General features: G+C 40.6%; 2 protein-coding genes across 3 annotated transcripts in view; both read left to right on the top strand.

Moving 5' to 3' along the window:
• The window catches only part of gorab (golgin, rab6-interacting), a 30,954-nt gene extending 10,076 nt beyond the window's left edge, over positions 1–20,878 (top strand). Inside the window, exons 2-5 of the mRNA XM_067990446.1 lie at positions 9,518–9,884; positions 12,995–13,096; positions 13,845–13,985; positions 16,242–20,878. Of these exons, the coding sequence (XP_067846547.1) occupies positions 9,518–9,884; positions 12,995–13,096; positions 13,845–13,985; positions 16,242–16,704 (1,073 nt within the window). The 3' untranslated portion in view covers positions 16,705–20,878. The remainder of the gene's footprint in view (positions 1–9,517; positions 9,885–12,994; positions 13,097–13,844; positions 13,986–16,241) is intronic.
• A 14,166-nt stretch (positions 20,879–35,044) lies between these two features.
• Positions 35,045–59,352, top strand: prrx1b (paired related homeobox 1b). 2 transcript variants are annotated; one of them, XM_067989722.1, is made up of 5 exons: positions 35,045–35,268; positions 35,531–36,521; positions 40,777–40,952; positions 45,382–45,557; positions 58,574–59,352. In XM_067989722.1, the coding sequence occupies exons 2-5, from the start codon at positions 36,272–36,274 to the stop codon at positions 58,710–58,712; spliced, it is 741 nt and encodes a 246-aa protein (XP_067845823.1). In that variant the 5' UTR covers positions 35,045–35,268; positions 35,531–36,271; the 3' UTR covers positions 58,713–59,352. The 2 variants fall into 2 exon arrangements, with proteins under 2 accessions (XP_067845823.1, XP_067845825.1); XM_067989724.1 differs by having other exon boundaries at positions 45,382–45,571; positions 58,574–58,657.
• The last annotated feature ends 12,737 nt before the right edge of the window (positions 59,353–72,089 follow it).

The following is a 72,089-nucleotide window of genomic DNA, read 5'->3' as shown; positions in this document are numbered from 1 at the left end:
TGCCAATGTGCGTACCATCCCATTATCCGTACTCTCTGTCGCCTTTCGCTCAGCCAATTTCCAACCAAGTCCGTACTTTTCCCTCGATTCCATGGGCTTCTATCTTAGCTAACAGTCTCTTATGTGGGACCTTATCAAATGCCTTCTGGAAGTCCATATAAATAACATCCATTGACATTCCCCTGTCCACTACTTTAGTCACCTCTTCAAAAAATTCAATCAGGTTGGTCAGGCATGACCTACCTTTCACAAATTCATGCTGGCTCTCTGATTAGCTGAAAATTTCGAGGTGTTCAGTCACCCTATCCTTAATTATAGACTCCAGCATTTTCCCCACAACAGATGTTAGGCTAACTGGTCTATAATTCCCTGTTTTCCCTCTCTCTCCTTTCTTAAAAAGCGGAGTGACGTGCAATTTTCCAATCTAGAGGGACAGTTCCTGAATCTAGAGAACTTTGCAGATACCCTAACTATAATCTTTCAATGTGCTCACCTACTTCCTTTAAACCCTGGGATGGAAACCATCTGGTCCTGGGGATTTGTCACACTTTAGTGCTATTATTTTCTTCATTACTGTTGCTTTACTTATGTTAATTTTATCCAGTCCCTGTCCCCGATTCAATATTAGTTTTCTTGGGATTTCCGGCATGCTATCCTCTTTTTCTGCTGTAAATACTGACGCAAAGTAATTGTTCAACATGTCCGCCATTTCTCCATTGTCAATGACAATATCCCCACTTTCAGTTTTTAAGGGGCCAACACTGCTCCTGACCACACTTTTTTTCCTAATATAACTATAAAAGTTCTTCGTATTGGTTTTGATATCCCTTGCAAGTTTCTTTTCATACTCTCTTTTTGTAGCTCTTACTATCTGTTTTGTGACCCTTTGTTGATCTTTGTATCTTTCCCATTCGCCGGGATCTGTGCCATTTTTTGCCTTTTTGTATGTCCTTTCCTTATGTCTTATACTGTCCCTTACCTCTTCAGTTGTCCATGGCTGTTTTTTTTGACAAGTAGAGTTCTTGCCCCTCAGGGGTATAAAACGGTTCTGTATCACGTTAAATGTTTCTTTAAACATTTCCCACTGATCATCAGTCGTTTTACCCATTAACAGATTTGCCCAGTTTACTGTGGACAGTCTCTGTCTCATCCCATTGAAGTCGGCCTTACCCAAGTCTAGAATCTTAGCAGCTGATTCACTTTTTTCCCTTTCAAACACTACCTTGAACGTGATCATGTTATGATCGCTATTGGATAGATGTTCACGCACAGTTAAGCTGTTAACTAAATCTGGTTCATTACTCATTACGAAATCTAATATGGCTTGCCCCCTTGTTGCCTCTAGGACATACTGCTGTAGAAAACTATCCCGGACACACTCAAGAAATTCACTACCTTTCTGACAGTTGCTAGTCTGCTTTTCCCAATCTATGTGAAGGTTAAAGTCCCCCATTAAGACCACTATGCCTTTCTTACATGCTTGTCTAATCTCTGCATTTATACAATCTAGCACATCAGAGCTGCTGCCAGGGCTCCTGTATACAACTCCCACTATAGTCTTCGATCCTTTCCTATTTCTCAATTCAACCCATAAGGTCTCTTTTGGCTGCTTACCTCTCGTTATATCCTCCTTTATCATTGAAGTGATTTCATCTCTAATCACTAAGGCTACTCCTCCCCCTCTTCCATTTTCCCTATCTCTCCTATTGACCTTATAACCTGGTATATTTAGTTCCCAATCCTGACCATCCTGCAGCCATGTCCCAGTATGACCAATCTAGAGGTAACAAAGGTGTGGGTGAAGGTTTCAGCAGCAAATGAGCTGAGGCAGGGGCGGAGACGGGTGATGTTACAACAGTGGAAGGAGGTGGTCTTAATAATGGAGTGGATATGTGGTCAGAAGCTCATCTCGGGATCAAACAGGATGGCAAGGTTGCAAACGATCTGGTTCAGCCTCAGACAGTGGCCAGGGAGAGGGATGGAGTCGATGGCTAGGGAACAGAGTTTGTGGCGGGGATCGAAGATAATGGCTTCAGTCTTCCCTTTACTTTGATGGAGGAAATTTTTGCTCATCCAGTACTGGATGTCAGGCAAGCAGTGTGATAAATCAGAGACAGTGGAGGGGTTGAGGGAGGTGGTGGTGAGGTAGAGCTGGGTGTCGTTAGCGAACATGTGGAACATTACGTGTTTTCGGATGATGTCGCTGAGGGGCAGCATGTAGATGAGAAATAGGAGGGGGCCAAGGATAGATCCTTCGGGGACTCCAGAGGTAACGGTGCGGGAAGAGAAGCCATTGCAGGTGATTCTCTGGCTATGACTGATAGATAAGAATGGAACCAGGCGGGCGCAGTCCCATCCAGTTGGACGAGAGAGGAGAGGCGTTGGAGGAGGATGGTGTGGTCAACCTTGTCAAAGGCTGCAGACAGGTCGAGAAGGATGGTTCACCATGGTCACAGTTACATAGGATGACATTTGTGACTTTGATAAGGGCCGTTTTAGTACTGTGGCGGGGCGGAAACCTGAATGGAGGGATTCAAACATGGAGTTGCGAGAAAGTTGGGCACAAATTTGGGAGTCGACATCCCATTCAAGGACTTTGGAGAGGAAAGGGGAGATGGAGTGGTAGTTTACAAGGAAAAAGGAGCCAAGGATGGGCTTTTTGAAGAGGGGATGATGGCAGATTTGAAGGGGAGGGGGACAATGCCTGAGGAGAGGGAACCATTAACAATATCAGCGAACATGGGGGCCAGGAAGGGAAGTTGTATGGTCAGCAGTTTGGTGGGAATAGGTTCGAGGAGCAGGACATGGGTCTCATGGTCAAGATGAGCTCGGAGAGGACATATAGAATCATAGAAGTTTACAACATGGAAACAGGCCCTTCCGCCCAACATGTCCATGTCGCCCAGTTTATACCACTAAGCTAGTCCCAATTGCCTGCACTTATAGAGTATGGATAGATAAGAGAGAAACTAGAGAAAGGTGCAAGTTCAGGACTGGGGCGGGGGGCACTGTAGAACAATAAAAGCAGAAAATGCTGGAAAAATTCAGCGGAGAAAGAAACAGAGTTAATGTTTCAGGTCGAAGACCTTTCATCAGAACTGGAAGATGTTAAAGAGTTAACAGTTTTTAAGCAAGTACAGAGCCAGTGTGGGGCGGGAGAGGAGAGGAGAGGAGAGGAGAGGAGAGGAGGCCTGTGATAGGGAGAGGGCAAGAGTGATTAAATTACAAAAAGGATGATGGTGCAAGGCAGGAAGGGTGGTAATGGGACAAGTTAAGAAACAAAAGATGGGTCTAGAGAAGCTGTAAATGACAACAGAACCATTAACAGCAGCAGCAATCCCACAAAAAAAAATGGAAAATGGGAGCAGTGGTTATGATCTGAAGTTATTAAAATCAGTGTTAAGTCCGGAAGGTTGTAAAGTGTCTAAACGAAAGATGAGGTGCTGTTCCTTGATCTTCCGTTGAGCTTCATTGAAATAGTGTAAGAGGCCACGGTCAGAGTGGGATGGGGAATTAAAATGGCAAGTGACCGGCAGGTCAGGGTCACGCTTGCGGACTGAGCAGAGGTGTTCAGGAAAGCAATCAACCAATCTGCATTTGGTCTCCCCAATATAGAGGAGACCGCATCGTGAGATCTCTTCTTCCCCCGCCCCCACCCCCCCACAGCTCCAACACCATAGACCCCCAACCCCGCACAGTCCACTCTTGCCTCCTTCCCAAGATCCACAAACAGGACTGCCCCTGGAGACCCATTGTTTCAGCCTGTTCTTGCCCCACGGAACTTATTTCCTCCTATCTCGACTTTTTTTTCTCCCCTTGTCCAGTCTCTTCTGACCTACATCTGCAACCCTTCCGATGCCCTCTGCCGCTTTAACTGGCCCTTACTGTCTCCTTTTCACCATGGATGTCCTGTCCCTCTTCACCTCAATTCCCCACCAGGACGGCCTGCGGGCCCTCAGCTTCTTCCTTGAACGGAGGCCCAACCAGTCCCCATCCTCCTCCACCCTCCTCTGCCTGGCTGAACTTGCTCTTACGTTGAAAACTTCTCCTTTGACTCCACTCACTTCCTTCAAATAAAAGGAGTCGCTATGGGAACCCGTATGGATCCCAGCTATGCCTGCCTTTTTGTGAGATAGGTGGAACATTCCTTGTTCCAGTCCTACTCCGGTCCCCTCCCTCACCTTTTATTCCGGTATATTGATGACTGTATCGGTGCTGCTTCCTGCTCTTGCTCCGAATTGGAAAATTTCATCAACTTTGCTTCCAGTTTCCACTCTTCCCATGCCTTCACATGGTCCATCTCCGACTCTTCCCTTCCTCGACGACTCTATCTCCATTTCTAGGGATAGGCTGTCAACCAATATCTATTATAAGCCCACCGACACCCACAGCTACCTTGATGACACTTCCTCTCATCCGCTTCCTGTAAGTACTCTATTCCCTTCTCTGTTTCTCCATCTCCGTTGCATCTGTTCTGACGATGCCACCTTCCACACCAGTGCTTCCGATATGACTTTTTCCTCAATTGAGGATTCCCCTCCACTGTAGTTGATGGGCCCCTTGACCGTGTCTGTCCTATTTCCCGCACTTCTTCCCTCACCCCTTCCCCTCCCACCCATAACAATGATAGGGTCCCCCTTGTCCTCACCTTCCACCCCACCGTCCTCCACATTCAACGTATCATTTTCCGCCACCTCCAGCGTGATCCCACCACCAAACATATCTTCCCTTCCCCTTTCAGCATTCTGAAGGGACCACTCCCTCTGCGACCCCCTGGTCCACTCTTCCAACACCCACACTCCTCCCCACGACAACTTCCCGTGCGAGCGCAGGAGAAGCAACACCTACTCTTTCACCACCTCCCCATCGTCCAGGGCCCCAAACACACCTTCCAGGTGAAACAACAACGGTTAACTCTAACATCCAGTTCTGACTAAAGGTCTTCAACCTGAAATGTTAACTCTGTTTCTTTCCCCACTGAGACTGCCTGACTTGCTCAACTTTTCCAGCATTTTCTGTTTTTATTTCAGATTTCCAGCATCCGCAGTATTTTGCTTTTGAACCGTAGGGGAAGTTTGGCTTGGTGGACTAGGGGAAGGGAGGGATGTGGCAGAGGCAGCTGAACGGATGTTCTCAATCTTTGTGACAAAGTAGTCCATGAGCTCCTTGCACTTGTTGGAGGTGAGGGTGAAGGAGGCAGGGAAAGGGGGTTTAAGACAACAGTTTATAGTGGAGAAGAAAAGCCGGGCGTTATCTTTGCCTTCCAGGATGATCCTGGAATAGTGAGCAGTTTTGGTAGAGGAGAGGAGGACCCGAAAGTTCTTATGTGGTCCAGCCAGATCTGGCGATGAATGGCTAAACCAGTTGTCTGCTATAAACATTCAAGTCTGCATCCCTTGAACCTAAGGGAGCAGAGATGAAGGGGGAACGACCAGGGTGAAAGAGTAATGGGGACAAGGGCATCAAAGGTGGAGGTGAGGGTGTGATTGAGCAGATTGGTAGCTGCAGAAATGTCGTCGTGAATGGAGGGGCAAAGGCTAGACAGTTGGGAATTTTAAAATGCCGTTGTAAGTGACTTGGGAAAGAGTTTTTCCAGGGGTGAATGTAGACGGAATGGAGTTGAGAGGGGAAGGAGGATGTGGGTGGAGAGGGATACAAGGAAGTGATCAAATATGGCCTTATCCATGATTGACTCGATGGGAGTAGAGAGGCCACGTGAGATGGCAAGGTTGAGGGGGTGACCTTAGCCAGAGCTACAATGTTGTTTAAATAACTGTTAAATTGAAACGGCTGGCAATTAGGTACACATCTAAGCAAATGACATACATGCTTGTACTTTAATTGAGTGCTTGATTCCTCCCTCAAACAAACTTCCAGGAGACTGAACTATCTAGTCAAAAGATTGTGTCAAGTTGAGCTGGGATGTGACTTCTGTAAGTGAGGCTGGTTTTTAATTCATTAAGTACCGTGACAGAATTAAAGGAGCTAATACCAAGTTAAACCTTAGATTTTTTTTTAAGAGCTTCATTTATGTCACAGAAATCGAGCTCCTTTGCTTTGGGCCAGATTTGTGCATAAACTACGAGAAGGTAGAGAGAGAATATTGAAAAGTGTCAAACTTTATCCTCAAGTATCTTTCTACTGAGGCCCTCTCTTGGGGAAAAAACAGGCAAGTTTGGTTGTGATTGGGGAAAAAACAATCGTAAACTGGAAAGCTCAAATTTCCTTAGACGCTGAAGGCTGGAGTAAAGAAATAATCTTACTATTACGTGTGAGTTGCAACTTTAATGCAAAGGCTAATGTCTCAATACCATTTAGGGACTAATTTGGTTTTTTTTTTGTCATGCAAATAAGAATCCCCTGGCAAGGGATCTGGTATATTCTCTGATCAGCTATGATTGGTAACCTGTCCCAACTAAAGGAAATCTTCACTTAAGGAAATTGTCATTCTGCTTTGATTTATAGTTCTTTTGAAAACTGGTATAGCGTGGGCTGACCATGGTTGTCTTGATTGCCAGGACAACCTCCAGTGATTTTAATTGACATATTTATCTGATGTAGGTAAGTTGTAAAACTGAATTTGGGAGACTTCTGTGAAGTATTCTGTTGGAATGATTTGTACAAGAATGTTACACCAGTAGCACATTCACTTTTATTTTGCAGTGTTTCAAATAAAGCATTGAATACTTATCCAACGAGAACTTGACTAGTTCTCTCCACTTTTGCCCCTGCTAAGAAGTAACCTACCAGTCTGATGGAGATCTACTTGGATTTTTTTAATAGCCTTATTCCCTTTATGTAATGCTATAGTTGAGTTTTTTTTATTTTAACTAGATTTTTATTGATGTTTTGGACTTGGATAAGTTTTCATGAACAGTAGCAATAGACTAACCGCTTTTTTAAAGTCTCTGACATGGTCCTTATTGAATAATTGCAGTCTTGTACCTATACAGCCTACCTAATCAAATTGATAGAATTACTCTGATTCAAATTAAATATAAATGGCGCATAAAACATCCTATGAATGTTTATCCCAGTCTTAACTCCTTGAGTGGAGTATTTTTGCTCTTTCCCAGATTCTAGTTATGTAGTTCTGTAAGCTACATAAGTTATTGTTCATGTGCCATGATATCTTAGATCTACTAAATAAGAATAATTTTTTCAGCCACCAGATGTCACCAGTTTGATCATACTATATAATGGATTTTCTGAAGTCTGCTGAAGACCTCCAGCTGCACCTTTAGTATTCTATCAATTTTTGTGAAGAGTGATAGCTTAGAATAAAGTTATTACCATATCTACATCCTGATGGTCCATAAAACAATGAGTATTGGTTTTGTTCTATAGATAACAGGTAGTCTTCAGTCTTGGACGCTGCAATTAAAAGGCACGAAATTTCAAACTACCCTAGTCCACCTGCTCGTTTTACTATAAGTGGACCAGATATTAATCACTTTATTTAGGCTTTGATGGGTTGCACCATGACTTAGTGTGTCTTGTGGGCTATCAACATAACCTCATTATTTGGTAAAAGTTGTTACAGAAGTAACTTTTTTAAAAAAAACTGTCCATTCAAGATTTTCAACACCCATACTATTATCTCAGCCTTCAGTCGAAGCAAAACTGTTTAACCAGCACCTACAATGGCATTAAGATGCATTAAGTTTTATACTGTTTCAGATGTGATGACTGCTACAAGAATTAATTTTTTCATGTGGAAACAGTGTTTATTTTAAACGTACATACTACATATTGTAGCAACAGTGCAGTATTGCAGAGGTATTGTACATGCGGTGTACCAGCTGCATATCTGACACCACCTTCTCGTAGGGAAAGATGCTTCCACTAGAAGACAAGTCTGCATGAAGGTGTGACATGCAACAGATACTACACCAAATTGGTCTTTTCCCTCCCCCACACACACTTGACTGTCTTGTATCAATAAATTTCAGTGATCACTGTTAGTTTTTAGCTATCAATTAGTGCCAACCCCAATTATTCCTAGTGGAATTATTGATCTGCAAATTAAATACAGGTGGACATAGGTGGTAACTTAAATGATAACCTAAGATTCCGTTTGTAAATGTTGAGGCAGTGACAGATGTGAAGTTATCTAATCTACTGTATGATTAAGACATTTGATCATTAGGATTTTTAAGCCGAAATGGATTTTTGATGCCATTTTTAAAATATTATGATGATCATAACCACTGAAGAACCACAATGACACATACTGGTGCAAAAAAATTAAATGCAATACGTACAAGAAATAGATTTACACCACAATATTTTTCCTACTTCATAAAGATGGTATCATCCTGGAACTAATTTTCTTTTTTATAATCTGTGCAAAGAACACAAATATTTCCAAACCCGGACTGATTCATACTCATCAATTCCAGCTGCAGTGTAATCAACTCAGAAAGGAATAGTCAACATTAAACGATTTTTTAGAAACCTAGACACCTGATATTAGCATATGGTGCAAACAGAATACTTCATAACTATCTTTTCTGTGAATTAAGTGGTCAACCCACATACGCAATGTAAATTTTGTCTTGTGGGTCCTCAGAGTATCTGTTGGTGCGGTGATACAACTTGGAGCTGCTACTAGAAGCAGAAAAAAACATGGAAACGGTTGATCAGCCATATATGAAACCCATTAAACTCATGGGCATAAGGCCCATGATGTTTGGGCTATGGAAAGGGTCCTCGAGACAGATAACCTCTGCTGTGTCCCTGTTTACTGCATCTGTGTGCTCCAGCCCCCCTTGCAGGGCAAATAAAAAGCAACGCTTGTTTTTAGAACTTCTGACCTCCATTCTGGGGACCCGTGGGAAGTTGGGTCCAAGGCACCTGAGAACATGGAATGTTCTTCATTTCAATTAGCGTACAGTCATCAGTTGTTGCTGCTGACGGCACACTGTGCAAAATAGATTAGGTTTGATAAAGGATTAAGAAATATGGGGTTCTTTGTTGATTTTAGTCTTTAATTGTATATGCTGCATTCTCATACAAGTACACTGCACATTTTTAAAGCAAGTGTTAAGGGTTTGGCTTTTTACAAGCTTCTTTTCATGATGTGGGGTGAGAGGGGAGACAGCTTGATTTTAGGTTGCAGCTCATATATAGAGGGGCATTAATATGGTCCAACATGGGACCAAGACTGTGTCTAGCTCATCTTTAATCTGGGACCTGATGCAGTAGGTGCATATATCCTCCACAATCTGTTCCAATGTTTCTAGATACTGTGACCATTTTTTTTAGGAAGGAAGATGACTTTCTGTTTTTTTTCTGTACTTAACAGTACATGTTGGAGCCATTAATTTATGACAGTATTGAGAGATTAAACGTCGTGTATAGAGTGGAAGAATTGTCCTTGGACTGCTATTCACATGTCTTTGTGGTTGGTCAGATGGCATCAACATAGGCCTGTGAGTAGATCGGCCACTTTTGGCCACAGTGTCAGGTGGAATAAAAATACCTTTTTTAAAAAATGTTATTTAATTATTTGCAGATCCGTTGATCTCTGAAAAGCCAGAAAGATTTAGACGAGCACCATCAACAAACAAAAGTCGTCAGCAGCTCCAGAGGGAAAGGGCGTTGCAGCAGCATAGTCGCAGAACAATTGAGAACGATCGAGTTGCTTTTACGCTTCCAGAACAGCAACTGTCCAAACTGAAGATGAGACCTCCACAAGCCACTGAGCCTCCATCACCCCAGCTTGGGCCAAAGCAGGCCTTGCAAGTGGCTGAAAAACAACCAACTGAAACTGGAGTAAGCCACCAGAAAGAAACAGACAAACCTGGAGCCAAAGCGTCATTTACATTGCAGGATTCCTCAATTAAGGAGTTATCGACAGAACAGGTCAAAGGGGTGGAATTGTTAGTAAGTCTAGAAATAATTCAAAAGAACCCTTGGAAACAGTTGTTACACATGTTTTCACTGGTCAGTTATTCAATCTGCCATCTTAGTAATGGAGAGATTTTATTCTGCATAGCCCTTTGAAGAGTAATCAACGGCATCAGAGTGAGACCGGATGCAAGCTTAATTTTCCAACATAGGAACAGGAGTAGGCCATTCAGCCTGTTCGCCATTCAATTAGATCGTGGCTGATCTGTATCTTGACTCCATATCCCATAATACCCTTGCCAAACAAAAATCTATCCGTTTCAGTTTTGACATTTTCAATTGACCTAGCCTCAACAACTTTTTGGGGAAGAGAGTTCCAGACTTTTACTACCCTTTACATGAGGAAGTGCTTCCTGAATTCACCCCTGAATGGCTTAGCTCTAATTTTAAGGTTATGTCCCTTTGTTCTGGACTCCACCACCAGAGGAAATAGTTTCTCTCTATCTACCTTATCAAATCCTTTAATCATCTTAAATACCTCATTTAGATCACCCCTTAATCTTCTATACTCAAGGGAATAAAAGCCTAGTCAATGTAACCTGCTCTCATAATTTAACCCATTTAATGGTGAATCTGCACTGCATCCCCTCCAAAGCCAATGGCCCAGAATTTGCTGGAGCAGGGCATCTCATGGCGTGCCTGGTTAGACTTGTTCCTGCACCCTTCAGTTTGAATTTTTTGTCCACAAACTTGCTGGAAGTGCGAGCTGATAATGAGGGCAGTGATGCATCTGGGACCTTGGTGAACAACGGGACAAGCAGTCTATCTCCTTAACCAATGAGAAATAAACGAAGGAGGGTGAATTCAATGTCAAATCAGGGACAGGAAGAGAGGGAAGGAAAGATTAAATTGAGAGAAAAAAAGAGACAGAAAGGAAAAGTAAGAATTTCTTTTTTTAATTTTAAAATTTGACATTTTTAGAATCTCCAACAACAATTCACTACCTGAAGGAATGAGACTCCAGACTTTTAATTGTTCACTTTCTGAGCAAGAGGTTGTTTAGCAGTTATTAACAATTATCATGTTGTTAAAAGGGTACTTGCGCTATTAATTACTAGACTTAACTTTCTATGGCGAGTTTAATGGGCAATTAATGTGCAAATACAGCAACTTCATGAAAATTGCGAGGAGGTTAAGTGAATGATGCTGTTTTCACAAAACTAATGGCGGAGCGGCATAAATTGGCTAGCAACTTTTGGCGATTCACAATTCGTGGGACATCCCTTCCTTGCCAAAAAGTTGCTGGTGAATTTGCGCATTAATGGCGTGCATCATTCACACGCTGTTTCTTTTCAGCAAATTCTGGGCCACTATATCCTTCCTTAGGTGCGGTGTCCCATGCTGATGTGGGAAGAGAAAATTGGGGAGGGGGGTGTTGGTTTCCATGCCGCTCTGGTGTACCCCTTAGCTCAGCCACGTTGGTGGAGACCGAGGAGTAGGCCACTGCCATAGCAGGTGCACAGTCAAGGGAGGAAATGGAGGAATTTCAAAGTGAGAGTTTTCTGCTAATGGAATTGCCTGTACACTTAGTTGTAGCAAAGTAATTTTGTCCGCATACCATTAAGAATTGTTTTCTAAGATAAATGAAGAAAAGTACAATAGGATACTGATCTGAACCAGTCAGGATCAAACACAGTTTGGACTAGCGGTTTGTTAAGTCCATCCTTTTACTGTGCAGTAAATTTGTTCCATGTATAAAATATAATTGTAGAGTATTTTCTCTTGGGCCAATGCAATTTACTTACAGTAATGTACAATTTGTTTATACAGTACTCTGCAGTATATTGCTCTTCTCATCTATTTTGAGTATAGTACAAGTGCGCTCTTTCTCCCCCTTCCCCCACCCCCCCCCCCCCCCCCACACACACAAATTCAAATGACAAATCTGTGGGGGCTAACAGTGTTCTACTGCAGCTATTTGTAGATGCATTTGAGTTTTTTTTGTATGGCTTATTTCTTCCTTTTAAACATTGGTGCATGTTCCTGAGCAAGCAGATGCTTGCATATTTTTGTGTAGCTGTAAGAAAGTTCCAAAATTGGTAGAAAACAACCATTGCTTAATTGGAGCACTGTCCTTTCTCAGACTTTTTGGCATTCTTGCTCTGAGAGGCCATAAGAAATGCTAGTATAACAAAGAAAACTAACATTGATACAGTAGGGAATGCTTTTCAGATTCTAGGGTTAAGGCACATTCTTTGGGGCAGAAGCTTTGTTCTGTACTGTACTATGCTGGACCACAGCTGCCCAAAGTGGGAAAGCATTTGTTTCATTCTCCAACATATTGACCACTCCATTCAGTCAACAAAAATTCACAAAAAAAGCTTTGACCAGTGACGCTCTTAACTCCCTGCCCCTCTTGAACTCTGCGATGCTTCATACTTCTCCAGATTAGCAAATTCTTGGTCTCAGCAGCTCTGTGATGAATAATAGGCACATATGTCTACTTAATTCAAAATTGCTTTAATTCATATTACCTGAATAATTTGGTTTTTAGCACTAATTACCCATTTTCTTCTGCTTACTTTGCTTAATTCAAATTATTGGATAATTCAGTCTCAAGTGCAAAAAATGACATTGAATTATTAGGAGTAGACTATTTGCATTATGGCACTCCAGCGTAACAATGGTGCACCAGGGTACTAATCTGTTAGCACCATGACTTCCAATAAATCAATCAAGACTCTTCAAAACAGGATAAATGACGATATTAAACTTGTTTAAGTAGCATCTTAAAGCTGTTAGCAGTCTCAGTTATTTAGATATTTTAATAGAGTGGAAGATGGCACAAATTTGTGTGTAAGGCAATAGCTGACTAGTTTGCAGTAATAACAAAAACTACTGGAAATACACAACAGGTTAGTCAACATCTGTACAGAAGAAACAACGCGTATCTGAATCTTCCCCTGAACTTAATACTGAGTCACATTTGCAATTTTTTTACTTTTCCATTTGACCAGTGCGCAATCTGTTCGAATAAGTAACATTATCAGTGAGCTGCTGACTAAGTCAGCTCATAGAAACTAAAGGAAAAAACTATGGAATTGACTTTAAAATGTTTCTTTAATGTGATTGTTTCTCCCAGGCGCGAGAGATCACGCCTGGAACAGCTGCAGCTGGAACAGCGATTAATGGAAGAGAAGAATAAACGCAAGAAAGCACTTCTTTCAAAGGCCATTGCAGAAAGGTAGGGAATATCATTAACAGGAGGTAAATTGACCCACGCTGAATCAGCCCTCACTGGTTTTTGGATTCTGTACACCTTCAGAGCTAATATCTGAAAAAGTTATTTCACACCAAACTTTGTGGGGAATTAGGTTAGATTTTCACAAGTTGTCACGTTGGTCCCACTAATTTGCAAAAACAAATTTATATGTTTGTAATATATATGTAATATGTCATTTAGGACAAAGTTAAATTTATTAAAATGACATGCCATGATTTCAACTGGCTGGCAGTGGAGCACTGCAATTTGCTGGAGACCCCAGGTTAGGGAAAGAAAAAAAATTTAGTCACTATCCAGTGACCCCCGGGGTGTGCAAGATTGAGCTCAGCTGCAATTTTGTCCAGTCAGGTAGCCTGCCAATTCTCGCAGTTAAGACTCTCATGAATAATAGCCACTTAGGTGAGGTATGGAAGGGAGACCAACAACTGTGCACATATCTCAGTGATGGAGTCATTGCCTTCTGAAGAGGAGGGGGAAATTGAAAAGAATGCATAACCAAGTTTATTTTAATTTGATTTAAATTGATAAGTGTATATTATACGTTAACAAATTTAAGGATTTATGTATGCATCGGTCATTAAATTTTCCTCAGCTTCTACATCTAAAGTTTCTTAGTTGTAAATTTAAATGGGTTCTTTTTTAAAGTTTATTGTGGTAAGTTATCAGTGGTCATGTCTTGTGCCGTTCTGATCAGTTATAATCATTTTAGGTCTAAACGAACCATGGCAGAAACTGTGAAACTAAAGCAGATCCAAAAGGAGCTTCAGGCCTTGGATGACTTGTTATCGAGCGATGTTAACATCCTGCGGAATCGGATTGAACAGTCCAGCTGGGAATACTATCAGGCTAAGTAAGAAAATATATGTACTTTAAGACACGAGCTACTGCTTCTGTTCTAACCATCCATATCCAACTAGTAGAAGAGGAGTTACAACCATTCTAATTAGGGGTATTCATTCAATTCACTCCCATTGAATTAGTATAAAGTTTCATATGTGAACTAAATGGGCTATTTAACTGATCACATTTGATGCTGATCACTGTCCAGGTACTTGTAGCAAGTGTCACTGGATAGTGATCAAGAGTTTGAATTCTGCCCAAATGTACCCACCCCTCTAGCTCAGAGATCATGAACCCAATTCTGTCTTTGGCTGAAATCAGCTAACTGCATAGACCACATTATGCATTTACCCACTGATTACCCATCAGTGATCTGTTTTTTTTTGCAATATATTTTTTTTAAAGTGGAGGTAGCTTTCAACTGCTGTTGAATCCTGATTAATATGTGATTTGCCAAGAAATAAACTATGTCCAAATTTTCATACTGTAACTAATTGTATCCGTCAATAATTCAACCTAAACACAACCAACAAAAAAAGGTTAAACATTTTATCCTATGATTATAGGCCATTAAAATGGTCCACTGTATCAAGTTGATATTTGTCTGTGGAGTGCTACACCTTTTTTTAAATACAACATAATTGGGAAGTATTTTATGCTTAGATCAGAAGTTCTATACAGATGGAAAGTTCTATATTGGAATTTTATGCTTGGATCAGGTATGAATTTATTATGAGGGTGACTTTATTGGTCCTGGAGCAAAAAAAGTGTCTTTGTAAACTGTCATTTGAGCTTGTGCCATGTATAATTTCCCAAAATAAGAAATACTGTCTGTTCTGTGTGTGGGATTGAGAAATGGGCTTGGACAAGACCTGAATGATGATGTTAGCTTTAGCAACCAAGATGATCACTGGTTCTGTAACAAATGAGGCTTAGATTTAAGCATGTCACCACCAACCATATTTAAAAAGATTTTGAAGTTAAGAAAAATTGTGCATTAGTTCAGGTGGAGGGAATATTTGCCATGAACCAATTTACAGGCTTCACTAGATCAAAAGCAAAATACTGCAGATGCTGGAAATCTGAAATAAAAACAGAAAATACTGGAAAAGCTCAGCAAGTGAGGCAGCATCTGTGGAGAAAGAAACAGTGTTAACGGGCTTCACTGACTATTGAGACCAAAAGAAAACCTTGCAAAGAATGGCAAATTGTTGTGAATCTCATTGAAAGAAAGAAATTGCAAATTAATTGGTGCAGAGTGTACCCTTTGCCCCTCACTGCTTATATTTACATCAAATTCTTATAAGCAGCAACAATGTGCATAAGTCTTTCTTGTTTCCCCCAACCAGAGATTTTGAATTTCTTGAATAAGTCTGTCCAATAGCCAGTTATTTACAGTACTTTGAAGTGAAAGATCCCTGCTCCTGTTTATCCTTATTGAAATGATTGCATTGTTTGTGCTGCTCTATGCAGTTAAATTTAATGCATGCTCCAAATATGAAGGGATTTTACAGTACCGTCAGCCAGAGCACTGGTGCAACCTTGTGACCTAATGGAAGCTTTAGATTGTTCAAAAATCAAATTGGGATCTTTAGAGCATCATAAAATAACTTTATAGTGGCACTGAGTGCTGGGGCTATAATGCTTAGTTGAGTGAAAAAATGTTGGTTTATTACTGTTCTTGTTCCCGATCCACATCTCACCAAATAGGGAGATGTGGTTCTATTATTTTTTTAAAAAGCACTCTGCCTGGGTGATACCTCGCCTCCAAAGCAGGTGGTCAAAGGGGTTACTGGCAGAGGTTTGAGAGCAAGCTTGTTACCTGGGACTTTGGCGGCAGAGACATCAGTTCAGTTCTACTGAATTTATATTGACAATGTTTCAATTTTAAGAAATTTACAAGATTCATGCCATAAATTTATTTCAGAACTTTTTATTTTTGTTTGGAGGGGAGGGAGCAGAAAGATAGTTTGGCCTTATTGCAATCAGAGAAATTAGCAGCCCACTATCGTGCATCTCCTAGAGGCTGATAGTGGCACTACTGGTGTGCTGCAAGCTAGTTCCCTACCACTTAGTTGCATTTTGGTATGACTTGGAAGAAGAGAAAGGGTTCCTCGCAAAAAAAAAAAGTTGTTCAGAACTATGTATATTGCATGCTATATTACTTTGCAACTATTTTAATGAATTGAAGTGATATTTGCACTGTAAAGCCTGAACAGTGAACAAAAATCATCTTGCTCATTGTCTATCCTTCCTTGGCCCTCAGGAAGCGGTATGATAAGGCAGAAGTGGAATACGTTGCAGCAAAGCTGGATTTGTACAAGAAGACTGAATTGAAGGAACAGCTGACTGAGCATCTGTGCACCATAATCCAGCAGAATGAATTACGTAAAGCTAATAAGCTGGAGGAGCTGATGCAGCAGTTGGAAATGGAGACAGATGAGGAGAGGCTGGAACTAGAGATTGAAGTGGACAATATGTTGCAGCAGCAAGAACCGGCCAAGGGCACCACTAAGACCAATGCAGGTGATGAAGGATCAGCAGAGCAAGCTATTCAAGAGGGGGACAGCCAGAGTTGCACAGTTAAACCAGTTGAAAAGGAAGCAAAGAGCCCTGCTGCTAATGACACAAGCAAGAAAGATTCAAAGAACCCAGTTAAAACTCAAGAACCAGAGAACTTGAACCTCAAAGTGCCAGAGGAGAGTCCAGCACTTATTGCCACAGCTTGAGAGAGAGAGATAGTCAGATTGTTTGTGTTTCAGAAATAGGTTTAGGTGAAATTGATATTGATTTCCACAATGTGATCATGCATCTGTTAGCAAACTTAATCCATATCAATTATTTTTAAAAAGTGACCAAATATTGTAGATAATTTTTGTATCCTATATTTTAAAATGGAATATTTCACTAATGAAGAGTTCAGTCCTTGAAAAGATCTTAGCTTTTGGGTGAAAGATAAATCGCAAAATCAGAGAGATATTTTGGGCCTGAAGAGTGGCTTGTGACTTGAGGCACTTTACAAGTGTTCTTGCACTTGGTAGATTCTTCCATCACTAGCTTTCTGTAAATTACAATAAGATGTGCAATATAGTCTGTTTCCCCATGACTTCTTCTAAAATGTAACCAGACAAAAAGTTGAGGCTAGCTGCAGTTGCCTTGAACCTCCTAAAGCTGATTTATTTAATGCCAGCTCTTTTTTTAAATGTTTGTATAAACCAATATCATTGACATTTATCTCTGATGTTTAAATTTACTGTCATCTGTGACTAGTTTATCAGATCACATGATTTTTTTTTAAGTGTTAACTATTCCCAGGGAGCCTTAGTAGGAAATAGTTTGAAGATCAAATGATCAGGGTCACCTTTTGTGTAATTCTGAATTAATTGGTTTATTTTTCATCTTGTCAATATCATACATTTTCCCTAAAATTGAAATGATCATGTTTGTTAATATTTAAATACTTTGTCAGCAGTAGTTACATTAATATACCAAGACCGTACTTCGTCTTGGCTTTGTACTGTAGATGCCTTATTATAAGGTTCAAAGAGTTGGGCATTATACAACCCATGTACCATAACTAACTCAGAAGTGAGCTACAATGCGATAAGTATTTGAAAATTAAACTATTACACAGAAATTAAATAAATGCAAATTCCATAAATTAGATTCCACCAAAGTGAAGAAAAATCTTGTCCTTTAACTGAAGCTTATTTAAAAACATTTTGATTTTGATAATTAGACTGTTAACTTTGAATTTTATATGTTTAAGCCCACTCCTATAACCCTCCTGGTAATACATCACAGCCAAGCCTGATCCTGGTTTTGTCAGATGTCCATACACAAACATGCCTTTCTATAAGGGTGATTGGATATGATCAGAGCAGTAACCCTAGCTGATTTTCCTGTTCCCCCTCCCACCCCACCCTCAAAGACCAATTGCCTCGCCTAGAGAAGCTAAAGTCAATTTTAGCATCCCCATGAGACCTGCTAATCATCAGAGGAAGTATTCTGTAGGGTGCAGCTATAAATGGTCTGCATCAGAAGCCCTGTTGAAATGTAAATGCTCCAAGCAATGACAATAGCATATTGATAAAACATTTTTGAAGAAAATGGATTATGCTGTCTGTAAATTTTAAATTGGTATTGTTTAAGAGGCCAGTGCTATGAAATTTAAATAACCCAAATGATATAATATGTTTGCAACAAACACCCTTCAAATTTGAACTTGGAGTCAAGTGCTCAACCATTGCAATTAGTGGGCCACTAACCATTTAAAAGATATTCTTCTTCCTCTCCTTTCTCTACCACATAACAAAAAGCTTTGTGAAAGCAGAGTTCTATGCAACCTTCTCTAGTTAAAAGGCCAAGCTACAGGTTGATGGCCATTGCCCCCTCTACCCAACAGAACAAGCTTGCTTCTGTCAGCTGCCTCAACCTGTCCGCCCCCCCACCATGGATCCTCCTACTGTGAGGCGACACAAGCAGATACAAAACTAAATCGGTTCGTTTAAGTGACGGGAGGGTTTTAGACTCAAATCTGGCAGAAGCCAGAACTGCAGATAAATGGAGAACTTTAGTATTTTAGAACTTTAGTATGGCTGATCTGAACAATTGAGTACAGACCAGGACTGAACAGAAGTCTACATTTGTACCATATACTGTTCAATATTTTTTCTAAAAAAAACATTTGTGGCATGAATAATGAACTGAAGTAACATTTAATTGTTTTCTTAAAAAAAAAACGGCCTAAGTATACTTTAGTTATTGGATAAAGCTGCTTCTGAAGGCAGGCCTAGAATGGGTTTAAAAAGTGCATAAGGATTGTTTGGGGATTTCAGTTCCTCAGGATTTGTGTGCATTGTTGAAGAAACCAACACATATTTGTGTGGGTGCCAGTTGCAAACTTCATTTTATTATATTCCAGAAATGAATTCACTATCATTTTATTTTCCATTGTCATTCCATGCCAAGAATTACTTTGCTCTCCTGATACTGCCCCCTTCTGGGGTCTGAGAATTTCACTCACTACTTTTTCAAAAAGCCGCCGCAGATCTTTGTTTTGTAAGCTTTACTATTTTACAATTCTCTAGAATAATTGATTTTACATGTTGATCTTGGATCTGTTGACTCCATTAAAGAGGTGTGAAAAGTGGATGACATTTTCTTGGAACAGCTAAACAGACTGCATTTGAGCCAAAGAGCATAAGTAAAAGGAATGGGGAGAAAAGCAATCCATACTAAGGTATAGCAGATCTTTTTTCAACAATTGACCACGATGGGTCTGCCATCGATTGGTTCTCCTCTTACCCACCTAATTGTAGCCAGAGCATTCTCTATCCATGCATCCCTCCTATTCCTCACCTACATGCTGCTCTTTGGCAACATCAGCTGTTGCTTGTCTGACATCCAGTCTTGGATAAGCCACAGTTTCCTGAAGCTAAACAATGGGAAGACTGAAGCCATCATCATTACCTCTGTACCCTTGCTACTGACTCCGTCCCCATCCCTGGCCTCAGGCTGAACCAGACTGTTTGCACTTCAGGAAAGATGTGAAGACCTTAGGGAGCAGAAGAGATTTACTAGAATTATTCCAGGGCTGAGGGACTTTAGTTACGTGGATAGACTGGTGAAGCTGGGGTTGTTCTCCTTGGAACAAAGATGGTTGCGAGGAGATTTGATAGAGGTATTCAAAATCTTGAAGGGTCTAGACAGAGTAGAAAGAGAGAAACTGTTCCCATTGGCGGAAGGGTCAAGGACCAGAGGACATAGATTTAAGGTGATTGGCAAAAGAACCAAAGGTGACATGAGGAAAAACTTTTTTACACAGCGAGTGGTTAGGATCTGGAATGCACTGCCCGAGGGGGTGGTGGAGGCAGATTCAATCGTGGCTTTCAAAAGGGAACTGAATAAGTACTTGAAAGGAAAAAAAATTGCAAGGGTACGGGGATAGGGCGGGAGATTGGGACTAGCTGGATTGCTCTTGCATAGAGCCAGCGTGGACTCGATGGGCCGGTTGGGCTCCTTCTGTGCTCTAACCTTTCTATGATTCTATAACCTGGGCATGGAACAATAATACACCCCTGTGACCTGAACTGAATATTTATGTCTTTCACATGTTTAGTCCTTCAACTCCAAAGGTGGATCAAGCAAACACTTGAGATGTGGCTGGATACAAAGCATTAAGCTGCTTTATTTCACAGTAAGGTGAATGTACAGAATAACGATTATAATTGAACTCCTTAATTCAATCCAATCAACTTATCTTTACATAAATACAAAATAAAGATGCTACACTAGCCCACATCAGTTGGTCATCTTGCCTCACTTAAACAAGATAGCCTTTAACTGTCCTCTAGCATTTCTAACCTCTTGGCCCCAGTGAAGCCCTTCACGTCTTTCTCTTTAATAAACCTTCCTGCTTTTTAAACCTTCCTGTTTCACAATGCTTGTCTTCCCCCTTGTTCCAGTTTCTGTCCTTTTATCTCTTTCTGTTCACAGACACACAGTTTTCAAAGGACTTCCTAAAACAACTGGGTTTGTTTTCCAATTACCTAGATGAGCCATTAAATTGCTTATCATTTAGTCACTGGGGAAAACAACTATTGAGCATATTAACCATCTTTCATTTCAGTGCCTTTTTTAAAAAGAAAGAACTTTTGTGAACACAATTTGCTTAAAAAAACATTAAAGGTAACTTTTTCCAATCTTTTCTGTGGAAAATTGTCACAAAATCTTGAAATCTGATGAGTACCAATATTGCATCCTTTGTTCACTCTTTCTCTTCCCCCACCTGCCCCCAACTTGATATTTCTGTTAGGGGCTTAAATGTCATATTTTGTAATTGACTTGCCTGGAGATCACAGTGAATTCAATGCAGAAATAAAAATGTGGAACTGTCTTATAGTGGCCTGTTTGCCTCTCCAACACTGTCTCAAAGTTAGTGGTGCTATTCACAAATCTGGAACATTGTCTTCTTGGCTTGATTAGCTCATCAAGCCAGTCTGAATGTCAAAAACAAAGAGCTGCAGAAACATTGCAGACAACCTGACACTTGTGAGCTATCTTCTGGTTACTTGTCAAGGACAACACCTGCCTTAGCTTTTAATTCATGCTGAGTAAATAAAGATATGTACAAGGCTAGACTTTTTCACTAAATTTAAACAGTGATATGCCCACTGACCTTGTCACTCTTGATAACAGCCCAATTAGGATTGTAAAATCAGAGTTCTTTGCTGTCTTGATTCTAGGTGTTACTGTGATACAATGAATTTTCATTTGCAGAGCTCTTGCTAAACCATCATGTAACTCCCATTGTGCTAAGTTGATTGAGGTGTGTGACCTGATATTCATAGCTCTGACTAGTTTAGATCACAAGAATTTTCAAAGAACTGCAAAAAGCCATTAGACCCAATGAGCCTGGCCTTTTGATAGATCATTGCCACCTAACTGTGTTCCCATCATATCCCTCAATTCTTTGTTTTTCAAAATGTGTCTAATTACCTCATGAATCAATTTATACTGCTTCAATGGCCATCGCTGGTATATTCCATAAATCTTTTACCATTTGTGTAAACCACTTCAGTCTGCCTGCTCTCCTTACTTTCATTTTATTTTAATGTATGTCCCCTGATGTTTGAACCCCTCACCACAATTTTGAGTCTGGCTCTGGTTCTGGTTCTGATACTTTTACAAAGTGCTGTAAATACAAGCGCTCAGCTGCATTTTAACATTGAAGCACAGAGATGAGTGAGCAAAGTGATATAAGGTTGGCTGATTCACCTAAACATTGGACCCTGCTACAGAAACAACAATGGTTGGTGTGACACCAATTTCACTTTAACTGACTATTTTCTACCAGCACAGTTCTTAATAAAAGGGGTGAGTATTCATAACTTCCCTCCAAAACAGTAGGGTGTCTGCAGAAAATCTTATACAAGGACAATCCATTGTATAAGTAGAGCAGTTCAACAATCGTAAAGTTTTGTCTATGAATAAATATAGAGTTCCAGCTGGCTTGTACTGTACTAAAAGCACTATATTAACCCTTCTTATTATCCATCAGAAGCTTAGCAGGGTCCAATTGGATCCCAGAATCATGAGACATGGATTTTGGAAATATCCCTCACTATCAAGCTGTGATACAGGAGATCCAGCAGTCTGTGTAAAGCAGATTAAATATAAGTAAAGTTCTGCTTTAAGTGGTAAATTATAATCTGTGTCAAATATGTAAATGTTAATGAGCAAAACCTTCCCCAGGGAAACTATCTTTTGGAAAGGAACTAAGACCATGGTGTAATAACTAAATACTGCCCCACTAAAGAGGGAGCTTTTAACTCCAAAGTAATTGTTTTTGAATTGTATACGTAATATGACTGTCTCTTTTAAATGGACTGCTGCTCCAACTCATCCATGCCATTGATGCACATTTGGATGGAAGGGCATGCCACTGATTTTCTGCACAGCAAATTCATGGTCCCAGCCATGCTATTTGGAAGAGGTGGCCAGAGGGCAATTAACAACACTTCATGTTAGCAGTAGCAGAGGTCCATTAGTCACACACCCACCTGCTCACTCAGTTAGGGAATAGCATATAGCATTTTATAGGAATGAGAGGTAGTCATTTTAAAAGTGTCCAAAAAAATCCAAATGCTTGTCTCTGGTGGTATAACTAAGGATATAAAAAAAATTAAGAGTTTTTTTTAATTCATTCTCTGGACATGGGCATCACTGGCAAGTCCCGAGCTGCCTTCTTGAACCACTGGTAGCAGTTTGATACAACTGAGTAGCTTCCTAGGCTATTTCGAAGGGCAGTTAAAGAGTCAACCATGTTTGTGTGAGACTGGAATTACACCAGGTAAGCATAGCAGGCTTCCTTCCCTAAAGGACATTAGTGAAGCAGTTGGGTTTTTATGACAATCCAACTGCTTCATGATCACTTTTACTGATACCATATTTTTATTGCCAGATTTTTTTTTAAAACTGAATTCAAATTCTGCTATGGTAGGATTTGAGCTTACATTCTCTGGGTTATCAGTCAAGGCCTCTGAATTACTAGTCCAGTAACATAACCACTACACTATATCAAATCATTGGAACAGGAGTAGGCCATTCAGCCTGTTTCCCCATTCTATTAGATCATGGTTGATCTGTGCCTCAACTCCATTTACCTGCCATTGCTCCATATTCCTTGAAACCTCTGCCTAACAAAACTCTATCTCAGTCTTGAAAATTTCAGTTAAACCACCCTTCACAGCCTTTTGGGGGAGTGAGTTCCAGATTTCCACTACCCTCTACGAAAAAGTGCCACCTAATTTCATTCCTAAATGGCCCAGCTCTCACGTAAAAATTATTGGCTGGGTTGCTTCAGGATTTTGTATTCATTAAAAAAGCGAGTGTACAGAATTAACATACATATTTTCTTTCGTTTTGTGCTTTGGAAGCCTAGGAATGAATGCTGGGGAATTACGTTTTTTAAAATTTTTGTAACCAGCAATTATATCAAGCACAACTAGGACACTATAGATTTTTCTGGACTTTTTCAGCAGCATTCTTTAACCAACAGACTCAAAAGAGCACCTCCTACTGTATTTCCATTTCCCACCCCATCTATCCGCTTGGCCTCTCCACATGAGGTCGCCCAATTATGCCAATTAGTCGAGAATTATGGGAGGTTTTTTTGCAATGGGCTCAACTCCACTCAGACCTGTGTGGAGTCCTTTAATGTTCATCAGAGAGGAGACTTCTACCCAGCTGTCCAGGCAGCATTTAAACTCAAGTACTCAGGGCCTTCAAAAAAACTTGTGAGCTGAGCTGAGACTGTCAATATTTGCAATGTTGAAATAAAACCACCTTCTGGGAAATAATGTTAAATGAAATTACTTGAGGGTGGAGAGAAGTGAGAGAGAGACAAAGAAAGAAACACAACATAGAAGTCATACTCCGCACCCCTATTGAATAAGAGGCAAATTCAGTGTGCACCATCTTGCCTTATATCCCCGACAGGTCAAAAGTCAGTAAGTGGAACTATTCACTCGGCTGGCAGTCTTCCGTTAGCTGCACGGGGAAAATAACTTTTATTCGTACAACCCAAAATAATGATTTTCAATAATTTATATTTCAAAAAGAGCTAACAAGGGTCCCTGCTACATTTTGTAACCTGTTCACCTCGAGTTAATGGGGATACAACATCTGATACAAATCCTGAATCACGTAAATGGAGAATTTTCTTGATTTCAAGGGTCGTGGTTCAGCTAGTTTCCGGGGCTTTATGCTCTGATTTTTTTCTGAATTAAAGCAAATTTGCATTGAGATATATTTTAGGTTAATCAAACAACAGATGCAAGATTTTGAATACAAAACTTGAAATCAAGCAGATGTCGTCACGGGTTATAAGGTAATGATGGGTTTTAACGGGTTTTAGCGAAGCAGCAATAGTACGAGTGGGACACCGAGTGGGAGCTGCCAGTGTATGTAGAGCAGGTTAACGTGAACTGGTGCAAGGGAGCAGCTCCGCATTGCGCTTATTATTCGGATTTGACAGTACTTATTCTGCAGTAGTCTGCTGTGATTGGGAGAGGTGCTTTTCCAGATTACCTTTAATTTTGAAATGCTCTATGCTAAAAGCATCACATGGCTAAGATAATTTATTTAAAATCTAGTTTCAATGTATTGCGGGAGTGGGAAAACATATCTGCTGAATACATTTTGTTCAAACCCGCCCATTTAAGGACTAATACTGATCAACTTCCACTTAACCGGTTTTTAGAGGAACTTTTGTAACTGTCTAATTCCACATCCAAGTTAAAATAGGCGAGCATTTTAACCGAAATAGTTAATTGCATGTGACTTTAAAAATGCCCTGATAAAATTATTCAGCAGTCCAGAAGGAAATGGTGTTTAATACTTGGTTGCTTTTCAGTGGATTCGAGGTAAAACATTAATTTCGAGGTGGGGAGAAGGTGACAGTCGTGTGATTCCTTCGATTTGGGCCGTACTATTTATTGCAGTATCTAAATAAGCCAATGTGGATTAACATTATTCGGATTGCTTTTTGTTTTAAAAAATGCAATACTGGCGAACGCGGTAACCCACGATTCGATGCAAATACTGGGGTTTGGCGTTTAATTCATTCGCGACTCAGGAATAATGCTTACAGACTGACAGGAGCTGGAGATGATCAGGCTATTCTAATCAGTATAAGGATCGGCAGCCGTCCAAATATATAGTGGCGTATAATATCAATAAAAGATAATATGAGTACAGCTTTTAAAATATATATTAAAACGCTGCTACAGAATACAAAGTTATACCATCAGGATCTCTGTTCCAAAGATGACAGGATAACGCCGGAATGGGGATAAGTAAGCAGTGTGGGATTGAGTAAAACTTCAGAGCGGTCTCAAACTGGGTTTTAAAGTATTCGGGGGTCCTTTGGACCTTCTGGACACTTCAGAGACTTACCCAGAGTTACTGTGAATGTTTTGAACGCCCACTTTGGCGCTCTCAAAACATGTAAAATGTAATCGCAGAGAGGGGAGATGTGTGCATGGATGTAAGTGTACAGCCCAACGCTCTCTCCATGATTCTGAAAACTGGATTGGCAGCAGGGCAATAAAATCAGATTGTGCCAGCTCAGAATCAGTTCTGCAATTAGGGTCTCAGATTATTAGGTACCGTATAAGCACAGCCATGGAATGGTGAGGGGGGGCGAATAAACCCCCGTATCTAGGGGCAGCATCTTTAAATGAATAATTCCCAGCTCGCTGCTGCTCCGAGGGCCCCATTTTAACAATCTGCGCAATGCCATTGGGTTACCATGGTTAAATAAATCAAGTTCATACACTCTTCCAGTAAAGAGCTCTTAAAGGGTCAAACAATCACACTTAATCTAAACTGGTTGTTTTAAACACGTGGGAGAGACAATGAACATAAGCAATGCGGGTCTTAAATTTCTATCTATAGACAGTAATTACCCGCACGCCCTTTTCCCTAACGAACAACACACAGTGATGCAATGCACGGCGTAGCTAGAGTAAATTAGTTAGTTAGAGTTTTTTTCAACAAAAAACAACATTTTGTTGGTACAGCAGGCGATCTCCCTTTAAAAGTCCTTCTGATTTTGTGGAGCCAGTCTTTCCAGACAAGTTGGAACGGATTATGTAATCTGAGAAGTGGCTGGACAGTGAGTTCAACCTTTCTTCTGGAAACGTTGCCTCTGGCATTACATTGGTATTTTAGGTTTTAACTATTGTATATATCAACTTAATATTAAACAGCATTAAGTCCCGTGGTTATTTTAGGAAGAGTTGTGCATTGCAAAAAAGCATAGCATCAAACTCACATAAAGCGGTATTAATTCCTTACATTTGGCATTAATTGCCATCAGTGTTTCCCTTATACAGTCTAGTAGTAAATTACATTATTACCCTTTTAAACTTTGTGTAGATGGAGATGGATATTTTTTGACGGTTTTTGATCTGGGCGGAGCACTGAGGGCCACAAACTCCTCTCTATAAACCCGATTCCTAAGAATCCTGGTTCTGATCAGGATCCAGTCTGATAAATGTAAAAAAATACATTTCTAGCTTGCTTTGAGCTGTAAGAAAATGATATGAAGGACACACTATAATTGGAAACACTTTGTTTCCTGCCAGTGCCTTAAGGTTTGTCGGTTAGAAAAAAATCTTGTGCCTTTAAAGCATAAATAATTTTAAATAAATCACATTATCAGGGTGAAATAATTACGAGAATTTTAAGAATGACAATACTGGCAAACTGTAGGAAAGTAAGAACAACCCCCCATACACACACACATGGATAGACACACACACGCACACACACAAAACCATCAAAGAGTAACATTTGGAAAGTGAATTTATTTTCACTTGGTCCTAACTCAGCAGTTTGGGGTTGAAATTTTAACATTTTCAGGTTAAACAAACTGTGACTTGTGTTCCTCTCTAGATTATTAATCGGGAGAAGCAACATTACAAAGTATTGTAATACAGGAAAACGGTAATAACTGGAAACAATGACAGCTTTTGTTTTTGTTTTCCTGTTCTGACAACACTTGAGAAGCATGTCTTCACTCTATACTCAAGTTTATAAATGTGTTTATTTGTTTTACCTGATTTGCTTTTCAAACTATATAGATCTATAATTGATATTGCACAAGATCTTTCAAATGGGGAGGCGTGAACATCTGATCTCATGTCAAATTGAGCTGAGCTGAACAGACATACTCTGTTCCGTATGGCATCTTTAAACAGAGGATTGATTAATTGCTTATCTATTAACATACTTTAACCTATGTTATGGTGCATGATACCACCCAAAAGTGACTGGCAAAGAAACGCGACCTGGCTTTAGAAGTCAGCGAAGTTTCACCTTTGTTGGTTCCAAATACCAATAAGAGGATTTTAAAACAATTAGAATGCATACGTAAGAAGGTAAAACGATCTAACGATTCAAGTAATTCCAGTTCAGATGTGTTTGTTAATACACAATTCTGGAATATTTGGCAGTCTCAACATGCACGACGATAATTAAAATTGAATTGATTAATAGCGTACCAGTGAAATAAACTTTGACAAATAATTTATGTACAAGATGACAGCAATGGATTTTGAACTACATATCTACGCTCACATCAAATTAATATATGTAGGCAATCTGAAAATCTTTATTATTATCATCCCTTTGTATTATACAAGTTTCATGTACGTACTGCGATTTCTATGTTTCTGTGAATGGCTATCTGTTTGTATACACTGTCGATACATTCTAACAAGCCGTTTGAAACTATAAGTATCTCCACAAGTGAGACTGACCCAATAATTCACCAGTGATGCGGTCAGTAGTCGCATTATATTCGCTTCGGTATGGAGATACTGATCAGATTGCAAGGTTGGTTACGTGATTGGTCTGTTGATAACACCTGTACAACGTTTCAGCTGGAAAATTAACTTTAATGAGTTATTTATAGTTAAAAACAGAATAATTTGAAACTACTTTGTCATATCCTGGCGGTTGAAAGGTTTATTTTATTTTCGTTGGTTAGAATGCGTGCGTAGGTATTTACAATATTTACATATATGTACACATAAGCATATGAGAACGCATAGCTATTGCCTATGTACGCGCCAGTTAATGGATTTACAAGTTATCTGCCTATTTAACTATTACATATATACACAATTTGCATGTATGCAATGTGCTGTGCACTAATCCATTCGCCCACCTGTGTCCTGATTACATTATCACTGTTTTTGTAATACTTTATGTAATACCAGGACTACGAAGTCAAATTGTACAAAAAATATCACCCCAAAACTTTATTGCAAATAAATAAATCAATGAGTCTAGGCCTAAGAATGTGCAATACTTTAGTCTCTATATCCCATTTTAAGGTGGTGAGGATAATGGGACCTGCGGACCCCGCTGCAAGTGTGAGCGTTGGATGCATTCGGGTGCTGAACAGCCATCTTCCGCTTTATCTGGAGATCAAAAATGGACCGTGTGGGCAGGGACACGATGTACAAATCTCTGGAAAAAGGGGGGAAAGGTGTGCCCAACGTGGCCCTCATCCTGATGGCCACTTTTGTGTGCGGCTGCATCAAGCTTCGCAAGGACAGGGATTGACAAATTTCCCTGAAATATAGGCAGACGACTACCCAATATACTCTTCTACGAGAGCATAATATGAGATGTCGACGGAAGTGAAATAGAAGGCTGTTTTTTAGCATGACTGGATATAGCCCAGTCATCAAAGGAGGATAATCCAGAAAAATGTACACTTCTGGAATTAATCTTAGAACCAGTTTTCTCAAGGGGTAAAAATCGAATAGGATTCATTGAGGATTGTTTACATCCCAATCTATCTGTAAATTACCCCCTCGTGCATGCCACCAAATATATATTTAGATCTCAAACTGATAATTGAGTTCAGCCGCTCTCGATGAGCAGTGTTAAAGTATTCAAACGAAGAAGTGAATTTTAAAAGACACCAGTACATTCAACATGATCCAACAAGATTTCAGGTTTAGTAAATCCCAATCCACTCACACGGCAGATGCCTCGTGTTGAGGAGATGTCATTGTCACTTTTCTATTTATTATTGGTTAACTGTGGCACCAAGCCCGTTATAATACCTATTGCTTGGATGACAACAGATGGAGATATTTATAATCGTGTGCAGATTGTAAACGGGAAATACGCCGCGCTGACACTTGTTCATGGTAGACACGCGTCAAGGTAGCTGTTTGATATTCCGGGCATCTTGAATACTAAATCTTTACTTAAATTAACCTTCCCTTTGCTGGACGAAGCAAAACACTCAAAACTATTAGCACACAGTTTGGGGCTGGCTAAGAGTCTTTTAAAAAAAAATACAAGCTCATTCACAGTTCGCAACTTCTCTTGCTTAAGTTTTGTACTGATCGCAGCTTTTGTAAATGTAAATGATTACATTGTGTTATTTCACTTTTTTTAATTGAATTGAAATACTTCACTATAATGATACTTCATTCAAAATTACAAAATATCACGACAAAGGGAACATGGGTTACAAAGCAATCCTGTCTTGATGCTAACATTGTTTCTAACAAAGACTTGTGCAGAACGGGAATAACTGGATTTAACCATCAGAAAATGTAAACTCCGATTAGCCGTTTACCCAAATGTTGTATTTTACCTAATATATAGTGCACTGTCAAAACGTGACTGATTTTATTTAAATTTCTACAATAACCATTTATGTTTCCGTTTCACACTGGAAATCAAAACAAAACATTCTTATCGATATCACCCCCTTAGTTGATCTGCGTTGTTAATTGCAGAAGTCACATGGAATAAAAGCCTTTTAATTACTGTCACTCGGTTGATTTAAAGAGACTATTTCAAGTATCATTTGGAACCCAAGCTGTCCAATCTGTCAATTCCATTGCTACTTTCCTTTGCACCTTTCACAAGAATATATGAACAGTTAAGGTCGGAAAATCAAAGTCAGGATGCAATTGTAGCTCATGGTACATTTTATTAGATGTTCGCAGATTAAACTGAGAGGAAAATATGATTTTTACATGCTATCAAATATTTACTCAATACAGTGAACCGTAAGAAACACGTACACACTGAAAGAATCGATCTTCTTTCAAAAGGCGAATGGTCTTTCTTTGGAACACAAACAGCACTATTTATTTTTAAAGAGTAATCTCTAGTTTTACTCTGTCAGATTAAATATTCACTCCATTTATTGGCATGGAGTTGTTTCTCAAATCGGCTTGTTGAGAAGTTTAAACTTCTGAAACAAACCAATATTTTGCAGATGTGAAATTGTGCTGACCATAATTTCATTTCAGAATCAGTGGTGCCAATCCGTCTGCTGCTAGCCTGACGTTTTGACAAAGGGTTTTGGGGAGAGCCAATTCGTGGGAATTTTTCCCCTCCGGGGGAAAAAGCTATCCGATATCTACCCAGAGACGAGAATGGGACCCAGCCTTAAACTTTTGTGAATAAAATTCTTGGCTGCATTTCCAGTAGATTTTTGCGGTTTTGCGTTGGTGAAATGATAGCATTTTAAGAACCAAAAATGAATAACTGGACCAGTTTGTTTTTTGCAATAAACCGGATTGTACCAACAGTTGAGCTGAAATCCAAGCGGGGTTTCATTTTGGAGGGGCTGACACGCACACTTTGAGCAACGTTTCTGTTGGAGTGCTGGGCTATGACCTCTTGTGATTATTAAAGAGCCGCCTGACCGCCACTCTGTTCCGTTGCCCTCATTTATAATAAAATATGGTTTTAGTGGCACTCTGCTATTACCACTTATCTTAATTAGAGTTTGGTCTGCAGGGCACTTTACTGGGGGACGGTGGGTGGGGGAGATTATATTGTAAATGTGTGTGAGGGAACGAGAGTGAAGGAATGTGTGAGAGTTAAAGATATGAGAGAGTGGCTTTGTATGGGATAGAATGCCACAAAGTGAGTGCAAAAAAAACCGTGATTGCACGTGTGCAGGTGATAATCAGACAAATTAACATATTGTAATTAGCTTTCAATCGAATAAAATGTAATCTATTCCGGATGGTTTAATATCAAAAGTGAAACCTAGACTCCTGGGATGGTCGCGATGCGCAGTCTTTTGAGAGTTTTTGTCTCTTTTTAGTCATTTGAAAGGACATTGAGCACACATTTCAGGGACAAGGAATGGCATTGGAGTTATACAGTACGGAGCTTGTAAAAGGTTCTGATGAAGGCGATACACCCGAAACGTTGATTTCTCATTTCTCTTTGCAGAAGCTGACAGATCTGCTATATATTTCTTGCATTTTTTTTCATTTCGGTTTCCAACTTTTGCATTTTTAAAAAATTGCTAAAGTATGACGCACTCATTGTGTGTAAAATGTTTCTGTTAACTTTTCACACATTTAGCAAGGCAGCCTCTAGATAATAGGAATCTAGGAACGGGGAGCGCTCATATATACATAGTTAACTATACTGTTATATAACATATTATCACAATGTTGCCTTGCGTTCTTATATCAACGTAACAAGAGAAACGTCAACCGGACCAATGGTAATTACCAGCATGAAAAATTCCGTATTCCTCGTGGTTCTGTGAATATAGTATATGGAATTTTGCTAAGCTATAATATATTTGTGCTTTATTGATTTAGCAGCTTCAGCTAATCTTTCTGTTTCTATGAAAAATGCAGATGAAATAATTTTATTTATCAGTCAACTGTTTGGTGAGATGCCATTTATATCTGGAAGAAAACGGGTACTGCGAGATGGACAGTGACACAGTGCCTGATTTCTAGCGAGATAAATGTAGGCAATACATGCACGTTGTAACATTAAGACATGTACTTCAACTTGTTTCACGGATTAGAGCCACGAAGTGACATTTCGACTTGTGATGATTACATGATGCAATCCGGCTACATACACAATAGATTCTTGACAGAAAGAAATCTATTTGTATATGCGTATCACTGATCTAAATCAAGAACCTGGGAATACAATGTTCTGGTATTGGACATACACGCATGAATTCGCCAGTATTTGCTGGCCATTTGTACTCCTTTCAAGTTCTGGATTTGACACTGGAAGAGCTTTGTAACAAATGCCAATGAATCTGCCCATTTCCATTAGGCAATGTGTTAAATTGTAAATTATAGAGGCTGGAGGGTTCGAGCAAACGACACTAGTATCAACTGGATTAAAACCATACCAGCACACACCGTACAAATCATAAACTTGCGCGACAACATCGATTATTGTTTTTTTTATTTGGACAGTTTATTATAAACACACATACTCTTTGTGTTTGTACTGCTTAGGGGCCATCTGCAGTCTCAACAAAAAAATACTATTGTTCCTTTCCCCTTCCCAGAGGCGTGCTGTAAAATACAAAAACTAGAGGGAAGGAGTTTGACTATACTAATGTACATAAAGCTTTAACCCTTTGCCCTAACGCATTCTCTGCACTCTGGCAATGCAAATGATATTAAGCATCGCCTTTAAAAGCTGAAACTATCAGATCAGTTTCATGGCCAAACCACTGTATCTCTGTTAATGTTAAAATGATTTCGTTTTTTTGTTTATAACTTGCCTAACAACACTTCGAAGTAATTCATTGTATGTGAAGTTCTTTGAGATGTGTCTGAGATATGAAGTCGATAATTAAATTCAAGTCTTTCCGTTTATTATAGTATCGTTTTGCTGGGTATATCCAGCCAAATTGATCATTTAACCATTCCCGGTTGATAGCGCTCTCGATATCAATCCACATATATTATAATTCTTGCTCTCTGCACAATTTGGCTTATGGTACTGACGTATTATTATTTTCATATTTTGATAATGGTGACAGGTCAAGTAAGATACTGGGGGACGCATTATTTTTATTTTGATGAACACAAGATGTGAGCGTGTCAGGTGCACAAAACAGATAAGATATTTGCTATTTTTAAAGTGCCTCAAGTGAATGTTATGCAGGGATTGCCCCACACTTTATGAATTTATACACCGATAATTATCGATTAATATAAAATCGTGCCACTTTCCGCTATATCAAAAAACTATAATAAATGGAAAAAAATATTTGCGGTTCCACTATAGAAGTACACCCGAATGAGGGCACGTTTTAATAGTGTCAGTGAATATGTGCCCATGCCCCCGTTATCTGGTTTTCTTTGGGTGGGGGAGGCTGGACAAACTCCTTGTATTTATCTAACAGTGAAAGCGTCTCTTTGCAAGCAACCCCCCCCCCAAAAAAAAAATGTCAGCTAGAAATATAATGTACAGAGATAATGTACAGCGTTTTGGACTAGGGATCGACAGCTGACAGGACACCTTGGCACATGTCTGTAACACAACTGTTAAATATTAGTGAATCGTCCAGCCAGCCTGTGAATTCCAGCTAATTTTGATCGTGCATTCCCTTCTCCACATAAAGTGATCCTGGAATTGAAGGGTGTTGCTTCATTGCTTAATTTACAGCTATCTGAAGATGTGAACCCAAGGCACAAACTGGCCAATCCAATCACATAAAGATATTATATGACTGCAATAGATCCTTGACAATTAAATGAAAAGGTAAATAGACTCGATGTTTTTGTTTCAGATTTCCAGCATCTGCCGTTTTTTCCCAAGCTTCTCATTGTTTCATTTAAAATGAAAATGGAACAAAAGTGTCAACAGCAACATAGCTATGAGATATTTCTGCCAATAACTTGGATTGTTCTGACTAGTTATTCGCATGTGCGTTTTCATTGTTGCTTTAACAACGCGCAACAAGGGAAGGGAGACTTGAGGTTGGCGTATGGAGCACTTCAATGAAAAGAGAAGTCTGTTTGACCAGGATCGCATTGGGCAGAGCATATTAAACAGTATTCAGATAAATACCGTCAATGATTCAACAAATACATTGTTAAAAGTCCATCCTTTAGGATTATTCCTCAGGTTAATAGTAAATGAGGTAACTATTGCATATGGAACATCCTTGTTAAATGCCGACCTTGTTTATTTTAATTCTATATTAATTTTAAAATTCTGTTGAGTTGCATCGACCATAAGAGAGTATTTATTCGGGGGTGGGGTAAATATTTGGGACATTTCTGTGATGCTTTAACCGGTCCCGCCGAGGCACCCACGCCAGCCGAGCTAGTAACAAGGCTTTTTGACATCTGGCAAGTTTCTTCAAAATAAAGGATTTAACGCGATTTGAAAAATAAACACGCGCGCCCGTTGGAGGAGCAATTAGAAACCGTACAATATCAGGTTAATAAACTTCCTGGAGAGTTCATTTGACGTTTCCTTCCGCGTCTATGAGTTCGACTTTAGCAAATAATGGGGAGAGGAGGAAAAGGAGGAGGGGGGGGGGGGGAGGGGGGCGAGAGAGCTTTCTCCAAACAGATGTTGACAGAAGTCTCAATTCAATGATATTTGTAGATGAAAAAGACAGACATATTGCACTGGCACCGAACTGGGCGCCCAAATCTAGGGAAAGGGTCTGGAGGGAAACTAATGATGAAAAAAAAACGTCTACTCCGTCTCAGTTGCCTTAATTAAATGCATGGAAAGAACCGAGAGGCTCACATCTGGTTTCAATATGGATCTCTTTGATGGCATCAAGTGTTCTTTTCCCATATCAGACCGCTGCAAGTAATGGGATGTCTATTGCAGCTAGGAGCCCAGACTCCTGCCATTTCCACACATGGGCTCCCCTTCACTCCTGTTGAGTCCTTTTTCTGAAGCCTCACGCAATCTTTGTAATGAGTGCAGGGTACTGAAAAAATAATGACTCCAACCCCAATGCTATTATGCTTTTTTTTTGAAATTTTAATAAAAATGACAAAGAAGTGTACTCCAACTGAACCTTTTTAATTGTCTTTTTTTAAAAATGCGTTTAAAAATACAGCGAAGTATTGAGAGATTGCCAAACCAAAAATAATGAAAATGACTTTCCCTGAAAACGTGGGTGTTTTTTTTCCCTCCCCCTTCTTATCCGTGTGTTTCTGATCGCTGTTGCGTTCTGTGCGTCTAGTTATAAAAGTGGAACAAAAGCAGAAAATCTCGCCGGGCTGCCTGCGTACAAGACTCGAGTATCCGCAGTGTATCGCTCAGACTCGCAGCGCGCCGCGATTATCTAGAGACGGCGGAGCCTCGCACACGTTCAAACACAACGGGTACGGTTTCTAGATCTTCACACAGTTCCGAAATGAAAGTTAGGGCCATACGGATTAGTGTTTTACTTGCCACTTAACGTTGATTTGGCGCTGCTTGTGTAGGTGAGTACAAGGACCTTGCAATATTTTCTTTTGCCCGGAGCAAGGAACTATTTATGGCAGTACGCAAAGAGAAAGCGGATTCTTTTTTTTGAAAGGGTGGGGGGGGGGGGGGGGGAGTGCCCAACGATTGGTATAAAACATGCAAATTAGTTCTTTAACCGCAATGCAAAACAAGTCTGGGTGAGTTGACGGGATAGATAAACAAGCTCACTCTTTGATGTATTTTTCTGGCTGTCAGTTTCTCTTTTTATATATTTTTCAGATGATAATTACGTCTTATTACGAAATACAAAGGGATCCGAGGCCAGATTACAAGAGAGCAAAGGTTTCATTTGCCCGCTCTAATCAAAGTGGTGGGAGTGCTGTGATGGAGAGGGGTCTGTAGAACGTCAGAGGCACAGAACACAGGGGCTTTGCCACGTAATTACAGACTTGTATTAGCAGAATCTCGTCTCCCTGGGGTCGCCAATTTTAATTTATTCGGCGCAAAACAATCCCTGGACGGCACTCTGCTGGCTTTTGAAGTGCCAGAAAGGCCTTTTTTCTGCAAGAAGTACTGCACACTTCAGAGATCCCCCCGCCTCGAGTCTTCCAGCAAAAAAACTTTTTTCCCTCCTCTGTGTGTGTGTCTCTCTCTCTCTCTTTTAAACCAGAGTAAGCGGAGAAACCTCACTCATACATCTGCAAAACATCATTCTTTCTAAACTGATGTCACCTATGTGAGTCAAGAAGAAGGAAGGACAACTTTTCTTCAAGTTCCTCTGAAGTTGGCTATGTACTGCTGTTGCATGGGCGCTGGAAAAGTTATCAACTTTAAGGAAAGTTTGCTCATTTTTAAATTTTTTTAACGTTTTGAGTTTCCCGGCGTGTGGTTCAAGTGTGTGGAGATCTATTTTCTGACAGTATTTGCCTAGACTGGAGACGAAGGGCGCCGAGGCTCGGAAGATTGCTAGAATTTGTATATATATTTTTTGTTTAAAAACAGATTTTTAGTATCTAAGTCATGACCTCGAGTTATCCCCATGTAATGGACAGGCAAGCGTCCTCTGTACCTAGTCGCCTGGAGAACACCATCACGGCCAACATGGACAATTTACAGTCTAAAAAGAATTTCACGGTGAGTCACCTGCTGGATCTGGAAGAAGTGGGGGAGATGAACCTTCAGCAGGCCGACGAGAGTGTGAGTGAGGCGGGCAGGAAACTGCTCGAGTCCCCGGTGGTGACCAGCGGCAGTGACACTCCCCAACAAGAAAGTAAGTGTGAACAAAAAAAAAATACAATGGGGGACAAGGGTTTACTAACGGGATTATCACTGTGGCGCAAAGAGGGATCATCACATTAACACATATGTGTAAATGTCGTGGAGCCGTTTGTTATTACCGAAGCGTGGAGATATCGCTTGGCAGAGTCCCGAGGCGCCTTTTAGGAGGCAGATGGAGATAAGAATTTGGGGGAAAGAAAAGTAGAACAAACAATTGAAAAGTTGACGATACAGGATCTCACCTTTAATAACAGGAGTCCCCACATTTCGCTTCCTATTTTTAAAAAGCCCAACTTCCCCAAAGCAATGTAGCATCGCACAAATACTAACATCCAAGATGTAGTGGAGAATGTTCACTGGCATCAAGATCGCCCTACACGCGGTGAGTTCTAATTAAATAGTGTTTCATAACGAAATCAACAAGTACAGGTATGTAGAAAGATGTAAACGAGACACAAATTAACCGAGAAGCATAGAGCCGCCAGGGTCGGCAAAATCAGTATCTTCATACAGTAACGTTACAGTGCAACGTGAATACTTCAGGATCGATAGAGAGATAGACTGGCATATTCTGATGGTTGACATTACCTCGGTTGAAAATATTTCAAGGACAGTATGTGTATATGGATAGTAAAATTAAATACAATTGTTTTGAACAATCAAGGAGCATTGCAAATTCAAAGCTAATTGAGCGAGCAGGAATACATCGTCTAGCATTTCAACAATGCTACGCCTCCATTAGCAGAAACACATTGCACTTGATACTTCATTGTCTCAGAACATGTGTAAGCATTACAAGTGGACGGATTGAATTTGACAAAAGTGCTTTAAGTGTCCCCACAGACAACAACACTGGTAATGACAGCTAATCTGATTAGTTTGATAAATTGATTTGTCATGCATCAGCGATAAAAGACGACATCTTTGTTTTCAATGAATCATGCCTAGCATGTAAAGCTAAGGAAACATTTACTTCTAATTATCCACGGCAACACGCCGGCCAAAACCCACTCGCTCCCCGTGCACAAAATAACTCTGATTTTATCATTATTGGAAGTAAAATAATTACCAACTCCAGTGACACTTGAACCTCTTGCGTTTCCTGTAAGTACAGTCTATATAGGAATGTGTGCGTGGACAGAGGACATTATTTGAAAAATGCATCGTACATTCTACATACACGCAGGCTTTAATACAAACATGGATAAAACATCATCAGTTCATACATAATATGACCTGGAACAGTTTATTGTATTTTCTCTAACAAGAACTATAAATAAAAACTTAAAAGACAAAAAAAAAACTTTAATTGGGTTCTCTTCCAGTGCTGGCACCGGGTTGCTAATAAAAGATAAGGGAAAAGCGTGTAAAATTCTCAGTTGCTTTCATCCTAGTACTGTTAAGATAAAGATTGTTAGAAGTTTTCCGCCTGCTCATGGATCAGAGTGAGTTTGATGCTGTGTCTGATTGATGTGAGGTGTTCAGACCGTGCCTTGCTCTCTCTCTCTCTCTTCCCCTCCAGAGACGTCTACTGACCATTAGATACGGCTTAGGGAGCCAACTCGGCCTAAACTCATCGGCCCCCACCCCCTTTACATCTCTCTGACAGCACAGCAGATGTGGATCGGCGCCGGCAATGTGCCCCTGACCGGAGATCTGCCTTGATCCCCTGGTCTGAGAATCTGCCCCGAGCAACATAACTAGCCTGACATTCTGAAGAAGGCCCCGGGAAATGACTGCTAACATTTTATAGTTTATAGTTTTCCACTACATTTTAACTACCCAATTATGAAGCATTTTGATGGTTAAGAGCATTTTATATCAATAATGAGTTTCTTACTGCTAGTTATTAAGCCAAGGGGCTATTGCAAGAGAGGAAGGGAGTTTGGTCTATCAAATTAAAATTTGTTTTCAGATGAAGGTTCGTCCTTCCCAGTAAAGTACACAAGGTTAAAAGCCCGGAATCTGATAATATTAACCATCATCTTTAAACCAAAGCTCCAGAAGGGAATTTGATTAAATGTCCTAGAGTGGTTGCTCCCCGATTTCATTCCGCTTTGTCGTACCAGCCAATGTCACTCCAGACACAACACACTCCAGGGAGATTTTCGTTGTTTTCACATAAACCCGAGTGATGATCTATTCAATCTGCACACTACACACATTTAAACACAGCGAAGTATTGAGAGCGATTGCCAGTGGGGACTGACTCGTCCGCAAATGCAGAATGTAAGCTGAATAATAGAGCGACAGAGCTCTTGTAAAATTGAAACAACGTGACACGAGTTCCATATGCGTTGGGAGCGTCGATTGGTTCTGTTTTTTACACGCTAAGATCTGAGGACTTTTATTTGTACAATGTACGTTAATGTACATTAAACATTCCCAAAGTGTAGATTGCTCAAGGTTGATCGATAATTTAAAAGAACCGACAATAATGATTCTCAATGCGAGGATATGTTTGAATGACAGTTCTACCAACAGAAGCACAGCTATGTAACCTTTTAGCAGCCTGGATTTTCCTTATAGATTAGGAGGCAAACATCCTGATTTGTGATTGCTGGTTCAGAGCGATTGTAATTTGTTTATATCAAGAAAAGATGTTATTTATTAACCTGCCTCACAACCTTAATTATCGGTTACAGCTGTAAATAATTATTTAATATGTTTGACGAAAAGAATAATTTCCGTAGAGGTTGATAGGTCTCCAGTGGATTTATACAGAGATTGTGAATTACTGAAGGCTCGATCTGAACCATTTTAGTGCTGAATCAATCCGTCCATGAACTGTTGTTCTATGGAGCCGTCAAGGAAATCACAAAACACACATTAACATGAAGAAAACTGAAGGTCCCATGCACAAGATATACAAACCAATTAACGTGAAATAATGGAGCAGCATTGTAAGGCAGATTCTAAACTGGCGGAGAGGAGTGGAATGCAATGCTTGGACCATAGCAGATATCAAAGATCTTAAAACTGCCTAAAACAGAATACACAATACATCCAACCCATTCGTTCTTCAGACATGCATCACCTAATATGGCCATTTCTTGAAATAATGTGTAGCACACGCCCATTAGACAAGGTAGCTATATTCTAAAATCAGTATGTGCCACATCGACTATTAGAAAATTGTTATGCCTATAAATATCACACTATATGCCAAACGTCCGCCATGTATAGGTGGTAAATTCTTAATTGTGACATATGGCTATTTCTTACAATATGTAACTCACATTCATCACTTAACGACACTGTTTTTTCAGTGTACAGTGTTAGGCCATTGGTAAATCATTGATAAATCTGGAATTGCTCAGCGACTCTTTGTCAGGAAACGCGATTTTCAGTGGTGGAGAGGTGGCCATTTCATTACAACTGTAGCCACTGAACAGCCATTTAACAGACAAAGAAAAATATATTAGCTAAATATTTCTCTAATCCCCACGCAAGTTTCCTGTGCTAGGAAGTTCCCTGTCGTGGTTTCAGTATCAGTTATAGCACAGGGAACCTGGAATACCTGGGACAATATTGTATGGTTTAATCCTCTCATCAATCAAAGAAAAGGCATGGCTTTGGAATTGGGAATTACAATAAAACAAACGGGGTTTTCTCTTAATGGAAAGATACAGCTCCAGACATTCAGGAAAGTATTAGGGTTGGAAAAACATGGAGAATGTAGGCACTATTTTATGACCCAGTTGTGATTTATAAACGAATACTGTTCCAAGACGACCCGAAAAGCATCAGGAAAGATTCATCTGATAAACTGTAACCGTATCAAATCCCAGGAATGCTAAAAACGCATAAGGCTGCCTACAGTAAGCGTGCTACGTTTAATAAACGGGGGAACAAGTGGCAGTTTCATCTGAGCATTCGCCCCTCGTTGAATGTGTTTGAGGAACTTTTCAGGCAATGTCAAGTCCCCATTCCAAGTGTGGAAATCGAAATGGGATTTTTTTTTGCAGTACGAGGACACCTGCATTTTGATCTTTCCCCCTTAAAATGAAGGGCAGTCACAGGCAAGATACCAGTCTTTTTTAACACAATGATAGAGATTTACCTAAACAGACGGTTGTCCGGATAAACGCCCTGGTGAGAGATAGAGGCGAGCAAATACAATTGCGGTGGTGCACAAATGGTAAGTTCTTAAGGCCTCTTGTACTTCGAGTAGAGTTTTTGTGTCTTTTAATTCTGTACGTGCTAACTGATTAAACGGTGCGTGTAATTGTTTTTATGGAGTGTAGGTGATAAAATAAACACAGAGCAGAAGAAGAAGCGGAAGCAGAGGAGGAACAGGACCACCTTCAACAGCAGCCAGCTGCAGGCTCTGGAGAGAGTCTTCGAAAGGACGCACTACCCGGACGCCTTCGTACGTGAGGATCTGGCCAGAAGAGTCAACCTCACCGAGGCCAGGGTCCAGGTACCTTTTTATTCCATATAATATTTACATCAGTGTGACTTTCTGGTCCAGTTTATTTACAACTTTCACCATTTGGTATAATTGATTGGAGAAAGTGGGTAGGGAGGTAAAGAGTTGTTTTCACAGGTTATTGGCATTGTATATTTGTACTTCTCCCTCACTGTCAACTGTCCATACACTAACTACTTACTGTATTATTGCAGGTTCTGTTGCAAGGAGTGTTTTGCCTGTGTTAATAGCAGCTGATCACCAAACAACTCTTTGCTTTCAATTAAATAAATTGTACAGCTTAAAGTGATCTTTTTTTAAAAAAAAGACTAAAGACAATACCTTCTGTTGAATTATTTGCCTTCAATAATGCAGAAAATATTAAGAAATAATTTCGCTAATATGAAAAAAAAGTAAACAGTCCACTTTTAGGGTGAATGAATGCTGTCTTTTGCGGCTGTTTGACATCAGAAATAGGATATGCTCCAACTGCGAGTCCCAGTCGTTACAGTCAGGTTAGATGTGTACTCTGAAATATTCGTATACTCCTTTCCATATAATATGCACGTTTGTTTATCATTTATCATATAAAGCGTACAAGAACCAATAAACGTTGGTATTCGCAGTTGCAGGAATTTGTTAACAGGGATAGTTTTATTTCCATGCCCTGGTTAGTCTCGAATTCCCGAATCATAGTCCATATCGAGCCGGATTCCAAAGTTACACACTACTTTTATACACTCGAATATTACGACTTTTTAAAATCAAAGGCTGAAAGTTATGCACAAATGATGGCGGGCCTTGCTTCGAGCTGTTAGGTTATAGAGAATGTTAACATACGGTGAGTGGGATTCAGTATCAGTGCAGTTGGGATGGACATTCAGTTATCTCGCTGATCAGGCGCTGCATTCAATCCCAAAGTAAACACACAGTTTAGAGCAAACTTCAAAAATGGCAACAGAATATCTTAATTGCAGGAATAGAAGTGGAAGGAATATGCTCGGGATGTTCTCTTGCCTTTATTATTATTATACTTATTATTATCATCATCAGGTTCAGGGCAGACCACCCCCTGGTGTCTGAACCTGGGTGCACAATATTGGCCAGTGTTTTTGCTACTCAGAAAAAGTGTCCTTTGTTTCTGGGCGTCCGAGCTCTGGTTTATTAAACCTTGCAATCGATAAACGTTTTATGCTTTAGTGTTTTATTTAAAACCATGTTATCATCAAGTGGGACCAAGCAGCAAGAAACCTGCAGTCAACTTAAAGATATAAAATTGCTGCTTAAAAAAAGTTGTGAGCGCTTCATCATGGAGAGTAAGTTTCAAATTAATTCATTTGGGCGATGCAACATTCGTTTCATTCGGTTCTTCCGTATCACTGGTCAATGTAATCTTTAAAAGAGATATTAGTGTGCATTGTCCTCTTCTAAACTTCAATAACTTTTTATTCGGGTCACGGTTCCTTTTAATGTTGCCGAGGTAGCACACTAGTGCCATGACAATGTAATGCAGCCACAGCTTTCACAAGTACTATAGACTGGGGAAATGAAGTTTCGGCCAAATCGGTCCGAGAATATAATAATTTTACGTAATACAAATGAAACAGCGGTCGCCATTTTTGTGAAGCACCTCAAATTAAACAATATAAGTCAGCAGCAAACATTGGATTTCAAAGTGTACATCAGTAAACGTTCTGCTATGCGGTTATAAACGAAACTTGAAACTGGCTACTGATTTTTTTTAAAAACCCTGTTTTACCGATTCTCATTGTGAGTACAATACATGTAATGCGTGAGCAGAATACACAACGCACATTGGTAGACTGCATATAGTTCTTGAGCAGACTATACAGCATACAGCACATAGGTAGAATGTGTGCAGCATATGGGCAGAACATACAAAAACATTGGGTAGAATGTGTATAGTACAAAGGTAGAATATACAACATACTTAGCAGACGATGCAACATAAGTAGAAGTGTGTAACTATTCGCCAAAGGTCAAAGTGAATCGGAATTAAATATTAGAGTTTCGAATTGCACTGGAGACAGTTTGCTGATGATCACAGGTCGAAATGTAAGAAAACGGTGAGGGGTTCTTCACACCTGAAACAATAGGTATCTTCAGATTCCAAGTCACTTGGTGAATAATTATAAGTAACAGTCAAAACAATAAAAACACTACAAGTTGAAACACTTGCACCGATAGAGTATTGTCCAACCTCCCCCCCCCCCAACCCCCATACCCCTCCTACGTTCTTCTCAATGGCCAATGCAGATCGTTGGTCAAATGCGCTATCGAATTAAACATATTAATGTCCTTTGGAAGGGAGACCGGTCTCGTAAAAAACTCCCCAAGCCCTGCATTGTGACGGTCAATGTTTAATTTTCTTGACGTTTTGAAAACATGTCATATCAGCAGGTTTAGTTTTAATGGAAGCCTTGAAGTACTAGTGCTCTATCATACAGGCGAGAGGAAAGTTAGCCAGACCCCTTTAGTAGAATGTTCTCTGACACTAGGTTCAAATACTATATATTCACATACTACACCTCTATATCTTCAGACTCAGCAAGAAAATAATAATACTCCTCCACCCCCCCGTCACCACCATGGTACAGGTCAGACACTTCAGTATACTTCCCCACCTCCAGTCAAGCTCTTCCCAATTCGAACCCGTTCCTGCACGATAGCCTCTAAATTTCCAGCCAGTTCCCCCATGAACGTTATTCTACGGATTAAAATTATTTCCTCCCAATTTTTATTAAATATTACGACACATATGGAAATGAGAAGAGAAACCTTGTATTAATATATAGGTTATGTGTATGGAGCTTTATGGGTCAGCAAAGTCCTTCAAAATGGACTGACATCTCCCCAACTTTCTGTGTCGCCCTTCTTTTTAATCCTGTGATACATTGTCCATAAGGTTGAGTTTTGTTTGGCAAACTTGGTAGGACCTTATCAGGGACTAGACTCCAAAGTAATCCCTCAATACCAGAACATTTCAATTGCGTGCCCGGTGTCGGACTTGACTAGGTATTAATTGGATTTATTGTATTCGTACAGGGATTTTACCTTGTAGAAAGAAAACGATGAAACTGTATTTGATATTTGCAACTCCACAAGTGAGAAAATAAGTTTGTTTAGTTTTAATTGGAAAGAAATCTATTAGGTCCGGCCTATGGTTGCCAGTTTTTTGTGTGGCAGACTGGCTTCAACTAGTGTCATGGAGAATGGGTTATGTCGGCTCATTTATTGAGGTTGTTTTTAGATTGTTTAGAGGGAGCAGCCTGTGCCGGCATAACATTACTAAAAATTGCACTGCTCACAAAATACAAGATGTACGTAACTAGTCCTACAATATCTCCTTCCTGCAGTAATCCAAAGCAATACTTTCCACAGACCCGGGCGTGCGCATCGAGTAGAATCGCAATTTGTACCAGTAATTTTTAGAATTTAAGTTTAAAAAAAAACTCTTTCACATATAACAGAGGAGTCAAGTGTCAGTGTGTTTGAAAGGAGGTTAGAGGAATTCAGAAAGCATATTTCAATGGCTCAGTACCATATTCCACAATGCCGATTTCGGTCGGTAAAGAGCTTCAAGTTCTTGAAGACGAAGTCCTGTCAAAGTAATAGTTTCGGTGTTGGTGGGCCTATGGAATTTTCAGAAATATCACTAAATATATTCATTAAAAAACCCAGGGATCTCGTTTCTCAGAAGTTTATAAAACTGACTTTGAGTCCATCGCAAATCTGACGCGCATCTTCCCTCACGATGTAAATGTCACTGTCCCAAACATTGAAGGAGATGTTTTCATTGATCGTCCCTTCCCCAGCACACAGTATATCCCTGTCTAATTTGAACGCATTGATTTAAGGAACCAAATCCCCTTGAACCTGTACACTTAGAAGCTACTAAATCCGTAAGAACAGAATTCCTGTAATTTTAATAGCGTAATTTGGAAAAATCTAGACTATTTCAAATTTATTATTATATCTGAACATTAAACTCGTGGATTCTTTCTATGTAGTAAGGATGGGACAGGAGTAGTTAACCTGGAGTTTGTTGAGCGTGGTATAGCAATGCGCCTGTCTTTCTTCAATGAGAATTGCTCTCACAGTGAACCTTCCAAATCAAAATACAATTGAAAAGGCACAGCTTTGAGTTTTGTCAATAAATGGATATTTTGAGTCCCAAAATGGGATTCCTTTGGAGATCGTGTCAGTCATGTAATTTTCTCCTTATTAAATGGAGATCCTTAATTGAGTATTACTCCACCATAAAGATATTTTTACTCGGGATATATCCCATTATATAATTCAATGAATGATGTGCCTTGGGTCTTGCAAGAACATAAGAGAGCATGTTGGGCAGAAGTTAGAAAGGATAGACGGAAGGTTAAATGCACTGGATTTATTATTTTATTCTCCGTTCTCTCAGGTTTGGTTTCAAAACAGAAGAGCGAAATTCCGGCGGAACGAGAGAGCCCTGCTGGCCAGTAAAAATGCCTCGATCCTCAAATCATACAGCGGGGAGGCAGTGGAGCAGCCCATGGCCCCCCGTCCAGCGCCCAGGGCCCAGGATTACCTGTCCTGGGGAACGACATCTCCATATGGGTAATCTCTTATTGGTAATATAAATGTCATCTATAACCGCATTGCCTGCAAATTTGCCATAATATAGACGCAGCAAGTCCCTCCTTGAATGCAGCCCCCAAGGCTCAGAGTTAACTGTCCTAGCATCGCTCTCTAGGTAATATCATCTATAATCTCACCCCATTATACACTGCACGATGCAAATCTCGACTCAAGCTCACACAGCCCAGAATTAGCTTCGCTCGGTGGGTAATACAAATGTAAACAATAACCACACGACGGTAAAATCATGGTAAGCATTGCTAGAATTTAGCTTCCAGAGCCCATGGATGCTTGCCCTGGTATATCCATTTGGTTAATCCCTGGCATAAATGTAATCTATAAGAACATTATCTGAATGCAATAATATATGAAATAGGGAGATAGACGCAAAATAATGGATACCTGTGAGTAACATAATTAAAGAACCAAATTTGCCGATATTATAATAGTGATTGCACTTCAAAGGTATTTCATTGGCTATGAAGCGATTTTGGACGTCCCAAGGACGTGAAATGCATTGTATAAATGCACGTTCTTTCTTTATAACGGATAAGGGGGCTCATTACAAGGAAGAAATGTAGTTGAGATCCAAGTGATATTAGAACACAGATCAAAGCTTCGTTGGTTTATTACCATCATTGGAATTCCAAAGTTAGATGATAACCTTGGATTCACGCCAGTTATTAGCTGTAATATATGGCAGTAATTTGAATGACCATCGTGAGATTTTGCAGTGTCATTTAGATCCAGGTTGAGAAGTGGTTCCGAGCATTTACGTTTTCACCTGTTGACACTGTCGCGGAAATTTGACAGAAAACTGGAGAGAGTGAAATCCACAGCAGCTCCAAATAAGTCCTACCCCAACCCAACCACCTCCCGCACAACTCTCGCTTCTCGGGTCCTCAATACTCGGGTGTCTGTCCGGTCCATATCGGTGCACAGCCAGTTATTTAAAGCGATTTCTTTGCTTCAGATGATCAGGACTCACAGTAGGTAGTTAGACTGGCAGTAGCAATGCTTCTTGGCAGCAAGACATCAATGTCTCAATGACAATTTATAATGGCAGGAAAGCAAAGTCAACATTAGGGCTTCAGACTTTTGGAAACCCAAGTAAGTGGGGGTTTGAGGAATTAAATTGTGCACAGTAGCAACCAGGAGCCGAATTATGCACGGACTCAGTACCCATTTGGAACTATAGGCAAGGCACAAAATGCTCACCCACGGGCAGTATTTAGATCCTAAAGCATTATTCAACAGATCGAGAGGCCAGCAGTGTGGTGTAAAAAGCCTAAAAAGAGTCCAGATGTATTTATAGTTTATAGAAGTCTTTGGAATCTCAAATTCAAATTACAGCCGTTAACTCATTCCCAACATTTGTTATTTAATACATTACTTTTACTGCATTTTCTACTGAAATAGCGCACCCCGTATATACTCTATTGTTTTCAATGGACTAGCTGGAGATAAACGGAGGACTGAAAGTGTTCTGTTGGGGACACTGAACATTCATTAGGGAATAACTATTCAGAATTCAGATTCTGCTCCACCATGAGGATTTGGCTATGGTGAAATTCAGGTGATCCGGAGTCAATGCTTGTTGTTAAAGAGCCAAAGCTTAGATTACCACAAACCCCCCAAGTCATGTTTCACTGTACAAAATCAAAGAAAAACATTCATCCTTAACACTCTATGTGAAACAATGTTATCTGAGGCATTACAACACTTTCTGAGATAAAAATTAAAAGGAGACAGTTCTAAACCCCCGAAACGGTACACAGTTTCCCTACGCTTCTCCGTAGCTTCCAGTTACTCACTGCACCACACATACTGTGTTAAATAATTGCAAATACAATGGGATAGTCTTGTGGAGTAATTACATTTCTACCTTTATTATTTATCAGAATCCTAGAGACTGAGTTTAACACAATCATTATTGGCTGTTAATTATACATCCCAATTCTTAGAGATCTTTTCTGCTGTAATTGGATTCTGTAATTAGGTGGTTAACTTTTTGATGGTTCATCTCATGCTAGCCAGGGACCAGCTGCTACTTGTTAAAATAGTTTGCTCTTTATTAATTAGTGGATTCATAAAGAGATCCTTCCCTACTGCGTTCCTCACAGCAGTCATAGTTCCAAGGCTATCAACATGGTGGATGTAAATAGAAGGCAATGGAAGTATTGTTGTATAGTGTTGAAAGTTAGAGCTGGGTCACATTCAATAGTTAAATTGTACCTAATATTTTTAGTATCTTGCTTTATTTATAGTGAACCTATTCTGTTGATTGAATTTACAACTTTATAGTTTTTATTCTGCTGTCAGGTTTCATAATTTTAAGATTAATGAAGATTGAGGATAAGTATTGTTTTTAAAAGGGAAGTTTCACTTAATTGTAACTGTTATATTTTGAAATGCAATCTCTCACTTTCCTGTACTTTGATATGTTTTATACTTTAAAGCTGTCAGTAAAGGGAGCAGACAATTTGCTTAGAGGTATCTAACAGGACATCATGAAACTATGGTCTAATGATTTCATCAGTATAGAGAGCTGGATACAGCCACACCATTTCTATCCATAATTTTACTGAAATGGAATATCATGATGTCACATTGAAGAGCTCTGTCCCAGATTGCCTCTGGCCAACAGTTAGGAAGTATGAAACACGAGGGACAAGTGAGATACAAGTTGACAGATCTCCCTTATAGTATTTATAGTTGGGACAATTCAGTACTGGATTTTGAAAGGGACATTATGAAAAAGATGTGTGTTATTTTTAGTGGACAGAGCTATGTTGTAAATATAGCAGAGCTGACTTTTCCTTTTAATATTATGCTGATGTACATGAAAGACAGCTTAGTGGGCAAGCAACTAGGTTGAAACAGTATAGCAGAAAGGTAATTTAACTTGAACCCAGGTTGGAAGTTGACACTTTTGTTGACCCATTGTACAGTTTGTGAAACTTATCAAAGCAAACAAAATAATATACACTCTCAAATTCAATAGTAAGAGATATTTGGTTATATAGCAATGTATTTAAAGTACTAACAAAACAGAATCTTGCTATTCACACATTTAAACATTTACTCCCAATTTACAACAGCTAGTGAATTATAACAGAAATCATCACTGACATGGAACTAACAATAAGTAACCAATACATTATTCCAGCCAGTAATTCAGTTATATAGTTACTCCACAGTAGACAGATTCTACATAAACCACTGCTTATTATCTAGCCAAGTTATCATAGTATGATACAGCACAGGAGGCCATTTGGCCCATCGTGTCTGTGCTGGCTCTTTGGTAGAGCTATCCAATTAGTCCCACTCCCCTGCTCTTTCAAGTATTTATCCAATTCCCTTTTGAAAGTAATTATTAAATCTGCTTCCACCACATGCAAAAAATCAGTCTATTTAAATACACTGCAATAACCATGAATCTAAGAATTCAATTTACCTAGTAACCACACTCAAATTGATTGGGTCCAATATCTTTGTCTCTTTGTATGAAAACCAATGATTCTACTTATCAAATTCAATTGTAAACATTGTTAAGAGTAAGGAGAACGATACTGTGAACAGCATTGTCAAAGAAAAGTCCCTACTTAATGACCACTTATGTATTTTAATTCAGAGTTAGAGTCCCTCTTAATTTTTTCTTCCCTTTCTCCCTCTCTTTCTCAGTCTCCCAGTGACATGTACCATTATCTGGTTGAGAGTTCAGGCAATTAAATTCTCCCACACCTCTGGCGCTGTAGCTTTGAAACCAGCTACTGGGTGGTGGAAGAGCATAGCTTGGGGATAAAGTCTCCCTCCCTTTGGGTAAGAATTGGGCCCGCTCTAGGAACATGACTGAAATTGAAAACTGAGCTCCTGGAGGATTTTGAGTACAAAGCAGCATCCCACCATTCAATGTTACAGAACAGCCAATTAATTTTAAGGTTATTTCCATAAGAGCTTTACAGATTCCAGGGTTAAAGCACAGGATTAACCCCATGGAATATTAGCTCCATATTACTACCACAACAGCAACTTGCATTTATGTAGCACATTTAACATAGAAACACATCCCAAGGTGCATCAAAGAGTTGTAATCCAACAAAACTAACTATAGATAATCATTTATCAATCTTTTATATGTAAACGGTTTACATTCCGGTCCATTGATACTTAATATATAAGTATCCAGATCAGGGCAAGGTCTCACATCCCTATTCCTCAATTCTGTGAAATGGAATCTCACTGTGCATAATCACTGATAATACTTCATACTTTGAAATAACCAGTAAAGATCCCTCAATATATATTCAGATAATCCATACATTCCCTGTATTCTTTCTGCTATAAGTACTCGTGCAATCTATATATATTCCTAATAGACATACACTAAGACCTTGGCATTGTGGAAATCCTTACCTCCCTCAGTCTTCCCTTCCTCCTACAATCAACAGGCTTTCAAGCTTGGCATTATTTAATCACTGCTTCTGGATTTACTTCATTTTGACTTCTGCTCATTTCAGCCTTGATGGTGACCTAGAATATGAGCCTTGGACCACCTTCTTTGTGCATTCAAATCATTAACATAAGCTCCTATATTCTAACTTCTAATCAGTAGACATTTGGTTGACACCTATATATATGCAGAGGGAAGAGGCCATGGTTCCAGACCCAGTTTCCAGATATTAGCTAATAATTCATCTGTATGCCCATGGCTATTTTTTCCATATACAAGTTACTCACTAATCGGCCCATTACTCCAAAACCATCTCAGTGGGAAGTAGATCATTTCTACCAGTGAGACTTGCCTCACGGGTCACATAACTGGCAAAATTCCGAGGGGAAGAAAAAAAAATTGGATAGGGCCTATTATTGGGCACGGGAAGCGCGATCCGCTATTACCCCATGCCCATTGGCCCCTGAGCAGGCAGGACGAGACATTCGTCAGACCTGAGGACTTACCTTCAAGCAGAGTTCCGAATCAGCGTTGACATGCAAATTGCACTTTCGACCAGCAGGGGAAGCCCAATCTCTTAAAGGCAGGCTGGCTCTTAAAAATCTCTTAAAGGTAGCTGGCACCTATTATTTGCTGAAAATAACAGTCTGCTGTCTGCACGGAATCTGAACGGAGATCAGACATCGCACATGCAAAACACAGATGCAGCTCCCGTCCCTATGTTTACAAACTGACGAGTTATGTTGAAACATTGAATAAAGGTTGCGCACTAGTAAATCCCACATCCTCCAATCTGCATGCCAGACCTCACCAATCTGCCAATCTGTGTTCATACCAGGCCTGCGAGAGTGCATGCACCAAGGTTCTCTGCTGATGCACTAGAGGCCCTGGTGCAAGAGGTGGACAGAAGGAGGGACCTCCTATATCCGCGGGGGAGTTGGGGGGGGGGGCAAGAGGCCCTCCAGAAATATACCCAAAAGGCAGTGGGAGGCAGTGGGGGACGAAGTCAATGCCAGGCGCACAGCATCATGAACATGGATGCAGTATAGGAAGAAGTTCAATGCTTTGACACGAGTAGTCAAGGTGAGTGAGGTCAACTGCCAAGTGGCTTCTCCTACCAACTGCACAACTAGCCACATCCACTGCTCCACACACTACATCACCCATCACCTACATATCAACAAACTCTTTCCATTAATCAACTCTTCCAATCAGATGCTTCCTCTCACCCTTACACATTACCACTGTTGCAAGCCGCCCACCCACAACACACAGGCCACACACACTGGCAGCTATTCAACCATGATAGGCACATTACCCAGACACGCGTCCCGCTTTCTTGCAGCAGAAAGTCGCAAATATCAGGAGGCAGCAAGTGGCAGCGGCATTTATCCCCCCGAGCCTGTTCCGCCATTCAATGAGATCATGGTGGACCTGTGACCTAACTCCATATACCTGCCTTAGCCCCATATCCCTTAATACCCTTGGTTCACAAAATTCTATCAATCTCAGATTTAGAATTCACAACTGAGCTAGCATCAACTACCGTTTGCAGAAGAACGTTCCAAACTTCTCCCACCCGTTGCATGTAGAAGCGTTTCCTAACTTCACTCCTGCACGTCCTGGCTCTAAATGTTAGGCTATGTCCCCATGTCCTAGTATTCAAGTATAGGAGACCTCCAAAAACAGTTACAAATATCTCAGCAGCCAGAAGCAATAATCCAGCCAGTAACCTGTAAATCCTGCATGGTCCCTTTAAATAGCGCTGGTGGGGGTCCTCAGGCACTCTAAGGCACGTTCAGATGGTCGTAGTTAAGACTGTGCTTTGAGTTGAGTGTTATATCCCAAAATGGTGTCTATCACTTTAAATCAGCGTTGCACACTGATTGTATCCATTTTCTCCTTACTTTACATGATTCCAGCGTTCGGGATTTGCGCATGCGCTAACTCCTATACCAAGATGGCGTCCGGCGCATGTCACGCTGGAAACATGCGTGCGCAGCCAAGAAGCCATCTTGGATGTTGGAGCGGCCGTGTAGCACCAAAACAACGGGCGCTACACGGCCCAATTTAGCACCCCTACTGGTGATAATTTTACCAAAAGGGTCAGTGAGTACGAACTGGGATGGAGAGAAGACATTTCTCTCCCATAGCAACTTAATCAAGGATTGCATTTATGCTGCATTTAGTGAAGTGCAAGGTTCAGCTGGCTCCTGATGCAGCTGGCGGCAGCCCCACAGTAAACCTGTCAGACTTTCCAAGGCCAGACCCAATAAAAATGGCTGTTCCTTATGGCTCACTTTAGCCAATCCAGCAAGTTTACTTCAGGGTTGCTGCTGCCTGTGTGAGATGCGCGTGTCAGGAACTGGTGGTCCTTGTACCCCACTAAGCACAACATAAAAGCAAATGGGTTTGTATTCTGCATTTATTTATCCCACATACTGACTATCTGTTCTTCCAGCCAGCTTTCCCTATGATTTTTTTTTGCAGTTTACTTTATTGCTTTATCAATTCTTTCCTCACATGGGTCCCATGAACCATAGATCTTTGCCAACCAAGAAGACACACTGGAGAGATACTCCTATACCAGTGTATTGTTAGTCAGCTGCTTCATGGTGTATGAGAGAGTAGTATCATAGTATCATAGTAGCTACAGCACAGGAGGCGGCCATTCGGCCCATCATGCCTGTGCCGGCTCTGTGAAAGAGCTATCCAATTAGTCCCATTCATCTGCTCTTTCCCCATAGCCCTGTAATTTTTTCCCCTTCAAGTATTTATCTAATTCCCTTTTGAAAGTTACTATTGCATCTGCTTCCACCACCCTTTCAGGCAGTGCATTCCAGATCATTACAACTCACTGCGTAAAAAAATGTTTCCTCATGTCGTCTCTGGCTCTTTTGCCGATCAACTTAAATCTGTGTCCTTTGGTTACCAACCCTTCAGCCACTGGAAACAGTTTCTCTTTATTTACTCTATCAAAACCATTCATAATTTTGAACACCTCTATCAAATCTCCCCTTAACCTTCTCTGTTCTAAGGAAAACAACTAAGGAGTCTTCTCCAGTCTCTCCACATAACTGAATTCCCTCATCCCTGGTACCATTCTAATAAATCTCTTCTGCACTATCTCTAAGGGCTTGACATCATTCCTAAAGTGTGGTGCCCAGAACTGAACACAATACTGCAGCTGAGGCCTAACCAGTGTTTTATAAATGTTTAGCATAACTTCCTTGCTTTTGTGCTTTATGCCTCTATTAAAAAACCCAGGATCCCTTGTGCTTTTTTAACAGCCTTCTCAACTTGTCCTGCCATCTTCAAAGATTTGTGTACGGGTACTCCCAGGTCTCTCTGTTCCTGCACCATTTGTACCATTTAGTTTATATTGCTTCTCCTCATTCTTCTTACCAAAATGCATCACTTCACACTTCTCTGCCATTTTTTCTCTTACCTTGTAAATAAAACATTTGGCCTCCATTCAGTCCCTCCCACAATGGCGTGATTAAAATTGTAAAAGTATATCATGAGAAAAATCGTGAGCACAAATCTGCATATTATTGCTCCATAAGATCCAACATGCTGTGCTGTCTGAATTAATTTATTTTACTTTAATTTTATATTTTGTGTTTGGTTTGTTTTTCCTTTCTTATCCCATTGATTTTTCTCCCCTCACTTCTTCATGATATTCACTTGTTAGTGGGCTGCAGTTCCACCAACACTAGCCACCCTCTAATACTTTGCTATTCATGTGTGAACCTAGGTAGTGAATGTTGGCATGATATTTGACTGCAGAGAACATTACAACCAAGCCAGATCCTGTCCTCACTTGACATCCAAACATGTACAATGTGTAACAGGATTCACAAAATAACAACCACTTACACTTATGCAGCTACGGTGATTAGTACTGGGGATGCTGGCAGATTTTTTTCCCCTCACTAGGCTATTGGGGCTGAGGCCATTTGTAGAATTGCAACTGATGTCCCACTATCAGTTAATTGAGCATAGACCAGTGATAGACCCTGGGACTTCCTTATTTTTATGGCTTAGTGTTACAACAGGAATTGCTTTTACCCATTAAGCCAGCAGCAGAGCCCTGAAAAATGAAATGTTCCTGCGTAAATTATCACTTAGCACAGGATATAGTTTAAACATGTACATCACAACTTACCTACAATCCAGTCTCAGCACACTCATTAAAATGTGCTCAATTCATACACAGTCTGTGTGTCATGTAGAACAACCTGAAAAGTAATGCTTATTACTATTGCCATTGTCACTGCCATTGCCATTGGGGACATCCTTGACCATACCTTTTGTGTGTCCCAGGTCATTCTGATTTTAGTGACAAAAAGTCCCTTGTCCTGTCAGTATAGACTGTATCAGTAATTCCAACGTGCAGGTTTTATATTTCTTTCTCCGGTTTTCTAGCCAGAGAAAAGAAAATAATACTATGGAGGTAGGGCTATCCCAGCATCCCAGAATCTTGGAATCATAGAATAGTTACAGCACAGAAGAAGGCCACTTGGCCCATTGAGCCCATGCTGGCTCTTTGTAAGAGCAATCCAGTTAGTCCCATTCCCCCGCTCTTTCCCCGTAGCCCTGCAATTTTTTTCCTTTCAAGTATTTATCCAATTCCTTTTTGAAAGCCATGATTGAATCTGCTTTCACCACCTTTCAGGCAGCGCATTCCAGATCATAACTACTCGCTGCGTAAAAAAATGTAAAATGTGTAGCAGGAGTCACAAAATAACAACCACTTACACTTATGTAGCTTCAGTGATTAGTGCTGGGGACACTGGCAGATTTTTTCCCCCTCACTAGGCTATTGGGGCTGAGGCCATTTGTAGAATTGCAACTGATGTCTCACTATCAGTTAATTGAACATAGACCAGAGATCCATAACACAGTGAAAGCACTCTATTGAAACTATAGACTCTATAGTTTTAATTAAGCCTCCTTAAACTGTAGACTAATGACTGCTGCCAATAATTAGAACACACACACGCACTTGGTTCTAATTCCGATGCTGACTATATTCAACACAATCTGAAATGTATTTATTCACTTGAAATTTAAGTTATTCATTTGGAATGATTGCTGTGTCAATAATCTGATGTCAATAGAACATTATCAATAACCAGTACATCAAGGGTAATTTCCACATTTTCTGTGCACAACCTTTCTAAACAGACTGTATACACTTGAGGATCAACCTTACCCTACTGCTAGTCTCTTTGGCCGTACATCCTATTGGACTCCATAAGTCCCATCCTCAATTCCTCTGTACACAATGGGTATGTATCAATCACATTAATATACACTGTACCCATGTGCCTAGATATAAAGAGCACTGATCGGTAACACTCAAGCAATGTACACACCACTTACTTTATAAGAACTGTAGTTCAGATTTGTCAGGGAGCATGTGACAGCAGGGATTGACCCATTGGATATCTGTCTGTTTGCCCTTGTGTTTCCCTCTCTCTCTCTCTCACTCTCTCTCACACACACACACACATTTGATTACACACAAAATAAATCTTTATTATCCTCCCCTCTATGTGGATATGTATATTTATAACCTCTCACTGTTTAAGAAAATTAAAACAGATAAAATATTTATGGAACTGAAAGGGAAGTAACTATTGAGAACAGAAAAATGTTACCCCATAAAAAAAAGATACAGAGAATGTATCATAACCAGCTATGTGATATTTATCATACCTCATCATTGGCTGTATGATATTTTATTTATAACAGCTACAATAGGCTTTCAACTGGAAAAAAAAATGAATATTATCAATTTAAATTATTTTGATCAAATGATGTTCATTCTCATGATTATTTTAACTAACAAATAATATAAATGATTAAGATCCTATGCACATTCAAAGCATATGTTCTATAGCCATTTGTGTGCCATCTACAACAGTGTTAGCCATCCTGACAGCCTGTCAATCAACATTTTATTTATATCGTTTATGAATTGTGTTAGAGGTCATGGGAGCATGGGGATTCAGATTTAAGGTAAAGTTTTAAGTGAAAGGTATAGAAAGAGTAAGTACAAAGATAAGGAGGGCTATATTTAGAAGAGCGGTGAGGTACTATTACTTAGAAGCAATGCATGAATAAATAAGAAGTTGCACTGTTGCTGGAATTGAGAGCTGTGCTTGTCAGTTGATATTTCAAGTCTCTGGTTTCTGTTGATAGCTTGTGTTGAAATATGTCCTCTTCAGGGTTAGTTATACCGCAGTTTGAGCATTAATGCAAGGGTGTTTCCCCATTTCTTCAACACAAATGATATAGTTGATTTAGATTTGTTGGTAATTCAAATTTTGGCAGGGAGTTAACCTCTCACTATAGGCACAAGCAGTGGGTAATGAGAAAGCTGCTTCCCTCCACACACAATTGTTTTTGCCTTGGGTTATGTCCCACTCGTCCAACATTGCCTCTGATGTTCCCTGAGTTCTTTAAACATGTTGTGGCTCTGATATGCATTGCTTGCACTTCACACTGGCCGCTGTCTGACTGCAGTCAATGGGTAGCCATCTTTTTAAACATTCAAAATAAAATTTAAAAAGATCCAGGGTGGTCTACTATGATTTTAATGTTAGTAAAGGTGAGGGCTGCACTGCTCCGCAATGTGATTTGAACGCATATGTGTGAGCCTCTGCTTTATCTGAGCACAAGAGGTGCAGAGATTGGAGTACCAGTTCAAACCACTCTAAAGCACATCCCAGTGTCAAACCAGTATCTGAAGTATATAGGAACAGTCCTCACAGTGTGTTGTCAAATAAAACATGTTAAAAGTAGAAAGTGCTCCAAAATGTATTGTGAAACATGCTGGCCTTATCTTTTAGAAAGTTGTAGCAATGAAGATTTAATTAGTCTATTACTGAAATATAATTGTGTGGGACTTAAGGAGGGTAATACATAACAAATGAATAAAAGAACATATAAATTGATGTAGTGCAATGCATAATTTCCAAGATCAGGCCTTTTCCATTAATATTTGCCTAATAAGGGCAGGCATCACCCTTGCATTTGTGTGACAAATAATAATCCTTACATTTGTGCAGTGCCTTTCAGGTCATAACACCTTGAAGCCCTTTTGAAGTGCAGTGACTGTCCTTATGTAGGCGAACAGCATATTAAATGAATGAGCTTGGGCTTCCCAGGATCCCTCACTTTTTATTTTAAATTGGTGAAAGGGGTACATGCCCCACAGCAATACTTGTAGATAAAGCAACTGTAGGAGTTTGTGGTCAAATTTACCTACAAGAATAAATTAAACAATGGAAGATAGCTGAATTTTGGAACGTAAAATAAAGGAAACTTTAAACCGTCAGATTATTCCTATATAAAAGTAGCAGCCTTATCTGGATCCATTGGGAATTCAAGTTGGAGAATGTCTCTCTGAGGTCCAATGCTTTTCTAGTTTCTAGTATTCTCTTCAATACGCAAAAAGTTCTGAGGGGATGCATTTTTGAAATTATATATATAATGAACTACTGAACAAATAGGTACTGAGAGATTAGGAATCCGGCGTGCTCTCATGTCTAATAAATGGACATGCTCATGGTTAAATCGTGAAAACCAGAGAAAGCATGCAGAGAATAATCAAGCCTAAAAAATGGCAATTTGGCTGTTGATCAGGTGGCATCAGACGCTCAAAACATGTTCCCGCCTGACGTTTAAAATCCTGCAATGCCATGGAGTGAGGATGTTTAAGATTTTAATATTTTGGTACCCCATACACTCAGATATGACGGAACAAGGAGGCCACCTTCTTCGTTCAGATTAAGGAATCACTAAATGCATGGAAAACTAATTCTGGATCATGTTTGCTTGCCCTTGGGTCGTTCTTTGCCGCTCTAGGAGTTCCACGATCTCTCCCACATACCTCTTCTCACGATAGAATGCGGGTACACTGTCAACTTCACTCCCTGGTTCTCGTTTCGCATCCCAATGTGATCGAATTAAACGCCAGAAATCATAATATTAGAATAGGTCGCTGGCTGCTGTTGTATTCCCAGTTCCTGCCGCCTCTTTTCACCCGCCAGCTCTACACCAGCAATGGAGGCGGAATCGAAACAGTGCGAGTGCCCGCAGAGCCTGTTTTAAAGACTTCACATTCCAAAAATCGCTTGTTTCAGATCGTTAGTTTGTTATTATTGTAGTTTAAAAGGGACATTACATGACGTTGACACATTGAGGCCCGTTTCTTCGTGCGAAATGTTTCAGACCAATAAACTATTATTGATAGTGGAAAGTATTAAAAAGTGTTCAATTGCGAATGGATCATTTATTTTTCAAGATAGCTGTCGCATTTATTTTGTCAGTAAGTGAACATGATATAAAACTTTCCGAAAACATGCTTGTAATTTCGCTGTTAATATGAAAAGTCTGCTGAGTTAGTTACACTTATAAGCACATTCTAAATTTGGTAAATTACAATTGTAACAAAGAAAATATGTAAATTAATATTGTGAGGTGTGTTTTTGTTGCTCGCTAACCAATGTTCTCTCTGTTTGCCCCGCAGTGCCATGGCCACTTACTCTTCCTCTTGTGCTACCACTAACCCGACTCAAGGAATGAATATGGCTAACAGTATTGCAAACCTTCGTCTCAAGGCCAAAGAGTACAGCTTGCAAAGAAATCAGGTGCCCACCGTGAACTGAGCGCCCCTCATGGATTTTTGCAACCACGGGTCCGTACATTCCCTGCAACCGGACAGCCAGCGTCAGCAACGGATCCCAAGGAAGGGACCAGAATACAAATTACATACAGCTTCAAAATCCCAACACAACAGGCTAATTAAAACACGGACACGCACAAATACTTGACCTGTATAGAGCCAGAATTGCTGACGCGTTTCATCCCTGTGGATTTTTAAGTAAAGATAAGAGTAAGTATATATTCCAGTTTTGTCAAATAAAAACCTTTTCCATCCTGGATTTAAGATACTGGGACACAATTTTTCAAACTTTGGCTAGACCAATTACGAGATTTTTTTTGAGTGTGTGTTTTTAAGGGGCTTTTATTGGGTCTCCAACTGAGTGTTGTATTAAAGTTATATTGTAATGTTTCTATACAGATTTTACATTTTGTATCCCATGACAAGGTTAGCAATGCATTTTTTCTATAGAGGCAAGCTTGATAAGGCAATTTTTGTTGACCAAACGTTTTTTTGAGATAAGGCAAATCTGATTTCCTATTCTACGTCTGTAACAACTTTTACCGATTCTTAAAGGAAAATGATTCTTTTGTGTACAATAAAATAACAAGCACTCAAAGACGTGGGTTTATATCTGACTAGAAATGCATCAATAAATTATTATGAAAATATAGTTGGTGCCAAACGGGTCTTTTTCGAAATTCATTTGCTGTACATTTATGTTGCAGCGATACTCTATATACACAAAAGACAAGCAGACAAGAGACAGTGGGCATTTATGTCTGTGTTGCTCAGATAGGGTGGAGGGTATACATACAATTAATATTCTGGACTGAAATTGCTCGCTAGCTGTGCTTACTGTTTGAAAGCCGAGTCACTAAATTTCAGCTGTGAATGTCATTAAGATTACTGGACAAAATTGTCCAGATTCCCATCCCTCTCCCGAGTCACACTTAGCCGCCAGCCCACTTAAAAGGAAGCCAAGGTTACCTGCTATAAACGTTCCTCACATACTTTACTGAAGGGTGATTTCTACAGAGATTTGCTAGATTTGAATGTAGTCTAGAAAATGTAGTTATATCGCAGGGATGTACATCCAGGTACAGAACAGAACGTAATTTATATTTTTTAAAAGCGGAATTTGGAATATTTGGAGTTTATGAAAACAGTCCTAAAAGAATGTCTGGAATATACCAAAACATAGGAAAGGAAGCGTGCCTTATTTTAATCAGTGACTAGGGCACTAGTCATCAACAACAATTTTTATTTAAACACTGCCACTCACACAGGAGGCCTCTTAGAGCACTTTATATGAGGATGCCGAACAGAAGAGGGAAACGGGGTGGGAGCAATGGAACCGAAGGCAGGATGGAGGACATTGGTTTAAGATGGTTTTGAAGGAGGGGTGAAAGGTAGTGAGCAACAAGTGTTTTTCTTGTTCCAGAGAATAAAATGCCAGTGGCAGAAAGTTTAGCTGCCCATGGTGAGGCTGAGAGAGCGGGAGAGGGAGTCGGAGGAGCGTCTGGTGTGGGCAGGGATGTTGGGCTGGGGAAATGTATTCCGATAGGATGCAGTGAAGCTATGGAGAGACCTGAAAACAAGGGAGAGGGCCTTAAAGTCGATAAGCCGGGAAGGGGAGCTATTGGAGCTGGGCAGGGACGAGGGTTTAATATCCCAATACAGCGCGTTAGTGTCACTTTAAGAGTGGGCGCCTCCCATTCACTTTGGCCAAACCCTTGTCAGGTTGTTCTGCCCATTAACTTGGTCTGTTGGGATGTCTATAAAATATCCCTGGGGTTTTACTTTCGAAGACAAGTCGATTTGGAAAAGATTTTGTGTCGGAATTTTGAAATGAGAAAAAGCATTGGTTTTCTGATCTCTCTGGGTGGATATTCCCAAAAGCATATCCTGTCTACCCTTCCCAATCCTCCCCCAGTACAAACACGGCCTGCTCCAGGTTCCATTTCATTCACTGTTAAAGGGGCTGCCTCATTCTGCAAAAGATCTCTCAAAAGTTAAAATCAGCGGAATTGGGAGTGGGGGAGGGAGATTCCAGCACGGCAGAGCTTACCTTAATGTTGCTCACAAGATGTTTCTCATCGTTAGAAATTGTTGAAAAGGGACACAGACCCTTTAAATTTAATCGGCTTTGCCAACTTTTTGTTTTTACGTGAATCTTAATCTCAAAAAAGGAGGGAGGGGCTTCTTTTTAACGTTGCAAAATCTGTTTCTTTTTTGTGGAGTGACATTTCACTGTTGTATTTTGGAGCTCCTGCCATTAACCCGTTAAGTAAGTCGGTTGATTTTTTTACGTGTATAATCATATTTTCGCTGCCATAAAGATGCTTCTAGACTTCTTCGAAAGTTTGGAGAACCTGTCTGGGCCATGTGGCACCACCCGATTGCTATGGGCAGTCCGCATGTGTACAAGCCTATGTACACACGGGGCAGTTGCAGCAGCGGCCTCTCCAGGGGGAAGAGACGGGCTTCACTGGGAAACCATGCCGATCTGGAACACTCAAAACATGTACACGACTGAAACCAGCAGGCATCTTTCCACTGGAGGTATTTGGCTCTTACTTTTGTTGCTAATCCGTGTTAAAATATAGTCAATTCTTAATGTTCACTGCGAAGTATAACTACGTTATTCTGTTTATTTGTATTCATGAATTATATTTATCTTTCAATCTGTGCACTTACTTAGCTGTATGTGTACTTATCTGTGCATTTATCAGTGTCTGTTATCCTTTTTATTTATCTATCAATCTGTTTGTCCATTACTTGACTTTTATCATTCACTGTCTACATCTCTTTTATTTTTCTAGATTTCTGGCTGCCTTCCTTATTTATCAGTCTCTAATTATCTTTAAGTGTCTCTATCTCTTTTATCTTACATATATTTATCCATATCTGCATTTATCCAGCTCGGTTTTCTATCTCTACATTTTTATCTCTCTATACCTGCCTCCAGCTCTATTTGCCATTCTACCATTATCTGTATTTACTAATTTCTCTGTTTGTTTAAAAATATATTTCTATACACACCAAGCAATTTAGTTGTGTTATAATACTGTATGTCTATTAGTTAATCCAGCTCCTTAATCATTCACCCAGTAAACCAGCAATCCATATTTTATATATCAAAAAAATCACATCCCCATAATTTCATTAAAAAAGTGAATTTTACAAACTGTTCTGTCCCAATACTGACACCCCTATTATTGCTGAACCTGTAAATAGAGTATATTGTTTTCAGCAGAGATTCACAACATGCACACTGCAGCGGTAATAATTTTAACTCTGCATGGGTCTGCAAAAGGGATTGTGTGTGTGTATATATTTCTCTTTGCCCCCATCACCCCTATCTTTTTTCTACTTCCAACTTTTTTTGTCTCTACTCCCTCTTCCTGCCTTTAATCCCCTCTCTCTGCCTCTATCGTTCTCTTTCTACCCTTCTCCCACTCCCTGTTTGTCTCTATCTCTATCTTTGTATTCCCTCTCTCCCTTCTTCTATCCTCATCTGTTTTTTCTCTGCCCATTTCTCTCTCCCTCTATATAAGTGGCAGCCTTGACTCAGTGGTAACACTCTCACCTCTGAATCAGAAGGCTGTGGGTTCAAGGCCCACTCCAGAGACTTGAGTACATAAGCTAGGCTGATACTTCAGTGCAGTACTGATGGAGTGCTGTACTGTGGAAGGAGCTGTCATTTGGATGAGACATTAAATGGAGGCCCCATCTGCCCTCTAAGGTGGATGGAAAAGATCCCATGGCACTATTCCAAGACGAGCAGGGGAGTTCTCCCTGGTCAATATTTATCCCTGTACCGACATCACTAAAACAGATTATCTGGTCATTATCTCATTGCTGTTTGTGGGATCTTGCTGTCCGCAAATTGGCTGCTGTGTTTCCCTACATTACAATAGTGACTACACTTCAAACATATTTTATCAGCTGTAAAGTGCTTTGGGAACCCTTTTCAGTCTCTGCCTTTCTAGCCTATCCCTTTCCCCTCTCTACCATTATTCCTTGTTCTCTTTCTCTCTCACCTCTATTACCCTCTATCTATCTCTGCCTCTACTACACTTCAAAAGTAATTCATTTGGTTGTGAAGAGCTCTGGGAGCCCCTGAGGACCCAAAAGATGCTATAAAATTGTAAATTCTTCCATCAATCACCCATCTCGGTCACTATCCTCTCGTATTCCTCTCCTATGTGCCTCTATCTGTCTCACTTTCTGTCTTCCTCTTACCCTTCTATCAGCCTATATCCTCTATCTCCTCTCTCACTCTCTATATCTCTCCTCTATTCCTTTCTCTTACTCCTCTCTTTCTGTCTCTTATCCCTCTCCTCTATTTTGGCATCTATCCCAGCCTCTGCCTATCGCTCACCCTGCCTCACTGTCCCTCTTTTTTTGCCTCTATCCATCTCACTGTCTTTATCCCTTTATCTCTGCTCTGATCTTCCCTCTGCCCCACTGTCTTGCTCTTTCTGCACCTTCCTCAATTCCCATTCTCTATCTCTGCTTCTGTCCCTCTCCCTCTAAATATACTTCGCTTTCTCTGCTTTTATTGTCCTATCCCTCGCTCTCTCTCTGCCTCGATACTCTTAGTGCTGCCATCCTTCTCTCTCTCTGCTTTTTCCTCTCTCTGCTTTTCTCCCCTCTCTCTACCTTTATGTCCCACCCCCTCTGCCGCTGTCCCACTAAACTTCCCCTGCAGGTGCACACTATTGACCATTAGCAGATTTGACCGGACAAGAGGTCAAGACGATCTTAGTAGTGTGTTGTATATTACCATCCCTCAGTAAGTCCGCAGCTTTGAAACAGAGCTGCTTAGCCACATTATCTCACATCGAAAGGAAACAAAAAAACTTTGCTTTAAAAGTAGCTTCGGATGAATCCCGGGCCCCAAGTACCTATTAGTGTTTATTTCCACTGAGTGGAAACAGCAGCCTTCAGGCCTGCAAATGGATTGTATGTATTTCGCCCACAAGTCCGTACACATTACATCAACAACTTGGAGAGTTTGTTTATCTTCTTTCATTAAATTATGTAAATACAAGAAACCCTACAATTAGCCTCCAACGTCCTATATATTTATGTTAGTGCAACAACATGGGAGGATGCTGCGTCCACAATGTAAAGGGCAAGTGGTACATAACAGTGACTGGTTCACAGCAGCAAGGCCTGGGAGAGTGGCTTTATATTTTCATATTTAACAGCTTTACGTTCACCATTGGCTGGTCCCGACTGTCAGCTATGATGTGTTTTTTTTTTAAGTAGAAATGCTACCTCTGTATTACTACCTCTGGTCAATATTTTAATTTTGCTAGCGTTTGATTATGAAATGTATGGCACCTGGGAACGCGACCCAGCTGAGGCCTGCTCCAGTTAAGGCGGTTAATGTCCACAAAAAATGTTTAAAAGCTCATAGGCCTACACGGGGAGTTGTAATTCCGACCTTTCTTGAAATGAGATGAATTAGAAGATTGATTTATACCACAACCAGCACTGCATTTACTTTATATAGCTGTCAGCCTTGGCTCAGTGGTAGCACTCCCACTTCTGAGTCAGAAGATTGTGGGTTGGAGTACAGAATCCAGGCTGACACTTCAGTGCAGTACTGAGGGAGCGCTGCTGCACTATTGGAGGTGCCACCTTTTGCATGAGATGTTAAACTGAGGCCCCATCTGCCCTCTCAGGTGGATGTAAAAGATCCCATGGCACTAGTTAAAGAAGAGCAGGGGAGTTCTCCCAGTGTCTTGGCCAATATTTATCCTTCAACCAATATTACTACAAAATATATCTGGCGATTATCACATTGCTGTTTGTGGAACCTTGTGTGCAAATTAGGTGCTGCGTTTCCTATATTACAACAGTGACAACACTTCAAAAGTACTTCATTGGCTGTAAAGCGCTTTGTGATATCGTGAGGTTGCGAAAACCACTATATAAATGCAAGACCTTTCCTTTATAAAAAGAGGTTAATTTTATAATGAATTATCAAGAGTGAGAAAAGAACATTGGGCCCATTGAAGTTCACCTCTATAGTACCCATGCACGGTTGTCCTGGCATCCTACTGCACTTTTAATACTCCTTTTGTATCTGCTACCTTATCTAGCAGATAATACCACTGGCTTTTATTATGTTGAGTAAAGACTTCACATCCAGCTTTACATGAGCCACTATATTATTTTTATTATTGAAACGGTTTTAACACAAATGTTTTCTTTTCATACCCATGGTATAATGCAGGCATCAACTGGATACTGCATTCATCCGGCATGCAGATCCAACATCATAATGTATCAGTGACTGGATGACTCCCACTGCACTTTAGTGCATCATTAAGATGTCTCTACTCAACTGGACTCACTAAATAGGCATCAAACCCAAGAGGTGCTTGACCTTGACTCACTATTCTTTTTATTTGTTACATTGGTTTATTTATTGGTTGAGGGGATTCCCTCCAATCTTTTATTCCTCTCACCACCACCCAACACCCACCCCCCCCCCCCCACCCCGCCCCAACACTGACTCTTGCTGGGGTAGATATCCACAGGTACCATCGCCTCGAGTACCTCGCTCAAATAACTTTTTTTTCGTGAGCCTTGACAGTGAGTGCCGGCAGACTACTTGAATGTGTGCAGCGGTAGAGCGAGCCTGACTTTGCCCTCACCCAAAATCCCCACATTGCACTTTCCAACAGGAGTTGTCGGTTAGAAATCAGAAACAGCTGATTTTTCACCTCCATAGTGCAAGCATCCTGACACCAATTGTAATGTTCTTAACACCAACCCAGAGGAGAGCAGCTACATATTGGTTGAATTATTTTACATGCTATTTGCAGGAGCTTTGGATTTGTTGGCATGGTTATACTGTACCTTGTACAGTGTGTTGCGTGTTTTGAGGGTAACAGGCAGGGGCATTTAGGATCTTTCCTACCATTTTTCTAAGGTGGTGTTGGATTGGATCGATATTCTTTGGTTAGAGTTCTTTCTTATGTTGGCATGTCCCTCCTGTTTTAATAAAAATGTTTGCTGAGAGATTTTTGGAAGGGATCTAGTTGTATAGACCTTCAGGAAGGGTGGCCTTGACTGCCTGATACTTTTACAGCCATAGTTGGACACCAATCTACATAGAGTGGGGTGGGGAGGAGCTCTCTATTTTAATTTGTGTGTGCTGCTGTTTATGATTCTCCTCCCCCAGCTGCACCAAGACTTTTCAATGTGGTTGTTGCACCAAGATTGGCATCGTGGTTCAGGAAGGATGCCAATCCTTACTTACCTACAATCGGATATAGCTGGTCTTTTCTGGCTGAGACCCCTGGTCTGGGCAAAAGTTTATGGGATTGTATTTGGAATGACATAACTAAAAATTTTGCTCACATGGAAGAAATTGTCAGAATATTTTACAAGCCCTTGATGGAAAAGAGCATGTCACATTAATGATACTTGCCCTCACTAGAATGTCATACTCCTTTTAAACTAATAAACAACTGATAGTATCAAGAACAGAGTATGTATTGCTGCTATGGATCACATACCTGATCAAAGAAAAATTCTAACTCAAGGTTAGAATTCTGGTGGTCCGAGCCATATCCCATTGTATAGAATTCCTCATCCAAGCATATGAAATCCTGATCCAAGTATGTAATGTTCCCTGATTATCAAAGATTTATTGCTGTGTGCAATAAATTCCACAATTCACTGCCAAACTAGACTTACATTTTGAATATTGACTAGTTTATATGAAAATGAGTCATGCCATCTGCTGCAGCCTGACTGACAGACAACAACAAAGACTGGGACAGCTCTTCCTGGTGCTGTTAAGGTCACCACGAAATTAAGCTTCTATGGAATAGTATCCTTCCAGGTCACCACAGAGGGCATCTGCCAGATAAGTCAGTTTGCAGTTCATTCCTGCATAGTGCAAGTGCCTGATTCCATGTTTACCAAGGGAAACATCTTTATCACATTCCCAGTAGAAAGGGGGCACCTACTGCAGAGGGTATAAAACCTTTAGCGCCTGGCAGGTTTCCCAAGAGTCCAAGGTGGAACCCATGTACTCATCAAGGCTACTCACGACAAGCCCGATGCATACATGACCAGGAATGTAAGAACATAAGAAATAGGAGCAGGAGTAGGCCATATGGCCCCTCAAGTCTGCTCCGCCATTCAATAAGATCATGGCTGATCTTCTACCATAATTCCACTTTCCCGCCTTATCCCCATATCCCTTGATTCCCTTTGTGTCCAAAAATCTATCTACCTCAGTTTTGAATCTACTCAACGACTTAGCATTCACCCCTCTGGGGTAGAGAATTCCAAAGGTTCACCACCCTCTGAGTGAAGAAATGTTTCCTCATCTCGGTCCTAAATGGCCAACCCTTTATCTTGAGACTATGACCCCGAGTTCTAGATTCTCCAGCCAGGGAAAACAGCCTCTCAGCATCTACCCTGTCAAGCCCGCTAAGAATTTTATACATTTCAATGAGATCACCTCTCATTCTTCTAAACTCCAGAGAATATAGGCCCATTCTACTCGATCTCTCCTCATAGGACAACTCTCTCAACCCAGGAATCAATCTAGTGAACCTTTGTTGTAACCCCTCTAAGGCAAATATATCCTTCCTTAGGTAAGGAGACCAAAACTGTACACAGTACTCTAGGTGTGGTCTCACCAGGGCCCTATATAATTGCAGCAAGACCTCCTTACTCTTATACTCCAACCCCCTTGCAATAAAGAAAGCAATACGTGCAGGTAATTTCTATATATGTATCGCTGGTTTCCTGACTCAAAGTAACACCCCTACATAAAATGTAATTGTGCCTAATGTAGAGAAACACTGCAAGGTCCCACAAACAGCAATGAGATAATGACCAGATAAGTGTGAATTAATAACAGTGGGGCAGATTTTCACTGGCGCTGCTGGATGGAAACAGGGTGTTAAAGCCCCTAAAATGGTGGAGAATAGTTTCTGCTGCCAATTCGGCTGACACAAACTTTGAAAGGGCCTACCGCTGAACGGCCAGAGCGCCTGATTGCAATGTACAAATCGGGGTCCTATGACATACATATAGGACACTACAAGGCACATGGTACCAGCTGACTGGTCACAACATTCTATGCCTGTGACACTAAGGGTCACGTCGTGTGACCCATTAAGGAAAGTGGAGCTTGGCTAATGTTACATGACAACTCCACTATACTGACCAAAAAGAATGTAGCAACCTCAGTGACCTCCTATCTAATTGTTGTTCTGCATTCCTTCCCCTTTCTTTCATTCTGTGGCTGACAGTAATTTTTGGAAAGCCTTCTTCATTCCCATAGTATGCTGGTATGCTCAGTGATTCAAATATCAATCCTTGTGCTGAAAGTGCAAATGCACTTCCTCATAGAGCTGTTTGCGGGATGTGTCCATGCTGACTTCTTCCTCCCCCACAATAAATGTCATGTGGTAGCGATCCCCCCAACCCATCGGAAAAAAAGGCACCTTGGCCACTGAACTGTTCTTTAAATCTGCCGGTTTGCCAGCATTTTTTGCTGTCATGTGCCAACTCCCTGCTGCTGCATATTCACCACTTCCTTGACTGTTGTGGTGCTCTATGGCCACTACTAACCCCACCACCGCCCATCCTTGTTCACTTTTCCGTCCTGCCCCATCCCCACCACCTCACAGACACCTTTCTGACCTGTAGCTCCTCCGAACTGCCTTTCAAACCACCTTCAGGCTGAAACACCTTTAATTCCTACCCCCTATCCCACTGAGCCACTCTGCTCCCTGGCACCTGCTGGGTTATCTCCCACCTTACTCTCACCAACCACCACTGAGAAGGTTGCCTCCCAGTTACCATCCCCTTGTCTCTCATTCACATCCCACATTCCCCCACCCCCATACTCCATTCTCCTTTTCTCCCCTTGCCCCTGCCTTTTCCCTCCCCTCCTCTCTCCACCCCAATCCTTTCTCTGTACCCCCCTTCCTTCTTCCCCTCTCCTCCCCGTGTCCTTGCCTTTCTATCTCTACCACTCCCCTCTTAATTGTATCCATATGATTTATATCAGTTAGTGTTAATAGTATTCAAGTGGTGCATATCAATTGAGAACTCTCTTGTATCCATATATAAGAGAGCTTATCTAGGGTATGGGGTGTGTAATGTGGAGTTCTGCGAATAAAGGCTTGGAAGCAACTGAAGACCTCTATCCTTCACCACCGAGCTATCCAACTTATAACACCCTCCCCTCCCCTCTCCCTGTCCTCACTGCTCCCCTCCCTCTCCTTTCCCCTCTCTTTTTCTTCTCTCTCCCCTCTTTTCCTCTTCTACCTTTTCTCACCCTCCCTTCTTCTCATCCTTCTCTCCTCCCTTCTTGCTCCCATTCCCTTCTCCTTTTCCCTTCCCTATCCTTTCCCACCTCCCACTTCCCTCCCGCTGTCTTGGTATAATTATGCTCCTACTGTCTAATTTTGCTTTACCTAAATACTCCATTTGGTCTTGGTGCCCCATGCGCAATGTTACAGGAGATCAATTAGTAATATAAAAATCTTGCATAGCAGACAAATTCTGTAAGTGTTACACTTACTTACTGTAACACTTTTCCTGCTATATCTTCCCCATCATACTTCGTTGATAACACTCTCATTGTTATAAAAAGTGTTGCCTCTGAATCACCATATGTAACACCGCTGTCTACCTGCAAGTGTGTTTATCTACATATTATTAAAAATCTTGCGTATGCACGCACTTCCTGTTCGCAAAACTTATTTCCGGTTGTCGTAATTATGTCAATACTTAACAATGAAACTGCCTATCTAAGCATCGATAATGGAAATTTCCAATGCAAACTGTTGCCATCACATCTGTTGATGAACTAATCGAAACACTCAAAATATTATTTGTAAAAAATTTTGTCTGTCATTTTTTCTCAATGACTAAAATTTATAATTCCCAAAATAAGATTTTTGTTTCAACACGAGAGTCTGTCGCAAAAGACTGGGCTTTGACTGGAAATGTTAGTCTCAAAAAGGTTGCATACAGCATCCAATCACCCCTTTTTTTAAAATTCGTTTATGGGATGTGGGTGTTGCTGGCAAGGCCAGCATTTATTGCCCATCCTTAACTGCCCTTGAGAAGGTGGTCATGAGCTGCCTTCTTGAACCGCTGCAGTCTGTGTGGTGAAGGTTCTCCCACAGTGCTGTTAGGAAGGGAGTTCCAGGATTTTGACCCAGCGACGATAAAGGAACGGCGATATGTTTCCAAGTCGGGATGGTGTGTGACTTGGAGGGGAATGTGCAGGTGGTGTTGTTCCCACGTGCCTGCTGCCCTTGTTCTTCTAGGTGGTAAAGGTCGCGGGAGGTGCTGTCGAAGAAACCTTGGCGAGTTGCTGCAGTGTATCCTGTGGATGGTACACACTGCAGCCACTGTGTGCCGGTGGTGAAGGGAGTGAATGTTTTAGGTGGTGGATGGGGTGCCAATCAAGCGGACTGCTTTGTCCTGGATGGTGTCAAGCTTCTTGAGTTTTGTTGGAGCTGCACTCATCCAGGCAAGTGGAAAGTATTCCATCACACTCCTGACTTGTGCCTTGTAGATGGTGGAAAGGCTTTGGGGAGTCAGGAGGTGAGTTACTCGCTGCAGAATACCCAGCCTCTGACCTGCTCTTGTAGCCACAGTATTTATGTGGCTGGTCCAGTTAAGTTTCTGTTCAATGGTGACCCCCAGGATGTTGATGGTGGGGGATTCGGCGATGGTAATGCTGTTGAATGTCAAGGGGAGGTGGTTAGACGCTCTCTTGTTGGAGATGGTCATTGCCTGGCACTTGTCTGGCGCAAATGTTACTTGCCACTTATGAGCCCAAGCCTGGATGTTGTCCAGGTCTTGCTGCATGCGGGCTCGGACTGCTTCATTATCTGAGGGGTTGCGAATGGAACTGAACACTGTGCAATCGTCAGCAAACGTCCCCATTTCTGACCTTATGATGGAGGAAAGGTCATTGATGAAGCAGCTGAAGATGGTTGGGCCTAGGACACTGCCCTGAGGAACTCCTGCCGCAATGTCCTGGGGCTGAGATGATTGGCCTCCAACAACCACTACCATCTTCCTTTGTGCTAGGTATGACTCCAGCCACTGGAGAGTTACTCAGCAGGCAATCTTTGCATTCTGAGCATGTGCAGTTTGCAGAATATCTCCACATGCATTAGAAGGCTTCTAAGTTGAAGCAGGAGGGTGTGTCCCCATTTATCATGCACGGATTTGTGAGTTTCTTTGCCTTTTTCAAAAGATTTTCAAACAAACTGGAGATTAAATTAAGATTTATTTCAGGCAGCTCTCATTTAAAACTTCGGGTATGAAGTGCTCAGCCAGACAGGTCCTGTGATTAGCAACAGCTGCACTTTCTTTCTTTTCCTTTCTAACTGTCAACGCATTTATCAACAATAGATTTCTTTTTCCTCATTCCAGGATTGAATATTAAGTTAAAATCTCCTCTTTTGAACCATAGTTGGGAGGCTAAGGGGATTTGATTAAAAAGCAGGAAACTGTATGAAGAATAAACCTTTGTGTTTTATGAGGTAATTTTTGTTCTTATTTATATTTATTAAATACTGTATGAGTCCAGGAGTTTCCAAAACATGTCAGATAGTATGACGAAATCCATTACCCACTTGTGTGTGGTTCTCACACATGGCATTGACGCTCTATCGTCAACCATGGAGCATGTAGTCACCTCGATGGCTGTTGCAGCTGAGACCACCCTGCAGATATCTGTGACACCAGTAATAGCATCTTATGGATACTGATAATGGAGTCATGCAAGCTCTTGGCTCAACCATCTCCTTTCTTTGGACTGCCTGTGAGATCGAATGGATAGAGGCATCACTCGGACCACTGATCTCCTAAAATCTGCTCCCCCACAGATCAGCAATGGGAATGGAAATGGACAACAATCTGTAGCCTTTTGACTCCCTGAACCAATGCCCGCCCTGGTGCCAGAAAGCAAGCTGTGCTCGACTGCTCCAGCAGATACTGAGTTGTTTTAATCACCACTGGGCCCTTGAATGAGCTACAGCAGCCTATCTCCTCCGATGTTGCAGTGATTGGAGGTACACCTTGTAGAAGCACTAGAATAGGTAAAAAAAGCACTTCAGACAGGCACCGGGGGCTCACACTGGCATGACAAATAGCCTATAAGACTTCCTGTAAGCCATTGAAACCACAATATTATTTGAAATATTTGAATGCAGAGTGTTGCTGTAGTGTCTGGTGATCTTCAGTGTTATGAATAGCAATTTTGGTATTTCGGCAGATGCTGTTAATTGTAGGGTGGGAGGACTGGGACAGATGTTGGACATGGCTGTTAACTGCAGGGGAACCCTAGGCAAAGAAATTC

This window comes from Heptranchias perlo, chromosome 9, assembly GCF_035084215.1.
Source record: "Heptranchias perlo isolate sHepPer1 chromosome 9, sHepPer1.hap1, whole genome shotgun sequence".
Classification (NCBI taxonomy): domain Eukaryota; kingdom Metazoa; phylum Chordata; class Chondrichthyes; order Hexanchiformes; family Hexanchidae; genus Heptranchias; species Heptranchias perlo.
The sequence above is the reverse complement of the archived record's forward strand: the minus strand, read 5'-3'. Positions and strand labels throughout refer to the sequence as shown.

What these genes read in the sequence shown, in the direction of transcription:
- prrx1b (XM_067989722.1), top strand. Translation starts at nt 36,272, where the DNA reads ATGACCTCGAGTTATCCCCATGTAATGGACAGGCAAGCGTCCTCTGTA. An exon ending in TCACCGAGGCCAGGGTCCAG is followed by an intron (nt 40,953 to 45,381) that starts GTACCTTTTTAT and finishes CCGTTCTCTCAG; the next exon opens with GTTTGGTTTCAAAACAGAAG. An exon ending in GGAACGACATCTCCATATGG is followed by an intron (nt 45,558 to 58,573) that starts GTAATCTCTTAT and finishes TTTGCCCCGCAG; the next exon opens with TGCCATGGCCACTTACTCTT.